We start from the raw sequence: 72,089 nt of genomic DNA, 5'->3' as shown, positions 1-72,089 counted from the left end.
ACTTCGACTTAAAAAGGATTTTATGAACTAATTATCTATTTCCATCAAGTAAATTAGTCCTAAGAGTTTATGTGATCTAGTAAAAATCTCTGGCAGCTTCCACCAGCGATTAGTTATTACTATCTTCCTTCCTCACCTTCTTATATTTATTTTTTATGCGAACCAACTGATCCAGGACCACTAAAACTGGACAACAAATGAAAAGTTCCACATTTCAAATGAACAAGCAACTCATTCAGGAATCACTTCAAATACACCCCATTACCAAGTAGTCATTTCACAATGATTCGGTTTTATCAAGTAACTCAACTACCTCCTCTTCTGTCCCAAATTAACTAACCTATAGTGACTTGTCAAATTTGTCAGTCAAACTATTCACATTCCGAAATGAACAAATAATTCATTTATGAACCTCTAAGCACACCATAATACCTAGTGGTCATTTAACAAACATTCAGTTATTTAAGTAACTCAACTACCTTCTCTGTGCCAAAATTAACTAACCCCCTGTTTGGATGGTTGTTTCCCGTGGTTCATTATTATATTGTTTTCTATTAAACCATGTTTGTTTCCATTGTTTAATAAATTATGTTGTATGGTGTTGTAAACTCGTTGTAATCACGTATTGAAAAGTTAAAACTAATATTATATGTATAGAAGTTGTGGACAACATGTGTATACGTAAAATGTATAAATGGCTTGAGTATGATGAATTGATTTTCGACAGTAATAGTTTAGCTAACCCATAAAATTAATCTCCACTATGAAAATCAAAACTTCATTATTCTAGAGAGATGCACAATTCATGAACTTCAAAATTAAGGCTTCCCTATCAAGAAATAGATTTTCAACTTCATATGAACACATAAAACTCAACTGCCGTGAAATAGCACTACCATCAATTAGAAAATTGAAAAGAAGAGCATGATTAAATAACAAACCAACACGGGATAAAATTAGAACCATATCCGTCAGAAAATAACCAACATTTACTACCAGTTTGTATGTTGAAGTGGGTTGCATCACAATTGGTGGTGAGCCTTAGGGCTCTTTGTTTCTACCTTTCTGTTAGTTTAATCAGTTTGTTTTCTATCTTTTTAATTCTGAATTTAGAAATTTTTATGTACTTAGTTCTTGTAAGCTACATTCTATGCTGAAATTTCAAGTGCTTATTTCGATTTTCTTCAGTCCTAACATAGTAACATGAAGCAAATACCAACAATTAGGGGTGTATAATAATCAAACAGAACCCTGGGGGAAAGGCAAGCTAAATAAGAAGGGGAAAAACCCAATTTTCAAACATCCATGAGTAAACCCAGCCAAATTAGGAACACACAAGTACAAAATACTACAATAAACTACCAAACCACCAGGAAACCTATCATATACCCATCAAAAGTAGTGGAATAATATACCCAACAAAGAAAACAGAGATTTTTTTTTTTTTTTATAACAATCAGTTAAATTAGTAAAAAAAAAAAAAAAAGTTACTAACAGATTGAATTTAAAAGGAGTGTCATTTAATAAAAGCAAGGAAAATAAAGGTCAGAAAACCTATCACATACTCATCAAAAGTAGTGGAATAAAATACCCAACAAAAAAGAGGATTTTTTACCATCGCAATCAATAGAAACACTGGAGAAATTCAAAGAGTGTATGGAGAAACTTACCAGAAAACCACTTATAGAATCAGATGGAATTCCCGGGAAAACAGAGGAGGATCTTGAACACATGGGGAAGATTTTCAATGGAATTTTCTGGGTTTTATTAAGTAGTGTTATATTTTTGGGTTAGGACTATATGAAGAGAGAGAGAGAGAGAGAGAGAAAGAAAGAAAGAAAGAAAGAGATTTTTGAGCACTTTAGGAAGAGAAGCTTCTGTGTAAAGGAATGAAAGGGTTAAATACAAAATTGTCCTTGACAAACATTTGTATTTTATTTTATACCCCTGTTCGTCCCCCGTTGGTTCCCTAAACTCCCATTTCTATAAAGTAGTAAAGTAATAATGATTTAACAATCTTAATTATTTTAATCTTTACAGCTCGTCGTCCTTGACCTCTTTCACATGTGATAATCACACGGATTAAATTTTTTGTCTTGAAGAATCAGCATAAATCCCTTATCTCAATTCTCTTGCAAAGTCAAGATTATCGAGAATTTGAGATTAGTGTGTATGCAGATAAGGGGTAAAGTTATATATAGCTGGAAAAAATGGTTAGTTGAGTTATATTCTATCAAAAAAATTATATGGTTTATATAAGGCTAAACATTACTCTCTCTACCCAATCGGATTTCGAGGGTCAAATTCATAATTTTGACTGTGAATTCAATTTTTTAAAATAAATTTTACATATTTAAGAATCACATACAACATGCTGTATGTAACAACTTAAATTTCCAACACAAACACTGATATAATATATATATATATATATATATATATATATATATATATATATATATATATGTATGTTTACTGAATACAATTACAATAGACACAGGGAACAACAAGGAGAAGTTGCAGAACAATCCAAACAGGGAAATACAATTAAATTAGAGTCTAGAAGGGGGTTGAGAAGACAGAAGAAAGAGATGAGAATATTCAGATCAGAAAATAACTTCCTTATCCTTTCCTACCCACATTCTAACACTTTTTAAACACATCCAGTAACTAACTTTGGCTTTGTTCACGTGACTTTCCTCCCCAAAAGTAACTGTCCAACTTTTTAGGTGGAATTACAATTCTCGAACTCCGACGCGGCTTGCCTATGCGGAAATTACTCATCGCATCCTCCTTGTTATCCATATTAACAGATGCATCAACTGAGTTCACAACATTACTCCCCTCCTGAAAATCAACCTTGTCCTCAAGGTTGAAGTCATCTGTCCCGGCCTGGTCAGCAAAATCTTGGAGCTGTAATGGTGTTACTTGCTGGATAGGCTCGCCCAAGCAATGCTTAAGCATTGAAACATGAAATAGGGGATGTATCTTGGCCCGGCAGGCAACTCCAGTTTATAGGCCACCTCTCCAATGCGCTTGTGTTACATCCCGTATTTTGTACGTTGGAATATTTTAAGTTGGATTGCGACAAGTTGGGGATAAGACTTTTAATTTCCGATTTTGTTTTTGTTTTAATGCACAAGTTGCATATTCACCTTTTCATTGGTATGGAGTGTTAAGGGTAAATTTGGAATAAGAAAAAGTTTGGGATGTTGAATAAGTTATACGGTACCGTGGAGTTTTGGACATATCCGGGTATTTAAATAAAGAGATCGGTGTATAAAAGTTTTAGGTCTCGAAATAATTTTAAAACCCGGATGAACGATTGAGCCCCTACAGTGAGTCGGCAAGACGCTTGATGCAAGTCACGATCTTCTTTACAGTGACTTGAGACTATATAAAGGGGCTTAACCCTCATTTTTTGACCAAAAAATCGGACAAAAAAACCTTCCAAATATTCTAGAAAATTCCCCAACCTTCCACCACCCGACTTTTAGCCGAAACCGTGGTATAATTCCCAATTCCGGTCCGTACGACAGATAGTTGCGACTTCAAAGCGTATTGAGGCTTTGTGGCTTAAGTTCAAGGTGGAGGAGTAAATATATAGCATTATTATCGAGGGAAAGGTATGAATCTCTTTATTTGTGTTAATATTGGTTTATTTACGGAGAAGGAGAGCCTGTAGAATCGTTATAAAATGGTTCTGTGATGGAAATATGGGACAAACACCATATGGAATGTTTATGAAGTATTTTGAAGTTGGAAATATTATGGTTAATGTTGGTATTGTTGGTATAGTTTATGAATTTGGAAGAAAGAAATGTATTGTTGTTGTTTCCATTGAAATTGGAAGGATTCGGGTAGTGAATTGACTTTATTTAATATTTTAGTTGTTGAATTGTGAATTTCATAATGATAAGTGAAGGTTTGATGGCTTAAAGTGAAGTTATAACCATTATCGGAATGTTGAAGAAGTCGATGCGGCATTAGCTTAAATTCTTACATTGCACGAGTAATGTTGTTAATGCATAGTTGTTGATATGGATTGTCGATATAACTCATAAATTTGGAAGGTAATCGTTGTTGACTTTGGTGGTGTTGTGAGATTTCGGGTGGAAGTATGTATTAATTGGGAATTGAATTGAATCTTGAAGTGTTGCTAGAATAATTGCTAGCATTGTTATTGGCTTTAGAGTTCCATTCTGGGTTTGTTGTTGATAATTTGGGCGAGTAAGATCTAGGGATGGTGTATTTACGGAGGGAGATCTTTAACTGAAATTTGACGATATAAATGAATTTGTTTGAAGGATTGAGATAAGTATATGGTGATGAGTCTAATGATTATGTCAACTCTTCAGAATGTAGACTAACAAGTTTGGATGGATAAGTAGCTAGTAAGGCGCTAAGACGGTATGTTAAGGCTCGTCCGCTTTTCTTTCTGTGGCATGATTCGTATGTAAGATTTTATAAATGCTTCCATAACGCTCTCGTTCCCAAAAGTTAAAGTAATGGTTCCAAAGTATTTTTTCCTTCTTAAAAGCTTATAAAGGTTTTCCAAAATATTCATTTTTCTTCAAAAATCCAAGTTTTACGATTTTGAAAGTTTATGACTAAAACAACGACTATGACTTTATGACGACAATGATGATGCTAGACATGGGAAAACGTATATGACGAATATGTCAAGGATACTGCTTCTTACCATGAATATGGCGATATGAAATGTTAAGCTATTTTTGAATAATGACTATTTCAAGGTTTCAAAGTATATGAAATGATATGTCGGCGATTCTCGTTTTTATGTTCCGTGATGTTATCCTTTATTGTTAGTCTCGCCTTATAATTATCGTTCCTTGGTGAGACAAAGCGATCACGATTGTTCCATAATGTAATCGTAGGTCACCGACCTTACGTCGCTCCAAATAGTCGCGGTACATGACTTTCCTCGGGCTCTCATGCACGCTAAATATGTACATGGGGGGGAGGGAGGGGATACGTGATATGGGAAGGGATACATGTTCATTGCCACCTGGTCACCGGGCGTTATCATCCCGGACGCGGGATGCTGGTGACGCGGGATATGGGCGAGCCGATGTATTTCGGCGCTATGTGGGCGAGCGTACTTGTTGCGCTATGACACGATGACATGGCCAGAATGACGTACGTAGTATCCGCCCCGCGTAGGCACCTTACATGCATGTACGATTCCATATGATATGATCCATATGCGTCAGTACTGTTTTTACATGATATGATCCATATGTACGGAGTTACGAACATGATATGATCCATATGTACGGCCACTTCACCGATGGCTAATGACATGTCTCGTATGTCACAGGATACTCTCTCTATACGATATGCTCTACATCTCCATACTGCTGTTGCACATGATTACGTTTTTCTATGTTACCATCCGTATGCCACGTACTTCGGGCGATCATTGCTCGTGCCGACGCCCTTTTTGGGCGTTGCGTTTCATCTTAGGCGGTACACCGAGATGAGCAAGGCTTTACGGGAGACGTTCTAATGATTGGCGAGCTCCACTTCATTCCCATGTTGCCGAGTCGAGTATCTACGGCGTACGGACATCCGGAATAAAGTTAGAGCTTTGCGAACGGGTCGTGAGTCTAGAGGACAAGAAAACGGCCCCACTAGCCGGGTCGTGTTTTATTATACATTATGTTACGGGGTCCTTACGAACACGGTGTGTTTAGTTTGAAAAACGACAAAAAAGATTTTTGCAAATTTTACTATGTATTTTACTTTCATTTGATTTAAGGATCCAAGAGAATACGTGAGTAATACGAGACAATGGGGTTCGCTCGGCTCTGAGTAAGGGGTCGGGTGCCCATCACAGCCTAGTAAGATCGGGGTGTGACAGCTTGATAACCTTAAAAGGACCAAAGTATCGTCGCCCAAGCTTATGATCCTTTTGCAGTCGCATAGAAAGTTGTCGATATGGTTTCAGTTTCACGAAAACCCAGTCACCAACTGCAAACACTAGCTCAGTACGATGTTTATCTGCAAACTTTTTCATCCTTGTTTGAGCTTTGGTCAAGTTAGTTTTCAACAACTCCAGAACTTCAAAGTAAGCCTCCACTAATTCACTAGCCGTGCTCCCCAATATATATCGGGCTACAGTTGGGGGTTCTCGCCCATACAATGCTTGAAAAGGTGTCATTCTAGCTAATGTTTGGTATAAAGTATTGTACCAGAATTCAACCCGCGGCAACATCCTTACCCACTTGGTTGGATTATCAGCAACATAGCAGCGGAGATATTGTTCAAGACACTTGTTGAGAGCCTCAGACTGTCCATCGGTTTGGGGATGATATGCAGTACTCATTGCTAAGGTTGAACCTTGCAAACGATTTATTTCCTGCCAAAAAGAATGAAGAAATCGTGGTTCGCGATCAGTGACAATAGTGCGAGGAGGGCCGTGAAGGCGAATTACACCCACTATGAAAGCTTCAGCTACTACTTGAGTAGAGAAAGTGGAAGGCAAGGGAATGAAATGACCATATTTGGTCAGACGATCCACCACAGTCAGGATAGTAGTCTTCCCTTTAGAACTCGGAAGGCAAGTGATAAAGTCCATTGCAATATCTTCAAAGACTTGATCCGGTATAGGGAGAGGCTGCAACAAACCCGCTGGTTGCAAGTGTGTGTCTTTCATCTGTTGACAAACCTGACAGGTTGTGACAAATGATTTCACATCCTTGCGCATTTGTCTCCAATAAAAGTTCGACGCCAGTCTATGGTATGTTCGTGCCACACCAGCATGACCTCCAATGGTTGTGGCATGGAATTCAAACATTAACTTATGTCTTAGTTGAGCATCTGATGGAATCACGAGCCTACCTTTGAAGAATAACAACCCATCTTTGAATTGGAATTCCCGGTGAGTCTCGGCATTTTTTTTGTAGAGCTTGCTGAATAGCTATTAATTCTGGATGTGATTGATTCAAGGATTTTAACTCTTGTTCGAGATCAAAGGTCCCCATAGAAATGGCCATGAGAGAAGCGTCTGAATTACGAGAGAGGGCATCGGCGGCTGAATTTTGTTTGCCGGGCCTATAAATGATCCGAAAATCATAACCCACAAGCTTTGTGAGCCATTTTTGTTGCTCAGGGGTTTGGATGGTTTGATTAGTGAGATTCTTCAAAGATTGTTGATCTGTTAGTATAGTAAATCTTCTGCCAAGGAGATATTGCCTCCATTTACTAACAGCTTGTGTCATGGCAAACATCTCACGATGATATGTCGAAGCCCTCTGCATCCTTGTACTCAACTTCTGGCTAAAATAAGCGATGGGATGCCCTTTTTGAGATAAAATGGCACCAATTCCTTGCCCGGAAGCGTCAGTCTTTACTTGAAATTCCTGAGTGAAATCTGGCAAGGCTAATACAGGGGTGCAACCCAACTTAGCCTTTAAAGTTTCAAAAGCTATTTGAGCTTCTGGCATACATCGAAAGTCTTCCTTCTTTAGCAAATTAGTGAGGGGACTTGCTATCGAAGCATAATGATGGATAAACCGTCGGTAGTAACCTGCAAGACCGAGAAAACACCGCACTTCCTTCACTGTACGAGGTGGTACTAGCTCTTATTACTCCTTCTTTGAGCATTTCAGTCACTAATTGCCCCATAACCTGCTTTTGAAAATAAGGGTATCGATACGGCTTCACATAACTGGTTTTGCCCCTGGGAGTAGATGGATTGCGTGGTCTTGATTTCGCGAAGGAGGCAAACCCCAAGGTTTCTGGAACATATCTTCATATGCTTTGAGCACTGCTACTAACTCAGAGGAAGTAGTACATGAATGCTCCAAATCAGAAACCAATTCTAGATGGAAATAAGAAGAAATTGCATCAGTAGCAGCCATCCTTCTCAGGATATGCAATTGCACTGGTTGCACATCAGTAGGTGCATCATATTGCCACGAGACCTTGGTACCATTTAGGGTGAATTCAAATATTCTCTTTACATAATCAGTGAGGACAGGTCCCAAAGTTGCGAGCCACGAAACCCCGAATACTATATCAGCACCATGAAGGGACAAAATATATAAATGATCCACTATATCGCAGCCTTGGATGGTTATTGGAAATTTTCTAGTAACGCCCTCACAATGTAGTCGTTGTCCACTTCCCACCACCACGGAAAAACTTGGTGTAGATTCAGTTACCAACTGAAGAAATTTAGCCATCCTCGCTTGAACAAAATTATGTGTACTAGCGTTGTCCACGAGCACCTGTACTGGCATGACCAGTAAATTGGAGAGTAGTGGTAGAACTTCCTCCGGATAGAGCATTATATGAAATAGCTGAGTGTTCTTGTACTCAACTTAGCGATGAGATGCCCTTTTTGAGATAAAATGGCACCAATTCTTTGCCCGGAAGCATCAGTCTCTACTTGAAATTCCTGAGTGAAATTTGGCAACGCTAATACATTGCAACCCAACTTAGCCTTCACGATGTGTTCCAGAAACCCGAAGGTTTCTGGAACACATCTTCATATGCTCGGGTTTCTGGAACACATCTTCATATGCTTGAGCACTGCTGCTAACTCAGAGGAAGTAGTACATGAATGCTCCAAATCAGAAACCAATTCTAGATGGAAATAAGAAGAAATTGCATCAGTAGCAGCCATCCTTCTCAGGCTATGCAATTGCACTGGTTGCACATCAGTAGGTGCATTATCTTTCCACAAGACCTTGGTACCATTTAGAGTGAATTCAAATATCCTCTTTGCATAATCAGTGAGGACAGGTCCCAAAGTTGCAAGCCATGAAACCCCGAGTACTATATCAGCACATGAAGGGACAAAATATATAAACCATCCACTATATCGCTGCCCTGGATGGTAATTGGAATTTTTCTAGTAACGCCCTCACAATGTAGTCGTTGTCCACTTCCCACCACCACGGAAAACTTGGTGTAGATTCAGTTACCAATTGAAGAAACTTAGCCATCCTTGCTTGAACAAAATTATGTGTACTAGCGTTGTCCACGAGCACCTGTACTGGTGACCCATTAACATGACCAGTAAATCGGAGAGTAGTGGCAGAACTTCCTCCGGATAGAGCATTATATGAAATAGCTGAGTGTTCTTGAACCACTAAGCACCGTAATTCCTCCGCTAAGACATCGTCCGATAAGAATTCACCCGGTAAAGTTACATCCGTCTCTGATTCTTCAGATAACAGTAGAAATTGGGGAAACGACTTACACTTATGACCTGGAGAATATTTTTCATCGTAAGAATAACAGAGGCCACGTTCCGGATGACTTTGTATCTCTGCTGGATAAGGCATTTGATGGGGGGACGATTTGGTGTGGTTTGGGCCGCTGGAACCATCTAATTCGAAGTTGAGAGCTTTGAGGTTCTGTATAAATGAGTTGGAGTCGGCAGAAGTCGTGGTGTTTTGCTGAAAGCGGGTTTATTTGCTCATATAAATGGGCTAAAAGTATAGCTTCGGTTAATTTCGCGGGCTCACGTATTAAAACAACAGTTTTAATATCAGGCCTCAGACCAGAAGCAAAAAAATGGGTTAATACCTGATCTGGAAAATACATCGTCTCATTAGACACTGCTTCGAAGCGGCTCTGGTATTCAGCCACCGTAGTGGTCTGCCGAAGTTTAGCAAGTCGACCCTCTGCACTTCAAGATCCAGTTTCTGAAATCGTACCAGCAGTTTCCCGGGGAAATGCTCCCAATTAACTAACTGTTTATTGCGAAAAAGCCACTGATACCATTCTAAGGTGTCGCCTTCCAAGTAGAACGATGCAAGCGTTAATTTATGATCCTCCATGATTCCATAAAATTCAAAGTAACGTTCTGCTTGGAAAACTCATGCTTCAGGGTTTACTCCATGGAATCGTCCTAATTCAACCGGAGCTGGTTTGTGTCGCAAAGCAGGATGTGTTGATGCCTGGCCTCCACAAACTTCAACGGTTTGCCGTGGTCGAGGTGTTGCCGCTGTAGGAGCAACATTCTGAGCCATTATGTGTCCTACCACCTCTTTCAACATAGATCGAATCTCATAGATGTCACTAGAGAACGACTCTTTCACCACCCGTATGGAGTCTTCGAGGGATTTGAGTTTTGGGTCCTCTTCCATTAGAGGCCTCTGGATGAAAGCACCAATGCAACAACTTAAATTTCCAACACAACACTGATGTAATATATGTATGTTTACTGAATACAATTACAATAGACACAGGGAACAACAAAGAGAATTTGCAAAACAATCCAAACAGGGAAATATAATGAAATTAGAAGTCTAGAAGGGGTTGAGGAGACAGAAGAAAGAGATGAGAATATTCAAATTAGAAATAACTTCCTTATCCTTTCTTACCCACATTCTAACACTTTTAAACACATCCAGTAACTAACTTTGGCTTTGTTCACGTGACTTTCCTCCCCAAAAGTAATTGTCCAACTTTTTAGGTGGAATTACAATTCTCGAACTCCGACGCGGCTTGCCTATGTGGAAATTATTTGTGGCATCCTCCTCGTTATCCATATTAGCAGATGCATCAACTGAGTTCACAACACTGTGAGTCACAATATTTAGTAAATTTTAATTATTTAAAAGGCATATGAAAAAAATTCTAACCAAAAAAAATTTATTTGACTCTCGAAATTCGAACGATGAGATATACACATGAAGACGAAGAATACTTTTTAGTCATATTTATTAAATCTTGAACATTTATTAGCGCAATTCTTGGCTGCCTCACTAATATAAATTAATTTTAGTACGTAACATGTGGGTTATTCAATCTGAGAATGTTGTGTTCTTGAATAAATTGAACTTTTTAAATTTTTAATGACAAAGATTCTCTATTAGGTAATTTAAAGCACGTTTTTTTTTCCTTTTTCTCACTCAACGATTTTTTTTTTTTTTCCACAAAACTGGGACGTGTGTTCATAGCTTTTTGTTTGGTCACTGAGAAGGAGAAGAAAAGGAAAGGAAATGAATGTCTACCTTGTTTGGTTTGCATAGAAGAAGAAGAAATAAAAATCTAACTATTTCCACCACTTTCCTGAATTGAATATAGAGCTAGTTATGTCATAAGCAAATAACAGGGTTTACTTTAAAGTACATATCGATCTAGTTTCGTGCCAGAGTTAATTTCCTAAATGGTCACTCAAGTTTGGGCAATTGCCTATAAATATCATTTTTGTTTTTTTTAGGACAACAAAGTCACTCAACTATTCTTATTTTTCTCAAAATATATTACACACCTCAAAAGCCTCCTTCTCTCCTAATTAGCATGCCATGTCATTGAAGCTTATTTTCTTACTAATAAACATATTTAACTCACCATTTAACCAAACTCACGTCTTATACCCAATCAAACATGACCCGATTAAAGTATTTTAATTTATAGATTAAGTTTTAAAATAAAAATTTAAATTTAAAAAATTTAATCTGAGTTACTTTTGGGATTTATTTTAATATATTGCTAGATATTAACATGACAAGTTGGAATATCTATATCTTAACATGAAATAGACTAAGAATATTTATATTTTTTATAAGACTAGTAAAATATAGTTCAAAATAAAATATAAGCGTAATAATATAATACTTTAAAATAAATATTATAGTAATGAAAATTTATACCCTCTGCATGAGAAATTTTAAAAAAAACTTGATGGTATGGCAATGAAAATACCAAAACTTACACACTATATATATTAAGATAAATAACTCAAAATACAAAGGAAAAATTAGATTAAAATTCGATTTTGTATAAATGCTCCAGTTCATTCTTTTGATAGTTAATCTAGTCAATTTACGGTGTAAGATAAACACTGATCTATTTTTCTATAAGGGTTAAATAAAGCTTAAGAAATATTAGAAAATTAACAAATTCAAAAGAGATAAAAAAGAAAAGGAAAATAAACAACATTTAAATTGAGACCAACAAGGTAATTTCAAATATCCTAAGGTCGTTAGCAACTCATTATTTAATGTCGAATATTAACCATCAAAATAAGTATTTTCAAGAATCACTAGATGATTGGTGTCGCGTAAAATGATGAAATAGCAAATCCGTCAACTTGAAGTTAGAAATGCGGAGAAGTATGATTTGGTAAAACTTAAACTTATGTGCCACTTTTTTTTATCGGGTCATGTTTGATCGGGTAAGACATGGATTTGGTTAATTAAATAGGTTTGTAATTTAAAAAAATGAAATTTAATATATGGGATGCCAACTAAGAGAGAAAGAGAGTTTTGAGGTATTTAATATATTTTGAGGAAAATAGGGATAGTTGAGTGACTTTGTTGTCCCAAAAGAAACAAAAATGATATTTGTAGGCAACTGCCTAAACTTAGGTGACTATCTAGGGAATTAACTCTGCATATTGACTAGAAATAGATTCGTCACTAAAATAGGGGGTTACTCCCTAGTCTCTCGCGACTCCTAATCTAATCAAAAGAATAAAGCCCCCTATTGAAGATAGGTTGTCAAACTATGATAGAGAGTTTCACCTTTTGAATCGTCACTCGCATAGGGTGACTGGGTCAGACCGAGTCAGAAAGGCTTGGATTGCTCAACATTCATACGAGGGAAATGATAGTGACGGAAAGAGGGTGGCAGCCTTCAGCCGGATTATCGAATTCGTTCCAACAAACATTCATGGTTCTGTAGTCAAAACAACTTAGTGCGACATACCGTTCGAGATGATCAATAATATTTTCACTTATTTTTCATGTGACTAAAACTTCTAACTTACTAATTGATTGTGAAACTACTCTATCATTAAAACAGATCTCACTCGTCTAATCTCGTTTAGTTTAAATGAATGTGAACACTTTTACCTAATTCACATTAGATACAGAAGACGCACGGTGAAATTCATCAAGAGAAAAAAGAAAAAGAAAAAGTTGGCTTAGGGCTCTTCATGAAATGGGGCAAGTGCACGATTAGCCACTTTTAGGACTGCTATTAAGAAAATAGATGAAATTCGTAAAGTATTTAAACTTTGGTTCCTCAAAATTAAACTTCAGAAATTTGGATTTTAAGTTTCAAACTTCGGACTTTCGAATCTAAAATGTGAAGTATACAACCTAACCTTAAACTTTCAAACGAAAGTTAGGTTCTAGCATAGACCTAACTGTTCATTTTGGTAGTTTACGCTTCAAACTTTTGGATTTAAAATTAAAATCTTATAGTTCAAATTTTAAAATGAAAGTTTGAAGAAGAAATAAGGAGAACGAGGTGGAGGAGAAAAAGTAAGATGAGCGCTCTGACGTTGATCAAATTTAAATAATTAAAAAAAAAGGCTAAAATTTAAATATCACACAAAGAATTTGCACTATTGCCGTTATTCGAGAGTCGTCTTTAATTTTTATCCCTCAGTCAAAATTTTTTTTAAAAATTTGCAAGGCAGAGTTTGGATTCGCAAGGTAAAGTTTGCCTACAAAACTTAACTTATAAGGCAGAGTTTTAATGCAAATTTTACTTAAGGTGGAGTATTTACTCAGTTGGAATTTTGCAAACATCTGACTTGCGAATTATTATTTTTATTTTTTACTGAATCGAAATTCAAAATCAATCTTGAATATTAGGCAAAAGACAAAAATCAAAAACCAATGCCTTTGGGGGCAATCCGCGCGGAAAAAAAAAAAAAAAAAAAAAAAAAGAATAACGTGCACTGGACAAAAAAATTGTCCTAATCAAAATCCAACTTGACGTGTTCCCACGTGGACTTCACAATAACCCAAATAATGTTAATTGTTTTTTTCCATGCATTCATTTTAGTTCCATGAAAAAAGAAAACAAATATCTTTTCAATAATGGAAGAGACTATGAGCCCATTTGGATTGGCTTATAAGTTGCTTATAAATTTGTTTCGAGAACTTTTTTTGTTATTTCACTACTTAAAGTCATTTTGTGCTTAAAATAAGCTCAAAAAATAATTGGCCCATTTGACTTAGCTTATCTAAAGAAATAATTTAAAACGAACATAAAAGCCAAAAAAATAAGTTAAACTACCCCAACTTATTTTTTTTAGCTTATAAGCTGCAAACAGCTTATAGGTATAAGCCCATCCAAACAGGCTCTATGATATCTTAGCTTTTCTTCTTATCAGTTAGTTATCTATTACTCTCTGTGTCCCAATTTATGTGATACACATTCTTTTTTAGTCTGTCTAAAAAAAAATGATACATTTCCTTATTTGACAACAATTTAACTTTAAACTTTACTTTTGATGATTTATAACCACACAAATATCTTTAACTTGTTTTAGTTCACAAGATTCAAAAGTCTTTATGTATTTCTTAAACTTTATGCCCAGTCAATTGTGCTGGTTTTACTTCTTCCAAAAAAAAACATTAAGTTTTCACATCATGATATACAAATTTTAATCTCATAGCTACTAGAAATACGGGAAAACATATCGCCATTTGAAACATTGTACTTGTCAGCAAGGGTGGAGCTAGAAGGTCAGGAGGGAGTTTGATTATCGAAAATCACACGGTGTGTATAAGGTTAAAAAAAAAATATATCGGTATATCAGGTAGAGTGGAAGTCCAGCCTCCGCCACTGACATTGCCTGCATGTATGCCTTGTAAAATTTAGAAGGGAAAGGACATAACGCTCCATTGGCTATGCTTTATTGTTTTTATTTTTGAATATTAGAACTCCATGATTATAACGCTCGTGATAGAGGGCGGATAGATGAGAGTGAGTCATAATTCATAAAGTACTGATATGTTTTTGGCAAGTTTTTTGAACAGGGTGTACATGATATCTTAGACGAATCACATGTCAGAATGGAATAGCAAAGTGGAGAGCTTTATAAGACATAACACAAGTTCACATGATACTCTTATTTTTATACTCGATAATGGCGTAGGCCAAGAGACAAATTCGTAAGACCTATTAGAACAAAGCAAATGACACTAGCTACTACAAATAGAGGGTTTTCCGCCGACATTCAGTGGGAAATTTGTATTATAAAATATGATTTTCCCAACTCATGCCGACCGAACCAGCTCACTGGAAAAATGCATGGTGGAAATAGATTTTCATTGAAACAACGGGAAACTTCCTAATTTTTTCGTGTGAAAACACCACTATTATTTTTTTTCCTCACTAATTCAATCAAAATATCTGTGCAAATAGCCACTGAACATTTTTCAGTAGAAAATTTCAATGAAAAATAGTACTCCCTCCGTCCCAATTTATTTGATATAGTTTTGACTTGGCACATAGTTTTTTTTTTTTTTTTTAAAGGAAGACTTTTGAAACTTGTGGTCTAAAATAAGTCATTGATATTTGTGTGGCTGTAAATCATTTCATTAAGGGTAAAAGAGAAAGTCAAATTATTTTTAGATATAAAAATATATTATTCTTTTTTAAACAGATTAAAAAGAGTAATGTATCATATAAATTGGGACAGACAGAATAATTTTTAGTAATGTAATGAATACCATGAAATTGGATCGTGACAAACTTCTCCTTTAATAAACCTTATAAAACCCAAAGCTAAAATGAACTCTCCTTCAGTCGGTCTCTAGCTTGTAGGGATTAAAGGTAAGTGGCAAGCAAATACGAGCCTCTTTCTCATGCAAGCTCAACACTCAACACGTAACAATTTTTTGTCCTTCCAAGTTTCAAGTGAAACAACCATAAATTTTTCCAATCTTCTCAATTCTACACTCTCAATATATACCATCATCTGCAAAGCTATATTATACATATACTAGCTAGTACTTTAATTCTCTATTTAATTGCGAATTTAGAATTTAAATCTCGCAAGTTCTGAGTCAAGAGAGTTAGTTTTCAAATATGTTCATGTTTCACTTTATTTGTATTCATTTATTTATTTGAACATGTACTTAAGGTTTTGATGTGAAGTCTGAGTTCTACCAAACTAGCAACGGTGAAATTCCCTAGCTCAACCTTAAATTCCTCACGGGCTCTTGTAGTTTTGAAAATTAGTATTGATGATATTCGCGAACTCATTGTTGGATCCATCATCGATTCCAAGAATTTAGATGAGAAGTTTGAGCTCTGCCAAATCACTAGTAATGAAACTCTTTGGGTCCATCATCGAATCCTACAATTTTGATGTGAGGTTTGAGTTCTGCCAAATCAGTGACAATGAAATTCGCAAACTCATTGTTGGATCCATCATAAACTCCTAGAATTTTGACGTGAAGTTTGAGTTCTGTCAAATCAGTAATAGTGAACCTTGCGAACTCATTGTTAAATCGGTCACTAACTTTATTCCTTTCTATTCATATTATAAAGTAGTAGTACTACTATAAAAGTAAATGTTTCATCATAATCAACCGCGCCATGGCCAGAGACTCTCTTATCGGGTCCAAGACTGCAACGGCCATCACATTTAGTGTCTCACTCATGGTGCTTTGCGGCTTAACCATGGCGGCTACAGTTATCTGCTTAGTTGTAGCCACCCCTTTGTTACTGATGTTTAGCCCTTTAATTGTTCCAGCCATGATATCAATTTTCTTGATCCTTGTAGGGTTCTTGACTTCAGGAGGCTTTGGAGCTACTGCTACTTTTGTTTTCTATTGGATGTATAGGTACGCCACTTGGAAATAGAGGTGGATTTAGGACGGGTTTTATGAGTTTAACTAAATTTGTTGCTTTTTCAAGTTCATACATGTGTGCATCTCTTGAAATGTGTCTATATCTTTCTGTTTCAATTTACTCCCTCCGTTCACTTTTACTTGTCCACTATTCCCTTTATAGATTTTCATTTTTAATTGTCAATTTTCACATAGGTTTTCATTTTTACTTGTCAATTTTCACATATCAAGGTAAGACAAAAAAAAAATTCCTATTTTACTCTTAGCATTTATTACTCATTTAAAATCATTTTTCCAACTTCAATACAATTATACACCATTTAATAGGGGTATTGTGGTAAAATACTTATCTTAATCATTGTTTCTTAAACAGCGTGAAAAATCAAAACGTGACAAGTAATAAAATGATACCTATTTAATGGGGGTATTGTGGTAAAATACCTATCTCAAGATCGAATGTGTAATCTTTATATTGTATATAATAAAATGATACTCATCTTGACTCGCTGATTTTGATTTTTAGATTTGCTTCTTGTATCCAATTGGCTTACACGAGAAGGAAACAGGGACGGAGCTAGAAGTTCACGTACGGTTCCTTGAATCCAATAGCTTTAGTTCAAATCCTATATTTATTTAAGAAATTCACTAAATGTGCATATAAATTAAAATTCAAATATGCATATAAATTAAAGTCATAATCCAATACTAACACCCACTATTCTAGAATTTAGAACTCATCTGGTTCCGCCGCTAGAAGGAAGCAGAGATGAAATCAAGATCTAAAGCTCTAGGTTTGACCTTTAATGTTTTTAATGTTAAATCCATTAATATTTTTAAAAATTATGGGTTTAGACTTATTATTAATAACAATTTTAATAATTTTACACCTAAATTTATATACTGTATCAAAAATAGTAGATTCGTAACAGTGCATCCGTCTCTCTGGATGTAGGATCCATAAGCTGCCAATGATACTACTAGAGGCGGAAATATCAACTAAAATAAAATGATATCATCCAACGCCACTTTGTTCAAAAAAAAATTATACATATAAAATAGGCTGATTGTATATACTACTTGAAAAATAAAGAAAAGTAAACAGCTACTACTATAAATGAGATGAGAAATAAAACTTGAAAGAGAGAGAGACTTAAATTCTTTTGTTCAGTGTTTGTGTGAGAGTCTCATCCTTGTTGATGAAGATGGTAAAAAGGTTGGATTTTGTGCATTAGGCTCTATAGCAAGATTCAACTTCAAACATGTTGGACTTTGTGCATTAGGCTCTATAGCACGATCCAACTTCAAACATGAGATCGCGATTTCAACTTCAAATCGCATGTTTGACATGACATCGCGAGTTCAACTTTAAATCCGCATGTTTAAAATTAATTCTAGAATAGCTAACTTTTAGAAAAGTTATAAATTTTAATTATTCTTTAAATAGAGCTGCTACAAACGTCTATTTGTGCACTTGCCCCGTTAACAATTAATTTGGATTTATTTTGTTTTATGAAGTGGAAGTTAACCCGTGTGAGTCAGTTTGGTTTGTAACATTAAGCCAATTTATGAAGTGGTCTTGAATCTTTTATCTCACTTTTTTTATGGACAAAAACTTCAAATTCAACCAGTTTTGAGTGTAATTTCCTAACATATTTGATTTTTACGCCCAATGAAGGCCCATCTTCATTACCAGCCTAGTGAGTTTTATAACATCTTAATGTCCATTACACTTTCATTGAGCTTTGATATACCTACACTAACATTTTAAAGTCCATTGCACTTTCATTGGGCTTTGATACACTTAAACTAACATTTTAAAGTCCATTACACTTTTGGGCTTTGATATACTTGAACTTCCTTATACAATAGTTATAGTTTGATGGGTCATTTGCACTTTTGTTCCTATTTTGTGGTGGTCCTTAATTTTTCCCTTCAAATGGGATGGTCTTTAATTTTTGGCCTTCAAAATCAAATTTATACCTATAAGAACATAAATTACGCATTTAAAATATCCATAAGTTATGTCTGTGCCCTTAAAGAAATTATATCTTTATAGGCATAAGTTCGATTTTGAACGGTAAAAATTAAAGACCAGCCAATTTGAAGGGGAAAAACGGGGACAAACCGCTTTTTTTTTTTTTTTTTTTTTTTTTTTGTGCGCGGATTGCCCTTCATTTGAGGTGGTCTTTAAGTTTTGCCCTTCAAATTGGTGGTCTTTAAGGTTTGCCCTTCGCTAGAAACCCCTTGGTCATGAGTTCGAACCCCCGCTCAGTGAAAATTTTAAATTTTTTTTTTTTCACAAGGCATAAGTTGTAAAAATAAAAAATAAAATAAGGGCAAAATTTCTGTCTTAAGGTAGAACTTGCATAAACTCTGCCCTTTCTATCTTAAGGCAGAGTTACAATTCTGCCTTTTTTCTGAACTTCTACCTTGCGAAATTTTTTTTAATTTTCGCCTGAGCGGAGATTTGAACCCATGACAAAGCGATCCCTAGCGAAGGACAAACTTTAAAGACTACCATTTTGAAGGACAAAACTTAAAAATCACCCCGCAATAAGGGCATTCCTGCTAATTGCCCGATAAACCGTGCAATCACTTGCAGTTTGATTGCTCTGCGAAATTCACACTTCATGCTAATTGCTACACCATCAACAGTGCAGCATTCTTTTCCCTTTCCCTTGGAAGGTCGCTAATGTAATTAAAAAAGAAAATCAACGTGAGATAATAGATTATAATAGCCATCAATAAAATAGACGAGATGCATACATACTGGCTCACCATGTTAAAAACAAAAAAAAAAAAAACTGCCTCTTTAAATTAATCTTTTACTAATGTTTGCCCCAATTGTCTAATGAAGGTTTAAGTTGGGCCAATCAATCAGCAAGGTTATCTTGAATATTTTTTTTTTAAAATAATATTTGTATTACATGAGGAAGGAGACGGTGGGCGACGGGAACGATAAAAATTAAATTCACATTTATTGAATAGAAGATTTACGGTAAAAACTTAGATTTGCAACGGTACCACTTATTAATAATTTTTGATCCTTGTGTTATCAGTATATTTTGATTGTAATCTTTATGATATTTGATTAAGAACATCTTTTTTACACTCTTGGTTTTCGCGTCAGCTTGTGTGCGCCTCGATAAGAAAAGCTAAGTACATTTAATCTTCATATAATTGAAATGTACTCTTTTGATCAATTTATTGATAAATATCCAAAAAATTATTATAGTTATTAGTTGTCCACGACTTAATTACCTATATGTGTGTTATGTTAAGCTCATAGTATAACTCCATTTCTTACAATAATATAGTTCTATTTGGCTGTAAAACTAAAACAACATATTATAGAACATGGAACACTTCAAAGGGCTTGCAACATTACTATTTAGGTCTATTATAGTACATGGAACACATATTTTAATTAATACTTTTTATTATAGTAAAAGTATTACTATTTAGGTCTATTTAGGTCTATTATAGTACATGGAACACATATTTTATTATAATAGTTAATAATAAAATAACTTGACAAATTAAAGAGCTTGAAAATTACAATTTAGTAAAATCAACATTATTTTACACATATAGGTACTTAACATTCTAACTACCCAAAATTTGGTTGAAGTTTTCCCCCAAAAAGATCTCTAAATAAATTTTAGAAAATTCTTTTTGGGTGAAGAAAACAAAACTTTGACCTACCTAAACACGTTGAAGAACAAACCTTTTCTCTCAAAAAAGGATATTCCAATGAACATATTCCCAATAATATGTGAACTTAAATTATTATCTAATCAGAGATTCTTTACTCATGCTTTTCAAAGTTGAATTGCTAGGTAAAACTTTATACTGATCCAAAATTCTTTCAATAATCACAGTAGTATAGATAAGGAATAAAAGAGTCTTGAAAATTGACCTATTATAAATGTCAAATGATCACACAAAGATTGGTACTTATCTATATTTGAAAACATTCCATGCCATTGCTGAAAAACCAAATTCCCATTTTTTAAACAGTGAGCTTGACTTTCCCGCTAGGTTTTACTTGTCCAAAAGGTGCCATCACAAGTTAAATGTCCCTTTTTTAGGCTCTCTGGCTTTATTTTTGAGAGTTGTATAAATACAACCCTTAATTAAGAAATCACCTTCTTCTTTTTTTAACTATACATTAGGCCAGGATATATTTAATATTTGCTCATATATTTCTCAATCTTACAGACAAAAGATTGTACTGTCATCTAACTTTTGTCATAGCTTACAAAATTTTAGATTGACATTTTCTCAAAAGATTTTTAGTTTGATGAAAAGAGATCTTTAAACTGTAGTCTAAAAGTTCATAACTGCAAGGAAAATAAAATAGACAATCATTTACAAAACAACTACCCAAAAGGGACAACTGGTGAAATTGTAACAATTGAATCCCCTTCTATGGAATATTGCATTGTGCAAATAGGATAAAAATGGATTTTTTTGTTATATATAACCCGATGAAACCTTTCACATAAGTAAAAAATAAAGCATAATGGCAAAGAGAATTCAAAAATTGTTTTAGGTTAGAAGTTTATATCTAAGGTGTGACTTTATTTTTTTGTTGAATTCTCTTGTATGAATTCATGACTCTGCCCAAAAATAAGATAGACTACTTAATATACAATAAATCAAAATACACTAATATTACAAAAAATTAATATATATATATATATATATATATATATATATATATATATATATATATATATATATATATATATATATATATATATATATATATATATATATATATATATATTATTATATAAAAGTAGCATCTTTGTTTGTTCTCTGTTTACATGCAGGCGTGAGCCGCAATCAATGTTTTTTTCTTTTCAAATAGCTAAATCCTTGTTCAGATATGTTGAAATTTGAAATGAACAAGAAGTCAAAACATGACTTAAATTATTGTTATTTGTGAAAAGTGAAAAAGAATTTTCTAGTTATATAGTAAGATAATTTGTGAGATGCATACAATAGTTGAATAGTAAGACAATTTTTTTTGTTATTCCCACAAGTAAGGCATTTGTCGTGTAGGGTTCATTAGAGGACGGAAATTTCCTATTAGAACTTTTTTTCCATCTCAGGGGCTCAAACTTGAGACCTCATATTAAGGATGGAGGTAGTGGCGGAGCCACGTTGTCCAAAGGGGTGTAAATTGACGTGATACCCTTCGTTCAAAAGTTACACTATTTAGATGGATAATTTGTTTTGATGTGTATATATTATATGCTAAATTCCCTTGAGCTCTTCGTGTGGTTACTTCTTTATATTTTGATCCTCTTTAGGAAATTCCAATTCCATCATTGGGTGGAGGAATCCTACTCATCCCACCATAATTATTGATAGCATGAACAAAGCTAAAGGGTGCATCATAAAGATTATCCAACCCCTTGCGCCCTCTTCACATCTTTACATATTTTTCATATATTTACTTATTTATATTTTAAATAATTTTAATAAAACTTTTGATTCCGCCACTAATTAATTGCACACAATAGTAAGACATGATAGAATGATTGACATTATTATAGTGGGAAAAGGGATGAGATATGGACATTTGATAACTTGCAATTTTTTTTAGAACAAATTGATCAAATATTAATAAAATTGATAATAGTCTATGAATAGTTAGTTGAACCCTACAGCTCATGAACCGAGTAAGGACTGAGAATTTTGAGAACGATTCTTACTTTCCCTTTTTTCATATATCATATGTCATGCTTGGGTAATTGATTACGAGAAAATAATGATGTAAGATGGTATATTTTCATTAAAAAACCTTTGAACAATTTGTTAGACATCTTAAATTGATCATTTTAGGTTCTATATTTTAATAAAATTCATCATATTGACTGATTTTAGTCATTCAGCAACATCCAAGAAACCTTTCTAAATTTTGTTTACTCGTATATTTTTCCCAAAAAATCTTTAACAATACAAGTTAGATAGGAAAAATATTTTGGTGCTCGTTTTGAGGTCTGAGTAATCCAGACTCACGTCGGAAAGTTTCAAGTTGGGGGTGAAAAACATTTTCTATTAAACGCAATAATTTAGTTCTAACTCGAGACCTCTGGTTAAGAATGGAGGTACACTATTGAAACTAATTCGGATGTGTCTTCTTCATGCATGGCTGCATGCTCCACTTGGCTCAGGGGGGTACAACTCAGTTGGTAGAGCTCCGCTCCTACAAAGTGTGTTAGTTAGTCCATTAGCTCATTAGTTAACCTTCCATTTAAACCAAAACGATTGCCTATAAATACAGCATTTCGGGTATAAGAAAAATAAAGTTTTCCCTAACGTTTTCTGCGTGAAATAGACAACGATTAGGTTAGCCATACAAAAATATGATATCTAGGTAGTAGAAGCTGAGAAATTTTTGTTTTATGAGAATCCCTGTCAAACAGTAGTTCAAGTCGTGGTTAAAAGAGATTCGCTCATGCAAAGAGAAACCCATAAATTTATAAACTAATAATTACATTGAAATGCTTCGATTACTTATATAGTCTGTTTGGCCAAACTTTTATAATCAGCTTATTTTAAACAATATTTTTTTTTAGAAGTGCTTTTCAAAAAAAATACTTTTGGCGAAAAGCAATGTGTTTGGCCAGTTAATTTTAAAAGCACTTTTAGTGTTTGGCCAAGCTTTTGAAAAGTTCATGTAAGTGTATTTTTTTCAAAAGTACCTTTCAAAAAACGACTTTTGGGCAAAAGCTATTTTTTTAACTTCTGAAAACTGCTTCTTCTACTTCCAAGAAGCACTCATTTTCTTTCAAAAGCTTGGCCAAGCACCTCACTTTTTTTAAAATGAGCACTTATTGAAAAAAAAAAAAAAAGTACTTTTGAGAAAAAATAAACTTGGTCAAATAGGTTATTACTATCCCATCGCAACCTTTCGTATTAGATAGCGAAAATATTTATTGAATATAGTTTAGTGAAACCAATAGAAATTAATCTACATGTCAAACATCTCACATGGGATTCGATATTTCTATAAGACTTTCTCTAAAAGTAGCTAGGCAAACTATGTATCTATTAATTAAGTTCATGCTTTCTACATATTGACCAAAAGTCTCCATGAAAATTTAGTGGCTGTTAGTTAATAGAGTAGTTAGAAACTTAACTAGGACAGGTCATTTGATAATGACTTTGGGATCGAAGGTACATTTGAATGAGCATCGAGAAGTAAAGACCAAGAACTTTCAATAATTTAGGTAGTATTAATTTGTTTTAAAGTTTGCAAAAATTGAATTTGTAATTTCTATGTTTGAGCTTTTGAAAATGGTATCTGTTTGATTTGAATCTTCTTCTTTTTGTTTTTGGAATTTTGAAGATTTTCAAACTCAACTTTTCAGATCTTTCAAAAACTAGTTTTTGGAATATTTTTTAGGTTTTACAAGATGTGCAAAATGAGTTTAGAGATCTTCAAAAAGAACTACTCTCTTTGTTGCATTTACGTGAAATTTTTTTATTTCTAATACGTTTTAAAAAGAATGAAAAGTTTTTATATTTATAAACGAATTAACTTTTTTATTTTATTTTACTAGTAATATGACGTGATTTTAGAGCCACATAAATATCATAGCATGTTTGAGACTATAATTTTCTCCCGGAATTGCGTTATCAGAGCCAAGGCATGAATGGACGTTAGTGAGCATTCAACGGCACGTCACAAGCATTGCCTTTGTTCTCTAGCATCCGGTGTTGTAGAGCTCCACGTAAGAGCGGACATCCATATGGACTTCATGTGATTTTTCAAAAAAACAAATATGAAATTTTATGCCCATTTAACCATGAACTGGAGGAACCATTTTTTATTTTTCACAAAAAACATTTCAAATGAACGCTTTTTATAAAAACAAAAAGAAGAAGACTACCTTATTATGGGTCTTAGGAGAGATAACACACACAATATCTGTAGTCGCTTGCAAACACAAGTCTAACATAGGTATCCTCGTGTAACATGGTTCTTTTTCTAAAATTCTTGATTGACAAGGAACTTTTTTTGTCCTTTGGTCTTGCTAGGGTATAGGAAACGTGTGGGACACAAAGTTCAATATAGTTAAATTATAGGTCAAATACATACACAGCCCTTTAAACTTGACACAAATTTGCACTTAGACACCTCAACGTAAGCTTGTTCCTATTAGCCTCTTGAACTCAAATCAAATTGTGATAATTAAACACCTAAATGATAATCTTTAAAAACACAAAGAGCGTGGCTTTCACATGCCATGACATGGCAAAGAAAACCAATCAATATAAGACTCGTGTAATACTCTTTTTTTTTTTTTTTTTGAAAAAAGCTTCTCATCTACAACTCTTTCTTGCAACCGAAACCTTGCCGTCCCCCGACATTACTACCCCATCTCTTGGTTTCATTCTCTTTCAATTACACTGCGGTGTACATCTTCCTCTTCAATTTACAATCATCAGTAGGCCACCACAAAAAGCAGAGCTATAAAACTCCACTAAGAGTACTTGTCGTTAGACAACTAGTCGAAAAAGAATTGAACTATTGAAAATTAGTCGACTTAGCACCTTGCCGAACATTCCTTCCATCTCTTGCATCTCTACTTCTAGGCTAAAATGAAGATGAAGATGAAGGGTAGATATAATGGTGGAGGTGGTGGCTTGAAAGAGAAGGATAGATACAGTGGTTGAGGTGGCAGCGGGGAGAGAATAGGGCGGATATATGGTGGTGCAGGGGGATAGATTAAGGAGGAAGGAAAAAGAGAAAATAGTTTTTCATCAAACAAAAAAAAAAGCCTTCACGTGCTCTATCAAAATGTAACTCACACTAAGTGCCATGTCAGCAAGTTGTGTTTAATTGACACAATTTAGATTGAGTTCAAGAAGCTAATAGGAACAAGCCTATGTTGAGGTGCCTAAATGAAAATTTATGTATTTGGCCTATATATATATATATATATATATATATATATATATATATATATATATATATATATATATATATATATATATATATATATATATATGAGAATTTTACATGAAGCCCATGTCCACAACCCAAAAAAAAAAGAAAAAAAAAGAGGAGGAGAAATTGTGGTTGTATGGTCAGTTCATGTTTCCTTTTTTTTTTTTTTTTTTTTTTTGGAAAAATAACACTGTATGTCAATTTGTATAAAATTATTATCCGTTTTAGCCCATACTTTATTTTTTACATGAAGAGGCCCAAAATTTTCTCATTCTCAACGCTTATTTCTCTCTCTCCACCCTTTCTCTCTTCTCCCTCTCTAATTCATCCAAGTTTAGAAAAATTTCGTCTTCACACTCAGATTCTGACGGCCAGATCTGGAAGAAAACAGAACATCCCAGGAGAAAACGTTTCCGGCCAGATCCATCTCTGGCTTCAGAGAAAAGGCCAGATCTGGAATAAACAGAAAATTCTATTTCCCCCCACCGTACTCCATTTATGAATAAAGTGCAAAAGGGGGAGTAGTAATAAGTCATATAGAATCAATGGGTTCATAATAAAGTAAAATCCCTTGATGACATTCAAAGAAGCTATGCACCTTCACTAAATGTTAATGAAAGAAGGCCCTTTCATCCTAATCTCATCTACTGAAAAGGGGGCCCTAGATTCCATTCTTTTGATCTATCTACTTCGTCCAAACCAAGTAGGTAGGCTCCATCTTATTCTATTTTTCCACTGTCTAGGGCCGTACCCTGCTGGTTCAACAACAACCATTTTTTCTGGGGAACTTTCATATAAGTTTGTTCTTTCTTTTAATCCACTATAAAGGTTCTAAATTGGCTCCTTAATATTCAGGATAGACGAGCACTTGCAAGAGAGCGAGCGGCAAATCTAAAGTTGCTATAATAAAGTAGAACGAAAGTACCTCCCAAAGGTTCTACCTTTTCTTGTGCGTTCGAGAATAAATAGAAAGTTTCTAAATGGAAGAAGACTCTCGATTGATTGGTAGAACATCATCGGAGAGAACGATGTCCGGCCAGATCCGTCGCTGGCGTCGAAGAAAAAGAGTGACATCATCGAAAAATCCTTTTTTTGGGGCAGATTTGTCAATAAATTTTTGATAAACTTTCAGATCTGAAATCTAAAATGGAAAGTAGGTGAATTTGGTATTGAAATGGAGACTTAATGTTGGATAAAGGGTGTTTTCTAGTGCAAATGTGTATAACCCATGTTTATACATGCTTATACAATGTAGATATATTGTTTAAACAATATATAAACCTGTGTATAAATTTGTATAGTCATGTATAAGTATGTATAAACATGCTTATACACACTTATACAAAATATATGCACTATTTAAACATTATATGCACATGTGTATAAATTTGTATAATTGTATATAAGTATGTATAATTGTGTATGACTCTATAGTCTATATAATATTGTATACTGTATACATGCACAAGTGTATAAGAATGTACATTGTAGTGTAAAATTGTGTATAAGAATGTATATGAGTTGCCTAAGTTCAAATTATAGTATTTTTTTTCCCTTCTTGGTGAATTTCAGAACAAATAAGTATGGAAAATAAGAAAATGAAAAAAATAATGAAACAAAAAAAGACAATCTAATTTACGAATGAAAAATGAAAAAATAAAATAAAATAAGAAGAATATTATCAGACTAATTGTATGAGCATTGATGAAATAGGAGATACGGGAACTTTGGACAGAGATGGTGAGATCTATAGATATGCTTAACAAATCTAAGTTTTAGGCATTTGGGCTATATTTTGTATGGCTAATACATTGTAATTTTTTAATTTGGCTACGTAATGAAATATACTCTTTTGAGTTATACTTTTACGAAATCCACACCCCCCCCCCCCCCCCCCCCCCTTTTTTTTTTTTTTTTTTTTTGTGTAGATTGGCCTTCTTTTGGGGTGGTCTTTAATTTTTGTCCCTCAAATTGCTAGTCTTTAATTTTTTGGCCTTTGCTTAAAAAGGTGGCCGAAACCCCCGCTCAGTAAAAAAAAAATCACAAGGAAAAGCTTTTGCCAAAAGTCTGCTTTATGCGGCAGTCTTTGCCTTAAGGCATAACTAAAAGTCTGCCTCATAAGGCAAAGTTTGTCGTCTCCGGCGAACTATTAAACTTTTAGTTATGCCCTAAAAGTTCACCTTACAAGGCAAAGTCTGCCGTCTCCGGCATAAGTTCTATGTAACTTCGCCCGAATAGGAATAGGTTCATAGAAACCTATACCATGCGAAATTATTGTTATTTTTGACTCTGATGGATTTCGAACACAGAACCTCGGGTATTTTCGGCCACCTTTTTAATTGAAGGGCAAAATTAAAGAACAGTGAATTGAAGGGCAAAATTAAAGACCAGTCCGTATGAAGGGCAATCGTGCAAATTGCCCATCATTTTTTTGCGCGGATTGTGCTTCTTTGTGGGTGGTCTTTAATTTTTGCCCTGCGCTTAAAAAGGTGGCTGAAAATACCTCAAGGTTCTCGGTTCGAATCCCCCGCTCAGTTTAAAAAAAAAACCGCAAGGCAAGGCTTGGCGAGAAGTATGCCTTATGTGACAAACTTTGCCTTTTAAGGCAAAGTCTGCCGCATAAGGCAGATTTTTTGCGAAGCCTTGTCTTGTGATTTTTTTAAATTTTTTTATGACTAAGCCGAGGTTCGAACCCAAAACCTCGGGGTATTTTAGGTGAAGGGAAAAAATTAAAGACCAACAATTTGAGGGGCAAAAATTAAAGACCACCACCAAAGAAGGGCAATCGTGCAAATTGTCCTGGGCAATTCGCACGATTGCCCCTATCTTGGGGTGGTCTTTAATTTTATCCCTCAAATCGTTGGTCTTTAATTTTTGCCCTTCGGCACTTTAAGTAATAAGAAGGTAGCTAAAAATACCCCAGACATTTCGGGAACGAACCCCAGCAGAGTAAAAATAAATAAATCACAAGGCAAGATTTCATAGCAAACTATGCCTATTCGGGCAAACTTACATAAAAACTATGCCTTTTCCGGCATAGTTCTGTAGAAATTAAGTTATCCTACAGAACTATACCGCAAGACAAAATTTCTATGTAACTACATAGAAACTATCCCTTGTTCGACATAGTTTACTTAGAAACTATGTCTTGTCCAGCATTGTTTGCATAGAAACTATGCTTTGCGACATAGTTCTGTAGAAATTAAGTTATCCTACAGGACTATGCCGGGCAAGGCATAGTTTTTATATAACTTTGCCCGAATAGGCATATTTTCTATGAAAATCTAGCCTTCCAAAATTGTTCTTTTTACTTTCTTTATTTTTTATTTACTTTGCTAGTGTCCGAATAAACCAACGAATAAGGGTACTTTGACCCACAAATTTTCATTAAACGAGAAGTAGGGCAAAATTAAAGACCAGCGATTTGAGGGGAAAAAATTAAAGTGCAAAAAATTGAAGTTGTATTTCCTTCGTCCAAATTTATATGGCACACTTCTTTTTTAGTTCATCTCAGAAAGAAGTCACCTTTCTATCGTCATCTTAATTTTCAAATTCACTTGTTATGCTTAATGAAATTATTTATATTCATATACATATTTAAAGTTTATTATAGATCACAAATTACCAAACATCTTGAGACGGAAGAATTGAGACGGAAGGAGCAATATAGTGGTGTGAAAAAGAAAAACATTATTATTCAGATAATGAATATTTTCAATTTCAACTTCAAAATTTTAAATAAAGTGAAAAATATTTTGATTTTTATGTCCATCGCCTTACTTAATTTTGACTTGACCATTTAGCAAAGTGCCGTACTGTACATCAAAAATTGTTGCTATCATTATTAGTTGTAACAAGAAGAACATAGGAAAGGCTGTTTAAAGTTTCTTTGAAACCGTGTGAGATGTGACATACAAGTCTTGAATTAACTACCATTTGTCAACTACTGCATTAACTTTTCTTTAATTTATGGGATAAATGAAGCATTAACTTTTCTTTAATTTATGGGATAAATGAAAGATCTAGAGTGTTAATGGGTAAGTTGGATTAAATTTGATAAGTTATTAAATTAGTAACTTGAGAGAGTCATTATTCAAAAGATTTTTTTGATTGTCTCTTTTTGGAACAACTATTTAATAAATATCTTACAACTTTATACACTTTTTAAATCACAGTTTATAGGTATCCTTTAAGCAAATTGAAAATTTTATGAAAAAATGTTAGACCATGATTTAAAGTTTTGTAGACATGAAGAATGTCTTGTCCACCGCAAATGCTATATTTGCCCAAATTGTAAAAATAAAAACAAAATCTAAATGGTGACCTAATAATTAACACGAGCGTAAATCAACCGTTATTATTTGCCAAAAATTTGTCCGATGATCAATGCGAGTGAGTTATAAATTTTATCGAAACAATCACTTATTCATCACCATCATATCTGAGCAAGCCAATTATATTTTGATAAAATTTATTATAGGTCAATTTGGCTACATAAGCTATCCAAAATTTTCATTCTTCTCAGAAATTCCTTTCTGGACTATGTTTTTTTAAGATATATAAATAAATAAATTTATAAATTGACATAAAGGAAAAGATAGATTGTATAATAATGTAAAGTCTATGGAGTCAACTTCAAAAGCCTTAACATCTTTATAACAACCATGGATGTATCTAGCCTGGAACTAACCTGATTTGTCCTTTTAGATGAAAGTGAAACTCAAGTCCTTTTTAGCTTTACTCACAAGAAGCAAAATTGATCTTTGGTGATTTGACATGTAAGTCATGACACCTTTCCGAGCAACTACATAAATATAGGTCTTTGGACTCTACATATTGGATTGGTAATAACTACTAGTAAGATAATGAAGTTTGAAGATTTTATTTAAGGGAAAAAAAAGTTTGAACAATTTATAAGCGGCGGTTTGTAATTATCTCTTACACGACGTGATAGTGTAAGACTTTAATTTGAATTCTCAATCATTTTTCGCATGTTCTCAAAATAATTCTTAAAATTATTTGATTTAAATACAAATAAGTGTATCTTCTTCTCACTATTGGAACTTGGGTAAATAGATATATCGAAAATGGTGAGGAACCGGATCCTCTTTTTTCTTGGGGATCTTAATACAAACAGCCAGCCGGATTCATTTTTAGCTTCCTAATAGCCGATGTGCATACATTATACAGTGATTATACATGATTATACACATATTATACACAAATTATACATATATTATATATCAGCGAGCTATGTTTAGTTTAAGTGATTGTTTAAGTGATTTTGGGTGGATGTCTATATAGATTAATTCTTCTTTTTGGCTTCTTTTTTTATTTTTTATTTATTTATGTATGTATTGTGTTTCCTTCCTTTGAAGAGTGAGGTTAGTCTTTCTTTACTTGGTCGGTGAACCACTAATTCAAACTATCCCGACTTTAACATCTAACTATGTAGAAAAATTTTAATTACCAAAAAACAAATGCAGAAAAATCTCTCTTTACTTTAACCAGAATATATATTCAAAGCCACGCCATTGCAAAAGTAGTAACTATGACTACAAGTATTGTTTGATCCAACTACCCACTTTAATTATTAACTTGTGAACTGTGAAGGCAGCTTAATTTGCGGCATTTAATTTAAGCCCTTCTGCCTATTTAAAAAATAAAATGTTGTGAGTTTTGTTTGGATATATTCTATAAATAAATACACACCCTTCTAAATTTATCTATGCCATATTGCCATGTGGTTTACGGTATGCTAAAAACTATAACATGTATTGCACAAGCTCAATTTCTTTCGTACTATATTCACTAGGTTATTACCATGATTTAGGGAACATATGGAAATTATTAACATTTGTATGAGAATATCAAATAATTTATTAACATTTGTATGATGGTCGGTGGTCTATTTTAATTTCATTTTCTTGCTTTAATGTCTTCCAATCTTAGGCCAAAAGATGCTGAATTCTTGAAACTGTTGTTGACTATAATATATCTTTCTGCAAGTAAGCATATGCAAAATAAATATTTATTTTGTGTATGCCGTACGATAGACCAGCGCTTAGTGAAAATTTTGTGCATATATTCTCCATCCTTAACTGAACGTCTCGTGTCGAAGGTGAGAATAGAGAAACTTCTGATAGATAGCTTATTCATCTTTAATAAATTTTACATAGTGCAAATTTGAACGCGCTTATATCAAGAAAAAAGTTAGTGAAATTGTATTCGGTTTGAAAGTCAACAAGACAAAACAAAATTTGTTTTTTGATTTGCCAATGTTTAGTGATCAAGCTGATACAACTTACTTCACGTGGAATAAACTTTTGCAGACTAAAGACTGGACTATGGTCCCCAAATCTCGTCGTGGATGTGATATAGAGTACAGAGTGATAGAGATTCTTCTTCTTCTTCTTTTTTTTTTTATTTTTTTTATTTTGCAACATAAGATTTACATTAATTCTACGTAGCATGTGGAATGGAAGAACTTTTCAAAAAAAAAAAAAAAAAATCTTTGGTTTCCCACCCGATGTTTGGTACCCGCATTAGAGCTCGACTATATCCGAATTCGCGCCGGATAGAGCCCATTTCTAGGGGAAAGTACTTTTTACCAAGGATTTTTCCATATCCAGAGGTCGAACCTGAGACCTCTGGTTAAGGAAAAAGCAGTCCCATCCACTGCACCACATTTTTTTGTGGTTAAAATTTCTAATTAATTCAGGGTGCACCGATAAGGCTGTAGTTACCGATCTCGGGGTCAATGCCCTCACCCTAACAATTGGAAGGTGAAATATTAGAGCAATTTGGTACATGAAGCTTTCAATATTTACATAGGGTTCAAAATTAGGTTGCAACTCAAAGGAATGTGATGCAGACATCAGTGATACGATTTCAACTCGTAACCTATAGATCACATGATTTATTCCAAAGAGGAATGGCTAGGATCCACACACAAAAAGATAAATCTCAAGACTGACATTGTTTTGCCAAAAATAATAATAATAATAATAATAATAATAATAATAATAATAATAATAATAATAATAATAATAATAATAATAATAATAATCATGTAGATCAACACTATTTGATATTAAGGTGAAAAAAACAATTTAGAACAAGAAGTAAATTCATAAAACTGTACTGTTTTACACGCGAAGCCACAAAGAAGTTGAATTATGATAAAATTCTACATAACCTACTGCTACAAGAAATATATATTATGTGTAGAATATTTTCAGCCACTTTGAAATTTGCCAAAGTAAACAGATAGGCTCCTCACTTTCTAAAAAAGAATGATTTGGGGAAGGGTTTATTAACGTAATAACACTTGAACAAAAGTGGCGTGATAGTGAAGTGGTAAAAGATTGACTTGTGTTTCACTGGATTTTAATAGAAAATGTAAACGCGAAAATTGCACATGACATATATGCTTTAGTAAGCTTTTATTTTTACAATGACGTCATATATTTACTAAAGTTACTACAACAACAGCGATAACATATTCAGTGTAATTTCACAAGTGGCGTTTGAGAATGTATGCAAATTTTATCCCTACCTCTTGGAGGTAGAGAGAGGAGAAATTGTTTCCGAAGATCAAAGAAGTGATGAAAAAGGAAATGCGGGAGTGAAGAAAATATGGTAACTAATAAGGAAAGCAGAACGGAGAATTCCTAAAAAGGAACAGTAACAACAAAAAAATAGAGTGATAATCGAAACACAATAAAAACATATGGTAACATATCATTTGGTGGGCTTTCAGGCTCCTCCAGATATTTTTCTACTTTGAGAAGGGAAAAAAAGTCTAAATTAATGGATATTAACAAACCATCATTGATGTACGTTGCACGCGACATGATCAAACTCCATTTTCAAATCTAAGAGCAGACGAGGGAGTTGTGCCTGAATTCAGATCGGATCAGATTCTTCTTCTTCTTTTTTTATTTTTTTTATTTTATGAGCTGCTTTAATATGATATTGCACAATTACATGCAGTTTCATTCATGTGATCTGACTTGTAATTCCTTTTAATGAGAGACTATCAGTCGATGTATAGTATAGTAGGTGAATTTTTTGTGCCCCTTTTTGTCTGTTGGTAATACTGGATGCATATGACTGACATTTTTATTCGTTTTTCAAGATTCAATTCAACGTTTTACTATATCTAATGCTTCTATGTAAGACCGTCTCCCAATTTCTATTTTCGCCTGAGTAATGGGTTTACATTGCAAAACGTCGAGATTGTGACAACATGGCATACGTCAACTACGGATTTTGGCTCAAAGATTTGAGAGAATATTTAGAGATTATTTACATAAAAATTTATCAAATGAATATTTATTTATCAGATGAACTCATTATTTCAACTTCAACTTTGAAATATAAAAAGTTATATATGTATTGGATGTTTATTCCAAACCAATAAATGCATGATATGTGTCTGAATATATGAAACTAACAGTTAACCGTGACTAATTAATGTATATATATTTTCACTTCATTAAATCACTTAGATATAGTAGTAATTTGAATCGGGTTGGTGTAAACATTATATGCGGGTAAGTATAATATTTATCAATTTGAAATATAGAATTTGAAGTTTGACTTAAAGATTTTTTAAAAAAAAAGTTTTTTCAAGTTTTCACGCACAAAATGTCAACTATATTTTCATCTCCAAACATAGTTACTTTAACTTCTAATAATCTTTTTTCAAAGGTCTACTAAGATATCATATAGTTTGGTAAATGATAAATGAATAAGAAAATTCTTGCTTTTTCTCCCGACAAATTAAAACCCTATTTTAGTTTTTTAAATTTCTCTAATTTGGTCTAAGGAAGCTTACAAGAAAGCTTGGAATTAAATGAATAACAAAGTAGGAAAATAAATTAAATGGGTTGCAGGGTGGACGAATATAAGAAAATTTAGTGGCATAAAAATATCTTTTGCAGTTCATTCTTTTCCAATAATGCTGAAATTCATCATTTTTCTTGGGATTATTATACAATTCAAAAAAAAGTTGGTCACTTTTGGAAAGAGTCAATTTCAAACTTTTATTTTAAGACCAGAAAAAGTATAATAAAAGACCACTACCTTAGTAAATTGTAGACTTTATTAGTAGTAATTATTTTCTCAATAAAAAAATTTCGTTTATTTTCTTAAAAGGAAAATATAAAAGATCATACATCTCGTGATTATCTTGAATTATCAACATTACTATAACACTTACACAACTGATATATATTTGATCTATTACTTCATTTGTTCCAATTTATTTCGCAGTACTCTTCGATTTTGAAAAACGTAAGCAAACATATATTAACATCATTCCATTTACTTTTATCATTAATGGATTTGCACAATTAAATTGACACATCAAGTTTCTTAATCATTTAATATCGCCATATAAACGAAATCAAAGAAGAATAATTCAGTTTAAAATAGTAGTTGCAATCATGTCGACCGCAATTCTTCTTTTCAAAAAATAATTCTAAAATATCATTAAGTTTACAACATAAAATATGCTTTTCAACCTAGTTTTGTCAACCACACGGTGGAAAGTTGAAAACAAAGAAAAAAATTGCAGTGTATGTTGTCAACCGTGAAGGGCACATTTGACCATTTAGTTGAGTCCAAAAAAGAACACTCTCAAATATAGTAGTAGTAGTAGTATAACTTTATAGTAAAGTTCAAGTTATATACTAAAGTATAAACTTTTTATACAAATATAGTTTAACCAATTATACTACTTAGCATATACATTTTCTTTTGGTATATCGGAGCAAGTGTTTGTCGGAATGATTGGGCGTGAAGGGCATGTGGCCGATGAATCGGGTTGAAAGTAAAAGCTGCCAAACACTGGCGAAATGCTCTCGAAACTAATTTACTTGAGTGTGATAGAGGAGTGTGGAAGTGAAGTTTCTTCTCCTATCTAATTCAACTATTGTAACCTAAAAACTTACTCGCACATATTTAAGCCAAACCAATAGATGCACGACATGTGTATGCACATAGATTTTTAGCACTTAACCACGGTTACAGTCAAACCTCTCTATAATAACATCGTTGGGTCCGAATTTTTTAGGCTGTTATAGAGAATTGTTGTTATACACCTATAACAATATTTGATATCTAAATAATAATTGGCTGAGTATAGGCAAAAATGATGTATAAAATCTAGCTTTTTTATTTTTTTAATGTTATAAGAAATAATAAAATTATTTAAATTTTAATCTCAAAGATTTGCATACTTCACAACCTAAACATTAAAAAAAGTTAATACAATTTTAATAAATTCATAATTGAAAGTATAAAGTTTTAAACTCTAAGACACATTTTAAATCTACTTGAAATTAAATTCTTCAAGATTGATAGAAGAAATCTATAATTGTAGCTTGTTTTGTATATTCTCTTCTAGGAAGATTAGAAGAAACCAAATATTTATCTCTTTGCCTACTCTAAAGAATAGGATTCGTACTCCTTATTCACATTATTTTCCTTTTTGAAAATTATTTATAAATAAAAATAGAAGACAATGATATTTTTATATTACAAATATTCATTCATATGTAATATTCTGTCATAAATATAGTATATTAAAATATTAAATTAAATATTTGGTTAAAATCTCTACACTAATTATTGATAATTATAGATATTCTATTTTTATAAAGATGGTTAATTATTATATTATCAAAAAAAGCAGATAGTTGTTATATGAGGGGTAAATTTACAAAGAGTGTACTGTTATAAAGTCGGTTGTTGCTGTTATAGGTAAAATATTGTTATAGAGAAATAAAATACATAACATAAAAAATCGGTTCGAAAAAAACTTAGTTATTATAGAGAGGTCCGACTGTAATTAACATACATTCTTACCTTAATAAATCCCTTAACGTAACTCATTTAATGTAAACATTCGATGCAAATAAATTTTTTGGAGTAATTTATTTAGTCTTTTCTGATGTACCAAAAATAACTTTTATAAAAAAAAAAAATAGAAAAACAAAGCCTTGAATGGTGACTTGTGATGGGCATTCAAATGGGACCGAGTAAAGCAGACTTTTCTGGATATGAAGTCAGTCTTTTAATATCAAAGTCAATTAATGTACTCATACATAAATACCCTCTTCTTTTCTATAATTCCCACTAATTTTTAGATGGTATTCTTATAAATAAAACAAAACTTGATATATATTTTAGTCCTTTAAGTTAAATATTTCTTCTATATAAACCTCAGCTTAGCCCCTTTATCCTACTCGCTACTTTGTTTGGATCTCATTCTTCTAAGCTGACTTTTCCCCCACTTTCTCTCACTTAAAAAATCACTTTTTTCTTCACTTTCTCTCTCTAAAAACCATGATGATCGGAGCTACACTTCCAGCAACCAATCTCCATTTTTATCAAGCAAGAAAATCCAGTTTTAGATGCAATGGATCCCCATTAAACCCTTCAAGAAAAGGAAATCCAGTAAATACACAAAATATGACAAAAAAACATCTTTCAAATCTTGAAAAGCTCTTGCAAAATCAATCCATGAAACCCCAATTACTCGATTTGAACAAAGTTCATCAAGAATCGAGTAACGGGTCGAATGAAAACAACATCAACAATATATCCAGTGTAACTCCACAAGTGGGGTCCAAGGAGGGTAAGATGTGCACAGACGTTAACCCTACCTTCGTGGGAAAGAAACTGTTGGAAGGGCTAAATTTGTCAAGATATTGGCCTGAACACAAAGTTGCTGAAGAGATGTCTCCAAGACATTTAAATAGGCTAAAAAAAATGTTGTCATCTAGTAATATAGAATACTCTCCAAGAAACAGTCTTGGTAGTAGATGGAAAGAGTATCATGGTAGTAATGATTGGTTAGGATTAATTGATCCTTTAAATGAGAATCTAAGACGAGAATTGGTTCGATATGGTGAGTTTATTCAGGCAGCTTATCATTGTTTCCATTCTAACCCTGCCACGTGTGAAGACGAGGGGACGTGGGGCCCGAGAAACGTGGCGTTGCCCGATAAGTCTTATAAGGTGACCAAGAGTTTGTATGCCACGTCGTCCATTGGATTGCCAAAATGGGTGGATGACGTGGCACCTGACCTTGGATGGATGACACAAAGGTCGAGTTGGATTGGTTATGTGGCGGTTTGTGATGATAGATCTGAGATTCAACGTATGGGACGTAGGGATATTGTAATAGCCCTACGTGGTACTGCAACTTGTTTGGAATGGGGTGAGAACTTTCGCGACTTACTGGTTCAAATCCCAACAGAGACAGAGACCGAGTCAGCTAAAGTAGAATATGGATTCTTGAGTTTGTTTCAAACAGCCGGTGTTAATGTACCTAGCTTAGCTGAATCAGTAGTTAATGAAGTGCAAAGACTCATCGAACAATACAAAGGCGAGTCTTTAAGCATTACTGTGACAGGGCATAGTCTTGGAGCGGCCTTGGCCTTATTAGTTGCAGATGAAGTGAGTACATGTGCACCGGATGCACCACCGGTGGCTGTTTTCTCCTTTGGAGGACCTCGAGTGGGCAATCGAAGCTTTGCAGAGCGATTAAACTCAAAAAATGTTAAAGTACTACGCATCGTGAACAATCAAGATTTGATCACTAGAGTTCCAGGGATGTTCGTGAGTGAAGAACTCGACAAAAAGCTAAGGGAGTCGGGACTTGTAAGCGGGGTGCTAAATGCGCTTGACAAAAGTATGCCATGGGCATACGCGCATGTTGGCACAGAGCTAAGAGTTGACACAAGAATGTCACCATTTTTGAAGCCTGATGCTGATGTTGCTTGTTGCCATGATTTGGAGGCATATTTGCATTTGGTGGATGGATACTTGGCATCAAATTGCCCTTTTAGAGCAAATGCAAAGAGGAGTTTAGCAAGGTTGCTAAATGAACAAAAGCCTAATATCAAAAGGCTTTACACTAGTAAAGGGAAAGGCTTGAACCACAATCTTGAAAGAGAACATAGTTTCTCTGCACCTAGCTAGTTGCTTGCCTAGTTAATCTTCTTGATATTATTGACTAGCCAGGGGATGTATACTTCTCGTACAAATGACTAATAAGAAGTAGTACAATTATATGTTTTCTATTTACTACTCCTTGAATGACTTCACGAGTAAATTCTAAAATTTTGGTAAATTTTCACTAATTTTGTTAGTGAAACTTTTAATATGTATACAGTTCGAGCTAAAGATATTGAGTTCAGATGAATCGGTAAGTCATTGACTACGTTTACTCCTGATAGTGGAGTCTTCGGGTGCGTTACGTGTGGAGGGGAAAGTATCCTGGAAAATAAGTGATAATCTTACTTATTTTCTAATGAGGAGACAATCCGTGTGAAATGTCACTTATGAAACTTGTTTTCTCTATTTCTATCGGGAAGTAATCTTTCTTATTTTTAAGGAACTTATTTTTCTACAGAAAATGTTTTTCAAAATTTTGACCAACCAAAACATAAAAATTAAAAAATATTTTCCTCCATATTAAACACATCCTTTAACGCAGTGATGCATGAGTTCAATTATATTTTTCATTGCCCTTTCTCCAATATTCCGATGTAAACAATTAAAAATTCTATAACAATTTGATTTTGCACTTTTTCCTTGGCAAGAAAATCAAAAGAATAACAATAGTCAAAGGATGTTAGATATAGAAGAAAAAACCAAAGTCATGTCATGTGGTAGGTAGAACACAAGACACCGACTTATATTGTGCCATTGTTAAAACTAAATTTGAACTATTTTCTCATAACTAGATAATTGTTGTCTAAATTATTTTATTGACATTTTTGAAATACATATAACAGATTCTACCTATACCTCTTAGGCTGTTATCATTCACAAGAATAGATGTCAGATAACTTTGCCCCTCAAAATTTAGACATATAAAAACAAATCATCCTTAATGAGAAGTTAGTATACGTGGTTTATATTTTAACAATTTACCTGTCCAAATTTCTGTGACACTATTTAACAGGGCATAAAATTTTATAAATCTTTTAAAACTTGTGCTCTAAATGCAACACCACCCTATCAAGGATGAACCCTGAGTTTAAAGATTGCTTCTTAGACAAGGAAATAACTGTCACAACTCACAGAAAAGGGTTTTGCCTTTGTATCTTTCGCACGAAAGTCTGCTTGTTTTCATTTCAATTATCGTAATTCGATTGATCTACTAAGCTTGCGCATCAATTCAGAGGCTAAGTGATGCAATTCTTAAGACTCAATGTGTAACTTGCAACAATCTTTGATCTAGCTATAAAGTTCTTCTTGCGAGTCCATCTAGTAGAACCCTCTTTTCAAAGTCTTAGAAATATTTGTGTGACTATAATTCATCCACTAAAGGTAAAACAAGAATTTCAAAATTAAACTATTTTTAAATATGGATATATGACAATTTTATTTGGACAACTAAAAAGTACAATATGATAGTGATGATACTATTTGCACATGCACAAACTAAAAAGGAAAAATGCGATATTATTGTCAAACCTCTTCATAAATCGTTTGTTCGAATTTCTTTTACATATATAGTAAAAATGTTGTTATAAAGAATATGTAATATAAGTATATAACATAATATAAAATATAGTTTCAAATAAAACTTAGCTATTTTATCAAAATATTATTATAGGGGATGACTGTTACAGAGAAATTTGCTGAATTTGCATATACATCTTACATGATTTGATAAGGAATATCCCAATCAAAGTCCAAAGCCACAAGCTAAACTTTACAAAGTCAGACCCAAAATAGCAAAAAGCCCAAAAATAAACCCCAGAAACAACAGCCCGGGCCCATACCCAAAAGAACCTTTCCCCACCCCACCCCCTACTCCACCCCCACACCCACACCCATCACTAGGGTTTTTAATCATCAATTCACTTCACTCCACTCAAATTATCAGCCGCTTTGGCTACTACTTTTCCACCAAAACCTTCAAAAAAACACCCACAAATAATGGATTTTAATCTATAAGCTTCTTGAACATCTTTGTTCTTTATATCTATATATTTTTATCTGTTTAGAACTTAAAAAAAAAAACAAAAAGAGTGGTAAAAAAGATGGCAACCCTTAACCCATTTGACCTATTGGATGATGATGCTGAAGACCCAAGTTTATTTATTGCTGCCCAACAGGCAAAACAGGCAGCTCTTGCTGCCTCTGCACCACCCAAGAAAGGTCCAGTTCAGCCTCCTGCTAAGTTGCCTTCAAAGCCACCTCCTCCTGCCCAGGCTGGTAAATATCCCATTTTTTCTAATCATATTAAAACATTTTTGTGTTTTTTTTTTGGTTCATGTATTTTATTCATATAGGCTATAGCCAGTGGCGGAGTCAGGATTTACACCCAGGCGTTTCAAATATATGAAAAAGTAAATACACGAAGAAGCTAAAGGGGTTCAACATCTATTATATATACATAAAAAAAATAATTTTAACCTTGTATATACATTGGCTCTGCCCCCGGCGATAGCCTTCCCATTTAGTTTATGACATATATGTATGTGTGTGTGTGTGTGTATATATATATATATAACTTATCTTTTACTTTGCTTTATTCGTATGATGATGATATGAGCTTAAATGTAGAAATGCGGATGCACAATTTGTTTGGGTTGAGTTGTTGTCGTTGTTGAGGTTGAAGAATGAATGAATATGGCTATTTATAACAAGTTTTGCTGTAAGTTATCGGATACTATATTCATTCATTTAATTTTTTTTTTTTTGGTATGTTGGTGTTCATTTTTTTGTGTTCAAGTGGAATGGTCGTAGAAAGACTCATATAGCGGACCCATTTAGTTTGGAGTGAGATGTAGCCATGTTTTTTTTATTGTCCTTGTCAGTGGCGTAGCCAGGAGTTTCATGAACTGGATTCAAAATATAGAGAAGTAAATATATTCAGAAGCAAGGGGGATTCAACATATACTATATATACATAAAAAATAAGTTTGACCTTAGATGCCAAAACCCCCTTTCGGTACCCTAGCTCCGCCCGTGGTCGTTCTTGTAGAACAAGTTATTCTGTAAGGTATTGGGTGTCAAATGATTGGTGAAGAAAAGTGAGGAAAAGATCAAGTGTGTAGGAAACTGAGTTTGTTTGGTAATATTCATTTTCTAATCACTTTAAAACATTTTGACTAAGTTCCTGCATATTCATAAATTTTATTTTTATTTTTGGGTTCAATAATTTGTGTGTAACCAGAACGAATGGAGTTGAACTAATATTTAAAATTGATATAGCTGACCCGATTTGTTTCGATTGATATGTATTACTCCCTCTGTTTCAATTTGTTTGTCTGTTTTTGACTCTACACGGAGTTTAGAAGACTTTTGAATCTTGTGGTCTTAAACATGCCACGTCGAAAGTTGGAATTATAGAGTTGCCAAAGAAAGGAAAGGGACAGTCTTTTTCAAACTAATTAAAAAGGAAGCAGGAGTCGGGATAGACAATTTGATAGACAATTTGAAACAGAGGGAAGGTCTCACTTTTTTTGCAAACAATTGGGGCCATGTTACTGGTGCACTTGAATATGGCACCCCGGGGATTTCAAAGAGACTATACCCGGTGCTTAATCAAAAAAAAATACTTATTTTTATTGTAGTGAATATGGCTTTTATAACAAGTAGTGAATACGGTGATGTTCAAAATCTAATCATTTTTAAACATCTTATGTGCGTAGCTTCGTGTATTTTATTTATGCTCTTTTTGTATTTTTAGGTTCATATTTTGTGTGAAACCGGCATGAATGGAGCTGAGCGAATGTTGAAGATTCATATAGTTGACCCAATTAGTTTTGGATTGAAATGTATTTGTATTTATTTTTGTTGGTGTTTTTGTAGAGTAAATGAATATGGCTTTTATAACAAGTCATGCTGTATGGTATATGATTGGAGGAAAAAGATCAAGTGTCTAGAAAATTGAGTTTGTTGCCTTAAACGAGAAGACATACTATTTGCAAGGTGACGCTTGTTTGTGTCTTCTCTTTTCTCATCTGTGGCCTTGCTGCATGAAGTATTTAATGCGGAAATGTTGCTTTTTCTCTTCCCAATTTGATACTGTTTCGGCTATAGAAATATGTGAAATTAATTTGAATTCCATGCTTAAACATTTAGGCTATACAAATCATTCAATCAATGCATTTCTCTGTCTGTAATTAGTTGGGGCTGAATCAATCAACTCCTTTTGAGGCTATATAAATACATGGAATTAATGGTTGTTTCCTCAACATTTGTGGAATTATTTTTCCAGTTGGTTATTTAGTAAGTATATGATAGCTTGCAAGTGGATGGGAAGATAATGTCCTATGTGAATTAACTTCTAGGTCACGTATTGAGTTTCTCTTTACCTAATTCTGTGTTGTACTACGGATTGTTTTTCTAGTAGTATATCTTTCCTTTGCTTATTTGTCTGTTAATTTTTGAGTAGTGAGGGAAGCCAGGAGTGATGGCCAGCGAGGAGGAGGCCGCGGGGGTCCACGTGGTGGAGCCCGTGGAGGAGGGCGTGGTCGTGGACGTGGGTTTAACCAAGAATTTGCTGATGAAGAGAATGCGTTTGGCAGCAACAATGGATTCTCTGGGCGGTCCAGAGCTCCAGAAGATGGAGAGTCAGGAAAGGTCTCTGAAAGGAGAGGTGGATATAGTGGACCCCGTGGGGGTTTCCGTGGAGGTCGTCGTGGTGGTTTCAATAACGGGGATTCTGCAGAAGGAGAAGGAGAACGGCCACGGAGAGTGTTTGATCGAAGAAGTGGAACTGGCCGTGGGTAAGTGATTCTGCTATTTTTGAAATCGTACAAATGCATCTCATACGGTATACTAACATTTTGGACCTCTCAAAGTATAAATATACATATAATATACATATTATATACATATAATATACATAATTAGTATATAGGTTTTGCATATTTTGGCTAGCGTCCGTAATTAATTTCGGCCGGATAAAACCCGTCACTATTCCCTTTGTCGGGCTGTTCAACAGGTCTAAGTTGTGCTTATCGTGGTTGTATTTGTTTCTGAGGCATATGATGTGTATCTTAGTTGATCTGTTCTATTGTATAGGAATGAGTTTGTTAAACGAGAGGGCTCCGGTCGTGGGAATTGGGGAACTCCTGAAGATGATATTGCACCGTAAGGCTGTCATCTCAATTTTTTGTTTCCTTATTCCCCTTGGCTTAATGTATTTTAATTTTTGCTTATAGTTTAATGTTGGTTTTTTAATCCAAATTAAGGGAGACTGAAGAGCCTGTTGTTGATGGCGAGAAGATTGTCGAGGCTGAGAAACAAGCTGGACAGGAAGATGCTGGAGACACCAATAAGGATTCTGCTGTTGCTGAGCCAGAAGAGAAGCAACCTGAGGAGAAGGTAACTGTCATTTTCTGTTGTAAACCGTTATTTGTTTTGGTTTGGTACCTTTTTGGTCCGTTAATTATTGTTATATTTTAATTTTGATCCATGTGATATTTGATTGGGCACATATTGCCTTCGGTTAATTGGAACGTGCACTTTTTGGTCCCTTTGCTTGTTTATCATTACAAATTTACCGTAATTATTAGTCGCTCTATCACCTAATTACCCGTATGTTACGTTTGTACTGTTACTCAATGTTTGACGGTAATATAGTTCTAAAAGTACTTCAAATACAACGTACTTCTTACATTTAAGGATTAAAAACACGCATTTCGATTAATTGACTGTGTCAAATGTGTTCCGTCAGATATCACAAGGACCAAAATCAAAATGTATTTGGGGACCAAAATTGATATTATCCCGTTATTGTTCCCTCCCTCTTTTCCAACTGCCAAATGGCCTTGCAGTCAGTGTGAAATAACAGGGAAAGCAAACTTGGGGAAGTACAATGCGTAGACCTTGAAGTTTCTGTTCACTGCTTTTCCATTTGGGATCACCATTTATTTTGGTTGGATTTAATCTCTTTGTTCTTGACTAAATTGTAATAACCATTCACTGGTCTGGTTGATTTCTTTTACTACTCACAGTTTCTTTCTAAATGGAGTCACACTGTTATCAATGTTACCTGCAGCAGATATTTCTATGAACTAGCTATGAACTTGAACTGCTCTTTTTTTCTGGTAGACCAGATACTTCTTAACCTTGATTCATAACAACCTTTTGGTAGCTACTCCCTTCTTCCCAATCAGTGTTATGCTTAAGCCCTGAAGCGAGGCTCAAACATGTTGAGCGCTTTGTCTCGCTTTGTGTGCGCTTCAATGTCGTCATCAAGGCTCTAAGACATACTTTTCCTTGCCAATGAGCCTCTTTTGATGAGGTGACACTAGATGATTGATATTTCACTTTATGGTAATATTTTTACAATCTCTCTGTCCATATATTTGTTATTCATACTTATTATTATTAATCTTGGGATAAACATATATCTGTATTTTTGCACAATTGCGCTTTTTTTCATTAAAGCCCATGCTTTATTTGCGCTTTGCGCTTAAAGGCCCAACTGACCTTAGAGCTTTTTTGCGCTTTTTCGCTTTTGATAACACTGTTCCCAATTTATGTAAAGTTGTTTGTCTGGGCACGCAGTTTAAGAATGAAAGCAAGACTTTTGAAACTTGTGGTTTAAAACAAGCCATAGATATTTGTGTGGCCTCGACTCATCTCATTAGGGGTAAAATGGGATGTTTAATGTTAAATTATTACTAAATGTAGAAAGGTGCCGTTATTTTTGGTACTGACTAGAAAGGAAAGAATTTCACATAAATTGGGACAGAGGGAGTATTTACTTACACTGTTGTAGCTAGTGTTATTTGCACGATTTCAGTTATTATTCATATGTATCTATGATCATTATCCGGAACTAACTAGTATTCATCTCTCCTTGTTTTGTAGGAGATGACCCTAGAGGAGTATGAGAAGGTAATGGAAGAGAAGAGGAAGGCTTTGTTGGCTCTAAAGCAAGAGGAGAGAAAGGTTAATTTGGACAAAGAACTTGAATCCATGCAACTTCTCTCAAACAAGAAGAAGAATGATGATGAGATCTTCATCAAATTGGTCAGTATTTATTTTAGTTCTTGTATCAAGAACTTGATTGCTAGTATATTCATCATGCTTGTATTTTTTTGTCTGGGCAGGGTTCTGATAAAGATAAGAGAAAAGAGGCAGTGGAGAAAACCAAAAAGGTACTTCAGTTTTTTTTTTTTTTTTGGGAAGTGCTATATTGGTATTATAGCATATGGAGACATGATTTCTTATGGATCTCTTGGGGATCCCTTCCATTTCATAAACATACTGTTATAGGTGCATGGCTTTTTATTTGTCAAAAGTTATGTACCTATTAGATTCTTTTCTTTAGCGAGAGCAATCTATTCTACCACCTGGAATGATAGAGAAAAAAATGTTTTTTATTTTGAACTTCAAGAATTTCCGGGAAATAAAATTGCAGTAAATGCATTTTAAGAAAATCATTAAATGCTTCTGTAGACGGGAATCTGTCCGTTATGTGGGGTGCTTAAGTCTAGATTAATATATTGTTACTCCGTTCATCCAAATTTATGTAAAGGTGTTTGACTGGGCACAAGGTTTTAAGAATAAAAGGAAAACTTTTGAAACTTGTGGTCTATAATAAGCCATAGATATTTGTGTGGCTATAAATCATCTCATTAAGGTCAAAATGAGAAGTTTAAAGTTAAATTGTTACTAAATATATAAAGGTATCATTCTTTTCCGGACTGACTAAAAAGAAAAGAGAGTCGCATAAATGGGGACGGCGGGAGTAATGGAAGTGCTTCTTAACTTGGTTGTCAGGGGGCATAAGTGGATAGGGAAGTAATATTTTCTGTACAGTTGTGCAGGTGCAAGTATTATAATTATTCACAATATTGTGTATGCAGTTATGCAGGTTCAGTACTATTAATTTCCCTAATATTTATGCAAGTGTCAGTATTATAATGTCCCCCAATATTGTGTTTACAGTCTTGTAGTGTCTGCATTATAGTTTGTTGTTTCACCGCAATATCATTTAATTTGAAAATCATTGCATACTAGTTTCTTTGTCACATGAAGAGCATGAAAGTATAGTAGGACTCCTAAAGTACAATAGCTGGAGACAAGATGTTAATCTGCAAATGAATTTAATTATTGCTTCGATTGTGAGGTTGATACATTTGATAACTTGCAGTCTCAAAGCATAAACGAGTTTCTGAAGCCTGCTGAAGGAGAAAGTTACTACCGACCTGGTGGTCGTGGTAGGGGACGTGGCCGTGGAAGAGGCAGTTTTGGTGGTGGTGATGGTAGAAACTACAGTGTTTCCGCCCCATCCATTGAAGATGTTGGCCAATTCCCCTCCTTGGCTGCCAAGTGAGGGAGTAATTCTTGCTGTCTGAGCCGTGTTCCCTTTTCCGTCATTTATGATATTTGGGCTTTTTGATGATAGCAGAATATTTCCCGTAACCTTTGGGCATTCCTGTATTAGATTTGTTTTGAAAAACTTTATAATTGTTCTTTAGAGTGTAAATTTAGATGTTTTTGGTGAAGGTGTAATGCCCTTGGGTTTTTGTTGACCTTTTTTACATGCATGAAAACCCTTACCTTCATATTTAGTTGTCAGAAATCTGGTTTTATGTTTCTTGTTTACTCGTCAAATCAGTTTTGGTTAGTTGTGTTTATTTTTCATACTTTCTTTTTGTTGGTTACACTTCTCCTGTTATTACGGCGTATAATTCATACTCCCTCCTAATTTATGTGGCACTATTTAACTATGCACGGAGTTAAATGAAATTTATGGTTCAAAACAAGTCTCAGATAAATGTGTAGCTGTAAACTATTTCATAAAATTAAATTGTTTCTAAATAAAGAAAAATAATATTCTTTTGGGGCAAACTAAAAATGAAAGTGTGCCACATAAATTGAGAAAGAGGAAGTTATGTTATTGTATAGAATCTCAAAATTTTGAATATCGAATTGAAACCGATCCAAATGGAGTAACTCCATTAAGAGGATTCATATAGTTGATTCTAGCTAGTTTGAAATTGAGACGGTAATTCTACCTTTTTCATCTTATGCGTTGCTATTGTGTAGGATAAATATCGATCTGCCCGAGCTAATGGTTGATGGATGCTAGTTTCTACATTTGTAACATTGTGGTTATTGGTGTTGAATGTTGATCATGGTGTAATAACATTATTTATTAACTTCGTAGCAAATGAGAAACATGTTACAAAAATGGGTCAGGAAAAAGCCTCTTTTGTGTGTGTGTGTGTTTCTGGTAGTTGTATGTAAGAATTCAATATTGTCAAAGGAAGACTATGTGGTCCTTTTGTTATCAGTGACACGTTTTACCTAGCATGAACTTAGAGCAAACGTGAAGAGTAATATCCGCAAGTGATTAGCAAAATCAAACTAATTGGACAATCATTAGCCATTATATAACACAAGCAAGATCCATATGATGATTGAAAAAATAGAGCAAACATGATAAGTAGTATCCATCACGAGGGTTGCAACTTGTAAGTCTACCTTGAAAATGTGCATAGTTCGGGTGAGATTCAATGTAGATCTAATTTATGAATCGTCGAATCTACGCAACTCTAAGGGACCGTCACAACTACTATCTTCTCGAGAATCCTATATCCTTTGTCAATGTATGGACCACTATCTCTTTCACATTGTTTATGATTGACCTTGATGGGAAATTAAAGTCAAAACCTAACCACACATCTTTATAAATGAATTACGATATCACATTTTTTGCGGTTTAAGTTTGGTGTCAATGGAAAATTAAAATGAACAATCATGCATCTTCATAGACGAAGAACTATGATATCACCTTTTCATTCTGGGGCCATAGAGTGTCCTGGAGAGGACACCACAACTTATCTCTTCCTTAAAATCTTATACTCCTAATCAGTGTATGGACGCTATCCCTCGAGTGTAAATTCAACCTTAATGAATATGCCAAAATTTACCACACATCTTCATAGACGAAGAATTACGATATACTAACTTCATTAATTATGGGTGACGGAGGGATCATACCATTTTTGCTAGTCTAAATTTAAATTTTTGACAGTTCAAAGAAATGAAGGCAGGCAATTATTAGCTCAACCAATAATACTCCTAGTTCTTCTAAAAATGTGTATGGTCCAAAACATAAAAATAATGTGTAATTTGGGAAGTGCTTTAACAAAATATAAAAAAAAGAACAAATAATGCTGAATTTATTTTCTTCACATCTAACCACCTGAGAACAATTTTTCTCACACAAAGTTGTCCTCTCAAATTGAGTCACAACCACACTTTTGGTTGACGTCCATAATTCTGTACAGCAGGGGTGACTTGTAACCAAATTTATTATCTGTTAGGATTTTAAGTTCAAGCTTAGTTGGTGTGAATGAGAAATGGAGGGAAAATTAAAAATTTGAGCAAAGTTCCTTTTAGAAAGAGCACTTTGTACCACATTGGTAGTGGAAAGAGAAAGTTGTGTGTTTTTATATCAAAACACATCTTCTAGCTCATAAAGGGTTAAGAAGAGGGACTCCCCTTGCACTGTCATCGTCGCTCGGCTTTGGATTTGAATTTAGTCAAATGATCTGATTGATTGATAATCTTTTTGGACCAAATTTATTTTTTCAAAGTCACAATTTAATTTCCATTTCGGATAGCGCAAAAATTCAATTAATTGTTTCATTTCGCGGAATTTCCAACAGCCATTTTTTTGAAAAGGCAAGTCCTTCCCCACCTTGCCTCGTTCTAAATGCTTTCTTCCCCAATATAAATTTCAGAGGCTTCGCCTTTGAACACAACGAAATTCTAAACTTTCTGCTATTAAGATTTCTCAACTTCTTCTCTTCACATTCAGTGCATTGTTTTAAAAACTACTAACCGTTATCCTGGGAAGAACCCGCATCCTTTGGCAACGGTAAAGTGGGGTTATAATTCTTAAGGACACACAAAGCGGCAGTGGGTTCGGAAGATTTTTTCTACTTCTTCTACATTTCTGTTTTCACTATTTTTCTGTTTTTGGTTTTGATCAATAAACAGAAACTGCTATACAGATTACTGTTTTACATTACGGCTACCAACAAACTTAAGGAATTATATACTCTTTGTGTTTCAATGTTCTGTAAATCTGTTCAACAGAAAAAGAAAAAGAAACAAAATAGTAACTCTTGTGTGTATATATATATATATATATATATATTTTTTTTTTTTCCTTGAGATTAAAGTCCTTGTGACTTTCTACTCATACTGTTACTCGATTTAAAGATATAAAAACTTCATCGAGATTATTTAGTCACTTGTAATCGATTTGAAGATATAAACTCTTCATCGAGTTAATCTAGTTTTTGTCCTCGATTTGAAGATATAAAATCTTCATCGAGTTTATATTTAGTTTGAAGATTAAAAACTTCACTGATTTACTAATATCATTTGTGTGTCAATTTCTTTTCAGAAAAATGACTACTGGAACAGAACAACAAACTGATTCTGTGAATGGTACCGCCACAGCGGCAACGGCTACTGCGTCGTCGAGTCGCACTACTCCGGCACCAGCGTTGGCCAAGGCAGAAAAGCCGGGAAAATTTACCGGTATCGACTTCAAAAGGTGGCAGCAGAAAATGTTCTTTTATCTGACCACCCTTAGCCTACAAAGATTTATCAATGAGGACATTCCCGTCTTGCCTGAGGACACTCCTGATAATGAGAAATTTGTGAGAAATTTGTGCTACTTCGAGGCATGGAAACATTCGATTTTATGTGCAAAAACTACATTCTCAACGACTTAGAGGATGGCTTGTATAATGTCTTCGATTATGTGTAAAACGTCTAAAGAATTATGGAACGCACTTGAGAAGAAGTACAAAACAAAAGACGCTGGATCAAGAAATTCGTGGCTGCAAAGTTCTTGGATTTCAAAATGGTGGACAACAAGTCCGTTATGTCACAAGTTCAGGAACTACAAATCATAATCCATGATCTTCTAGCGGAAGGTACGGTCATAAACTACTCGTTTCAAGTAGCGGCAGTTATTGAGAAGTTGCCTCCGCTGTGGAGAGACTTAAAAAATTACTTGAAACACAAACGAAAAGAGATGACCAAGATCTCGATTGTGCGCCTAAGAATGGAAAAGACAATAAGGTCAAAAGAAGTCACGAGCAAGTTCAACAATTGCAGGGGCAAATGTTGTTAAAGAGGCACCAAAGAAAAAACAACAAGAGAAAGAGTTCGTCTGGACCTAAGAATTTTCCCCCAAAGAAGAAATTCAAAGGCAGTTGCCACAATTGCGGAAAAATAGGACACAAGACTACGGAGTGCAGAGCTCCGAAGAAAGAAAACAAAAAGCGTCAAGCAAATATGATTGAAACGAATAATGAAGTGGAGAACCTATGTGCCATGCTCTCCGAATGTAATTTGGTAGGAAACTCTAAAGAATGGTGGATTGAATCTGGGGCTACTCGTCACGTGTGTTCTAACAAAGGATTATTTTCATCCTATGCTCCCGCAGGTCCAGACGAGACTATCTTTATGGGAAACTCGTCAACTGCCAAGGTCGAAGGAGTTGGAAAGATTTGCTTGAAGATGACGTCAGGAAAAGTGGTGACGCTCAATAAAGTTCTCCATGTTCCAGAGATTAGGAAGAATTTAGTTTCTGTTGCGCTTCTCGTTAAAAATGGGTTTAAGTGCGTTTTTGTTTCTGAAAAAATTGTACTTAGCAAGAATGATATGTACTTAGGAAAAGGTTACTTGAATGAGGGCCTTTTCAAACTCAATGTAATAGTGATTGAAATGAATAAGAATGTTGCTTCTTCTTACTTGCTTGACTCAAATTCTTTATGGCATTCACGTTTGGGTCACGTCAACTTCAAAACGTTGCGGAAAATGATTAATTTAGAAATATTGCCTAAGTTTGAATTTAATAAAAACAAGTGTCAAATATGTGTGGAATCAAAGTATGTTAAACATCCTTTTAAGTTAACTCAAAGGAATTCAGATCCTTTAGACTTAATTCACACCGACATTTGCGACATGAAGTCAACACCAACTCGCGGTGGAAAAAAGTACTTTATAACTTTTATTGATGATAGCACAAGATATTGCTATGTTTATTTACTTAATAGTAAAGATGAAGCAATTAATGCATTCAAGCAATATAAAAATGAAGTGGAGACACAACTAAATAAAAAGATTAAAATGATCAGAAGTGATAGAGGTGGTGAATATGAATCTCCATTTGAAGAAACTTGTTTGGAATATGGCATTATTCATCAATTAACTGCTCCATATTTGCCTCAATCCAATGGGATTGCAGAAAGGAAAAATAAAACCTTAAAAGAAATGATGAATGCATTATTAATAAGTTCTGGTTTACCACAAAACTTGTGGAGGGAAGCTATTCTTACTGCCAATAGAATACTTAATCGAGTTCCCCATAGCAAAACATAATCCATCCCATATGAAAAATGGAATGGAAGAAATCCTAACATGAAATATTTCAAAGTGTGGGAGTGTTTGGCGAAAGTGCAAGTTCCTAAACCTAAGAGGGTAAAAATAAGCCCAAAAACAGTTGATTGTGTTTTTATTGGATATGCAACGAACAGTAAAGCATATCGATTTCTGGTTCATAAATCAGAAAATCCCGAGATTCAAGTGAACACGGTAATTGAATCAGGCAACGCTGAATTTTTTGAAAAAATATATCCGCATAAAAATGAATGTGAGACGTCTAGCATAAGATCTAAATGACCTCGCGAAGAAGTAAATGATAATATTCATGGTGAGGAAAATCCAAGACGGAGCAAACGTCAAAGGACGTCTACATCCTTTGGACCAGATTTTCTAACATTTTTGTTGGAAAATGAACCTCGAACTTTTAAAGAAGCTATGTCTTCCTCAGAAGCACAATATTGGAAAGAGGCAATCAATAGTGAAATAGAATCCATATTAAACAATCATACTTGGGAATTGGTTGATCTTTCTCCAGGAAATAAACCCTTAGGTTCCAAATGGATCTTCAAAGGGAAAATAAAGGACGATGGCACTATTGACAAATATAAGGCAAGACTTGTTGTCAAAGGATTTAGACAACGAGAAGGTCTTGATTATTTTGATACGTACTCACCGGTAACACGAATTACATCTCCGGGTCTTCATCCATTCACTCATGTTATGTGTTCTTCATGTCATGCGTTAGCATTCACCATGTACAATCTTCAAATCCATCAAATGGATGTTAAAACAACCTTCTTAAATGGAGATTTGGAGGAAGAAATCTAATGGAACGACCTGAAGGGTTTGTTGTTCCAGGAAAAGAAAAGAAGGTGTGCCGACTTGTTAAGTCTCTTTATGGACTAAAACAAGCACCCAAGCAATGACATGCAAAATTTGACCAAGCAATGGCAAACGGGTTCAAGATTAACGAGTGTGATAAATAGGTGTGTATTAAGAACACTCCAAATCATATAGTCATTGTGTTTATATGTAGATGATATGTTGATAATGAGTAAAGACATTGCCGACATAAATGCTACAAAACGCATGCTTGCTAGCAAATTTGATATGAAAGACCTAGAAGTTGCTGATTTAATTCTAGGAATTAAAATTCAAAGAACTCCTCAAAGTTTAGCGTTGTCTCAATCTCATTATATTAAAATGGTACATGAAAAATTCAAATATTTGAATTTCAGAATCGCGAGAACTCCAATTGATCTGAACCATTCCTTCGTAAAGAATAAAGGTCAAAGCAAGTCTCAATTGGATTATGCTCGAGTTTTAGGAAGTTTGATATACATAATGAATTGTACACGACCTGATATAATAAGTAAACCGAGTCGATATTAATTTCAATTGGCAATGAAACAAGTTTGGGGTATTTGGAATATACCCAAGATTATGCATTACACTATAACAAGTATCCCGGAACAAGGATATAGCGATGCAACCGGATCACCGGTTCAACCGAAACTAAATCCACTAAAGGATATTTTTTACTATCGTCGTTGTTCCGCGCATTGCTCGCTCTACCATGGAATCCGAATTTATAGCGCCGGACAAAGAAGAAGGTTTCTTAGACGACATTCCATTTTGGGGGCCCAAACCTTTGGCACCTATATGCATACATTGCGATAGTTAAGCCGCAATCTTTGTATAACGGAAAATCTCGTCACATACGACGAAGCATAATACCGTTAGATAACTAAGCATCACATGACTATGTCAAGTCAAAGGATAATTGATCCACTTACAAAAGCCTAGCTAGAGAGGCAATGAGAAATCATCAAAAAAGCAAACTATATACGGTCGAGGACAAGTCATCATGGCGTAACTCTACCTAGAAGATTAGATCCCAAGCTCTAGGTTCAAAGATCAAACAAAGTGTGTGTTGTCAAAGAACAACTTCCATTCTCGTGAAAGACAATGTTCTCATTAAGGCTTTTTAATGATTTCTAAGTTTGATAGTATATCAAATTGTTTTTTAAAGGATTACACGTTTAGGAATTTGGAAAGTTTGTCGTGCCAATTTCACACACTTATGAAACTAGGCGGTGTTCATTAAAAACACAACAATGAGAACCAAAGAAGGTTAAGGATTAATTTTGACCTATGTTGTCTAGGTATACACCAAAGCTGAGTAAAGATATCAAATTGCCGATTGACCGAGTATACCCGATATATGTTCACTATGGAAAGTTCAAAGGAAAACCTACTTATTTAGACGCGATTAATCCTTATTTGCAAATCACATTTTTTCTACGCATATTTTCATTATAGCCATTCCCCATTCAGATTGTTAGGATTTTAAGCTCAAGCTTTTAGTATGCGAATGTGAAGATGGAGGGAAAATTAATTCTTTTAAAGAGCACTTTGTACCAATTGGTAGTGGAAAGAGAGAATTGTGTGTTTATATATCAAAACACATCTTCTAGCTCATAAAGGGTTAAGAAGAAGGACTCCCCTCACGCCGTCATCGTCGCTCGGCTCGGCTTCGGCTTCGGATTTGATAATCTTTTTGGACCAAATTTATTTTTTCAAAGTCATAATTTAATTTCCATTTCGGATATTATCTAATATCATTTCCGCGCAAAAATTCAATTTATTGTTTCATTTCGCGGAATTTCCAACAGCCATTTTTTTGAAAAGGCAAGTCCTTCCCCACCTTGCCTGTTTGGAACAGTTTCTTCCCCCATATAAATTTCAGAGGCTTCGCCTCATTTTGAACACAACGAAATTCTGAACTTTCTGCTATTAAAATTTCTCAACTTCTTCTCTTCATATTCAGTGCATTGTTTTACAAACTACTAACCGTAAGTGTCTTGTGATTTGCTACGTTAATTTGATTTCGTCGGAGTTCTGTGGTTTGCATTGCCACTACTACAGAAACGTTCTTTCATTCTATCCTGGGAGGAAGTAACCCGCATCCTTTGGCAACAAATGCTTTAAGGACACACAAGCAACTTGTGGGCTCGGAAGATTTTTCTACTTCTTCTACATTTCTGTTTTCACTATTTTTCTGTTTCTTATTTTGATCAATAGACAGAAACTGCTATACAGATTACTGTTTTACATTACAAGTACCAACATTATCTCCCGTCAATGATATTTGTCGTTAGAATTTATGAGTTTAACGACCCTCACAAAATTCAAAAATCATTTATTTTACTGGTTCATAATTTATTATATATAGATGTCCCGTGAATTTCTTAACACATATATAAAATATGAGTCAAAGCAATTGGATTCAGTCGAACCGGTACTAAGCATTTATCAATGTTCTTTTCAAGTCACCCCTTACTGTCACAATTAACTCGCGTTAATTGAATGAGACATTCTAACTATATAGAAGCACGGGACTTCCGTCCCACCCCCGTGAAGCATTAAAAAAAAAAAAAAAAAAAAAAAAGTGTGGTCCCCATATTAAACAACAAACAATATTAAAAAAAAAAACACCAACCCATATTTAAAAAAAAAAAAAAAAAAAAAAAGAAACCCACCATCTCCAAACTCACGGAGAAAAAAAAATGGACCCCATATTAACAAAACCAAACAATATAAAAAAAAAAAGTGAATCCCATATTAAAAAAACAAACAATATCAAAAACAAAGTGCAGACTTTGTATTCGTAGTAAACACTAATATAATAAAGTTTTAGATACGGAGCACAAACAAAGTGGAACCTACTATCTCCAAACTCACGGAGTCGTCCGTTAAGCATTAAAAAAAAAGTGTGGTCCCCATATTAAACACCAACCAATATTAAAAGAAAAAAAAGAATTAAAAAAAAGTGGAACCCACCATCTCCAAACTCACGGAGAAAATAAAAGTGGACCCCATATTAACAAAATCAAGCAATATAAAAAAAAAGTGAACCCCATATTAAAAAAACAAACAATGTCAAAAATAAAGTGCAGACTTTGTATTCGTAGCAAACACTAATATAATAAAGTTTTAGATACGGAGCACAAATAAAGTGGAACCCACCATCTCCAAGCTCATGGAGAAAAAAAAAAGTGGACCCATATTAACAAAATCAAGCAATTATATAGAAGCATGGGTTTACACCCATGCTTTGTCGTCCGTTAAAAAAAAAAAAGGTGTGGTCCTCATATTAAACACCAACCAATATTTAAAAAAAAAAAAAAACACCAACCAATATTTAAAAAAAAAAAAAAAAAGGAAGTAAAAAAAATAATGGAACCCACCATCTCCAAACTCAGGGAGAAAAAAAAAATGGACCCCATATTAACAAAATCAAGCAATAAAAGAAAAAAGTGAACCCCATATTAAAAAAATAAACAATGTCAAAAACAAAGTGCAGAGTTTGTATTCGTAGCAAACATTAATATAATAAAGTTTTAAATACGGAGCACGAACAAAGTCGAACCCACCATCTCCAAACTCACGAAAAAAAAAGGTGGACCCCATATTAACAAATCAAGCAATATAAAAAAAAAAGTGAATCCCATATTACAAAAACAAACAATGTAAAAAACAAAGTGCAGGAGGATCCGTTCATTTTTTAGCAACGGCCCGCAATGAGCATAAGCTTGGAAAATGCAACCAACTCATCCCCTGGGAGGTAGATATTTTTGACTTGGGTGCCTCATCTCTCCAAGCACAAATTTTGAAAATTTTCACGTGTCGCTAATACAACTAGCCTTCTTCCAAAACTCCTAGCCAAAATCCCACAAAATTTGCAGCCATATCAGCTAACCCGAATTTATCACCCACAAAGAACTTCTTATCCAATTCATAATACTCTCTCTCTCTCTAGTGCTCTCGGCGCAGTTTAAGCTTAACGTGTGCCGACCTAGTCCATGGCAGGAAAGAGAGCACGAGGTCGACCAAAGAAGGTTCCATTGACAGGGGAAGACAGCTTAATCCCGTTTATTACTTCGGGTAACAAATCGACGACAACTACTGAGATCAGATCTACTAAAGGGAATGAAGGGGTTAGGTCTTACCATGGACCATCTAGGTCGGATAGTCCGATGACCCGACCACCTGCAAGCCCAAGCAATCTGCAAGAGGAATTTAGAGCTCAGATGACACCAGCGGCGATGAGTACGGTCCTATTGGTTGCTGTCGCTAATGCGAACTCTGCTAAGGGGAAAACTCAGCCGGAAATACCAATTCATGAACCAACAACACAAAGAATCGGAGTGGGTTGGTTTATTTTCAGGCAATCGAGCAGCTAACAATGGTATGGCCCTATCTTATGTTCCCCCAGTTATAGTTAATGGTGAGATTGTGGTCCAATTAGAGAAATTTGAAATGGAGGAGGAAACAAAAAAGTGGAATAGTGCTTTGATAGTTTATGTGGTCGGAGACACACCAGGCTATAATTGCATGAAAAGGTTTATTAACCAAATGTGGAATTCTGTGGCTCAACCTGAGGTGTTTTATCATGAAGAGGGGTACTATGTAGTTAGATTTCAATCCTTGGAAGATATGCATGAAATTATGTGTTCAGGACCCTACACTGTTAATAACAAGCCATTGATACTCAAGAAGTGGAATCCTAAATGATTTCCCGCCGAATTTCTTAAATGAGATTCCATTGTGGGTAAAGTTTCCTAAATTGCCAATGGACTGTTGGAGTAGTGCAACTCTGAGTCGTATTGCTAGCGCCATAGGAAACCCAATGTTTGCTGATGAATGTACAACAAAGCAAACTAGGATCTCTTTTTCCCGCATGCTTATCAAAGTAAACATCACAAAACCACTACCTGAAGAGATCAGAGTTAGAGGATCAGATAGGGACATTTTTTTACAAAGGGTGGAGTATGATTGGAGGCCAAAATTTTGTGGAAGATGTATCAAGATATGACATGATTGCGCTATGCAACTACAACAACCGGCACTGGCTCCTGAAGCTCCTAAAGAACAGCCCAAGCACCAGCAAAATCAGAGAACGAGATATCAGAATAAGGGTAAACATACTTGGAATGCTAAAATGCCTAGCACACATGCAGTCACAACATCAGAAGTCCAAAATGGTACTATACCGTAGAGAACTCAAACTATTATTTCTCGGATAAAGCATTAGGGTCTATGAGTTATTTTATATCTGAGTTACAAAGCTAATGCTCAAGAGTTGTCTACATCTGTCCCTCCTGAAGCAGGGGACTCACTTCAACCCTGATGTAGGGGTGGGCGTTCGGTTTTTCGGTTCGGTTTTTTCAAAGTTCGGTTCGGTTTTTTCGGTTTTTTGAAAGTAGATTTAGTTCGGTTTGGGTTCGATTTCGCTTTTTTAATTCGGTTTTTTTAGCAATTACAAATCTCTCCATTTATTTCCATTTTTCCTTCTTGATTGCTTCGAGTTAAGGTTTACGCTAGACTAAATGTTTGAAGGTTTGATGACTTTAGAATCCAACCATAATGATCATCCACACATACAAGATAATATCATATACAAAATATAATGTATTATACAACGTATAATAAAATCATACAAAGTATATAAAATTTTATATAGTGTATAATCAAATTATGTGAGTTATATCTAATTTATTATAGTAGGTGAAATAAATTATATGAATATTATTCTATGTATAACATTTTTATTATACTATATATAATAAAAATCAACACTCAAATTATTAGTATACTTGTATTCAATATCTTGTAGTGTTAAATGAAAACTGAGATTTTATTTTTTATGGAATAATGAAAGAAGTTGAGAATAAGGAGGAAGTAGAGAAGGTAAGAAAAAAAGCTGAAAAAAATCTTGCGTATAAGGAGTAATATGAAATTGTATAAAAGCAAGTTTATACTATGAACAACAAATAGGTATCGAGTTATTCACGTCTATATAGCAATTTGATTTACTATAAAACATTTAACTTGTCATGTAATGTTTAATAACATTTAGTTACTAAGAGTATGTAAATATTATAATATTATTGTCACTTATGTTTTTTTCCCAAAAATAAATTGTATTTAAATTGTAAAAAAAAAAAAAAAAAAAAAAAAAAAAAAAAAAAACAACAACTTCGGTTTAACCGAAAAACCGGTAAATCGGAATCAAAACCGAAACCGAAAAACCAAATTAATTCGGTTCGGTCCGGTTTTTCGGTTTTCGATGTTTATGCCCACCCCTACCCTGATGTCTTGGGTAACATGGAACATTAGTGGGACCAACAAGAGATTCAAACAAAAGGAGTTAGTCACCTATATAAAGAATAACAACATCAAATTAGTTGGCTTAGTAGAAACTAAAGTTAAAGCAAATAATGCAACCGATGTAGCAGGCAGGATTGCTCCTGGATGGAACATTATTTCTAACTATGAACATGCTGTAAATGGAAGGGTATGGGTATTATGGGACTCAAATATATATGAGATTATAGTATTACATAAAGGGATACATCCTTGAAAAAATTGGACTGACCGTGGTATACGGGTATAATACAGTGGAACTCCGAAAAGATTTGTGGTCACAATTGCATTTACTTGCTGCTAGAACTTCATGGATCATCTGGGGCGATTTTAATGCTGTACTAACTACACAAGTTCCAAGGTAGCCCGGAAAGACTTAAGACTTCTCAGAATCGTATACAAGTGAATTTAAATGAGATGATCAAACAAGCAGAAGGGCACTACTAGGGTGCATAGCAGGATAGACAGGGCATTTGGAAATGTTGAATGGATGTCAAGTAACAACCGGGCGTAAGATTTCGCATCTTGCACTTATGCTCATACAATTAAAAGAGGTCTCTTGCAAGAAATCCCATTCAAGTTTTTCAATGTTTGGAGTGAGCATGAGAGCTTCTTGCCGCTAGTAAAATGGATGGAGAGGACACGGCTTTATGAAGAATATCCGGGGGAAGTCGAAGACTTATAAGTTGAAACAATTGAACAAAGTGAATTTCAAGGATCGTCGAACGAATTCCAAGCCAGAACATTCAAAACAAGCTTAGCTCTCAATTGGATCACCTAGTGGATTTAATGGTAGCAAGATTGGAAAAATGGTCACTAAGAAATCAAGGGCAACATGGTTGAGATTTGCCAATGTGAAAGAGAGGCAACATAGAAAGACTATCTCAAGATTCGGATATACTGGAAGATAAAGGGCCAATACAAGATGAGATCATTGCTTTTGCATCACTTATAGGTACCCGCCAACGATACCGAAAATGGGACCTATTTTGATGCGCACACGGGGTTGAATTATGTGGCCACCATCGATCTCGAGATATACAAGGGTTTATGTGATATTGGGGATGCCAAGGCACCAGGGGTGGATGGGTACAATTCCCTCTTCTTCAAAAAATCTTGGGAAGTGGTAGGGAAGGATTTGCTAAGGTCGCTTAACCGTAAAGCAAAGAATTCTTTTACCTAAGGTCCCAAACCCAGCAAACATCAAAGACTATAGGCCCATAGCATTCTGTTCAGTTCTATACAAACTGATAGCCAAGGTGATGACATCCAGACTCTAGAAAATAATGCCTAAGCTTATATCTGATACACAAGCAGGCTTTATTCCCGGGAGAAAAGTTGCTGATAATGTCCTATTGGCACATGAACTAGTCAAGGCATACTCCAAGAAAAATATTTCTCCAAGATGTGTCATCAAAGTTGATATCCAAAAGTCATAATTTATCTCATTTCCCTCATTTATAGAGTGGATTATGGAGTGTGTATCAACAGTTAATTACTCAACCATAGTTAATGGAGAATTCACAAGGCCTTTTGATGCTGCTAGGGGTCTTCGACAAGGAGACCTACTCTCCCCTTTTCTATTTGCCATAGTAATGGAGTACTTGAGCAGGATGTTGAAAACACTGAAGCATGATAAGAATTTTAAGTATCACCCAATGTGTTCCAGACTAGATATCACCCACCTCTCTTTTGCGGACGATTTGCTACTGTTTGCCAGAGGTGATGAAACTTCAGTCTCTTTGCTACATAAAAATTTCACCACATTTTCAGAAACTTCGGAAACAGTAAAGGTCTAAAAGTGCTATATATTATGGAGGGTAAATCAGGGTGCAATACCGTCGGTATAGTCATGGGGAATTACCCTTCAAATATTTAGGGATCCCCCTAGCCACAAAGAAACTGACAAATATGCAATGGCAGCCTTTGGTAGACAAGATAGTGGCAAAAATAACCTCTTGGACTGCTAAGAAACTATCGTATGCAGGCAGGATCCAACTAGTGCAGGCAGTAATATTTGGGATTCAATCTTACTGGGCTCAGATGTTTATTATCCCCTCCAAAGTAATGAAGAATATAGAAGCGCATTGTAGGAGTTATGTGTGGTCAGCAACTAATGTGATTACTAAGAGGTCTTTGGTTTCCTGGGATAAGTTATGTGCCCCAAAAGCTACAGGTGGCCTAAACTTAATCAACATGAGGATCTGGAACAAAGCAACAATTATTAAAACATGTTGGGAATTAGCTACTAAGAAGGATGCACTTTGGATTAAATGGATCCATAGTTACTACATTAAGGACCAAGATCTAATGCTTATACAAACCCCCCAACAGGCATGTTGGATGGTAAGAAAAGTATTCGAGGCCAAATCACACCTCCACCTTGTCAATGCTGGAATTCAAAACAAGAAAAATATCATAAAGTAGGTATACTTACAACTACTTGGTGATCTACCTAAAGTAACATGAAGAGGTTTAATGTCGGATTTTTTTGTATGTGGTTTCACTAGGAAAATGCGCCTTTGCGGATAGGTTTGATCGGTACAGGCGTATCTATTAACCCTACTTGTACTCTATGCAAGCTGATGGAGGAGACTAGGGATCACTTGTTTGCAGAATGTACCTTCACTAGGCACATTTGGAGTAGATTATGCCAATGGCTACAAATACCAGATATGTATCAAACATGGAGTGACATGCATCTTTGGCTCATCAATGCCACCAAGGGGAGAAGTCACAAGGCACAATTATATAAGCTCATATATGCCGAATTCATTCACATAGTGTGGCTGGAGAGAAACAACAGGGTGTTCGAGAAAAAAGAGACCCAAGCGGATGCTTTAGCCAGACAAGTAGCATGCTCATTTGAGGGTGTTCCTCGGTCAATGTAAATTTAGATTCATTGGTAATCATCATGATGTGTTCCCGATAGTGAGTAACCTCGAGTCTCTTAGAGAGGTTGATGTAGTTATAGAGGTCAGACATGAGAATAAATTTAGTCCGCTTAATTATTTCACTTTGGTGGTTAATGAAAAGTCCCTTAATTACCAAAAAAAAAAAAAAACAAAGTGCAGACTTTGTATTCGTAGCAAACACTAATATAATAAAATTTTAGATACGGAGCACAAACTACAATGTTATATTAATCGTGTTTTGAATATAGTGTATATATATATATATTATATGCATAAAAATAGTGAAAACTAATAATGTCCAAAAGGGTGGGCCCCATACTAAACAACACCAAGCAATATAAAAAAAAAAAAAACTATATAAAGCATGGGTTTAGACCCATGCTTCGTCGTCCGTTGTCCCTTAAAAAAAAAAAGGGGGGGGGGGGGGGGGGGGGGGGGGCATACTAAATAACACCGAGCAATATAAAAAAATATTAAAAAAAAGAAAGAAAAAAAAGTGAAACTCACCATCTCCAAACTCATGGGGAAAAAAAAGTGGACCCCATATTAACAAAATCAAGCAATATCAAAAAAAAAAAGTGAACCCCATATTAAAAAAATATAATGTTAAAAAAACAAAAGTGCAGACTGGCTAATATAATAAAGTTTTAGATACGGAGAATAAACTACAATATAGTTATATTAATCGTATTTTGAACATAGTATATATATATATTATATGCATAAAAATAGTTAATAATGTCAAAAAAAAAAAAAAAGTGCACCCCATAAAAGGGTGGACCCCATACTAAACAACACCAAGCAATAAAAAAAAAGAAAAAGAAACTATATAAAGCATGGGTTTAGACCCATGCTTCGTCGTCCGTTGTCCCTTAAAAAAAAAAGGGGGGGGGGGGGCATACTAAATAACACCGAGCAATCTAAAAAAAAAAGGAAGAAAAAAAAGTGAAACTCACCATCTCCAAACTCATGGGAAAAAAAAGTGGACCCCATATTAACAAAATCAAACGATATAAAAAATAAAAATAAAAATTGAACCCCATATTAAAAAAAAAATATAGTGTTAAAAAAAAAGTGTAGACTTTGTATTCGTAGCAAATACTAATATAATAAAGTTTTAGATACGGAGCACAAACTACAATGTTATATTAATCGTGTTTTGAACATACTATATGTATAATTATATGCATAAAAATAATGATACCCAAAATAAAAAAAATAAAAAAAAGTGCACCCCATAATCACTATTCAAACACAACTACATACATATAAATGCACTATAATCTAAAGTGTTGAGCCCGTGCATAGGCCATCTAGTTTATGATAGACGATAGTCTGGACAGGTATTTCAACATCCATGCTATTAAATGGCTTTTTTAAAAGCGTGCAATTTTTTTAAAAGATAGATAATATTAAGGGTTGTACTAGAAGACAACTTAAGGGTTCAGCTAAATCCAGTAGGTTAGGATAAATATGTATTTGTGTTATGAAATTCACTAATTAAATATAGTAGGTATATCCTAAATCATGTATTTGTGTTATGGAATTCACTAATTAAATATGTATAAATTTTAAATTTAAAAGCTTACTATTATTAACACCTGAAGTCATCGTTGTAGTATTCAGAACCGATCAAGTTCAATTCCTGAATCCATCTCTAAATAATATGAAGTGAAAGTGTATTTTGTAAGGACGCACAAAATGCTTAAAAGACAATTAGGGGTAGCAAAATTAGCGCATGAGAATATGATCTTGCTAGCACATCTGTTTATCAACTAATCCCCTTTGTCTCGCTCAAATTCAATTTAATCCATCCATTTTAACCTACTCAAATTTAATCGAACCTGCTTATTTGACACCCCTAAAAACAGATAACATGCATAAGAAGGAATAATAATATCTTATGAGGACCAATCGTATTTCCCATCAGCAAAGCAGCACATTAACTGCATGCAGCTGGCAAGATTTTTTTGGTAGTTCACACAAAAATTGGTTTTCTGCTAGTCTTATTTACTGTTTTTTCTGAGTCTATCTGTTCTATTTTGGTGACCAATTAATATTGGGAAAAGGGTTAAAAATATTTTTCTACTTTTGGAAAAGAGCTAAAAATATCCTTCTTTATAAATTTGAGTCAAAAATATCCCTCCCGTCATTAAAGTTTTCAAATATACCCGTCTTAACGGAAATTCCCAACATAACCCGATTTCATTTTTAAACCCGCTCCATTTAAACCCGACTCAACTAAATAAAAAACTCATATGGGTTATCCGCTCTTATGCCTAGTAGCTCCAGATGTAAGACTCAGGAACAAGTTGATCGCATATAAGTTTTTTATTTAGTTGGATTGGGTTTAAATATAAAATTTGGTTATGTTGGGAATTTCCGTTAAGACAGACGTATATTTGAAAACTTTAATGAAGGGAGGGATATTTTTAACCCAAATTTGTAATGAAAGATATTTTTAACCCTTTTCTCAAAGTAAAGGGGTAATTTTGACCCTTTACCCATTAATATTCACACTCAACTGTCTCCAACCATCTACTTAATTACATATTTAAAACAAAACAAACAAAAGTTGTACTGCAGGGGGATTGATTGTTCGTTGGACCCTTCTAGTACAAAGGAAGGTGGATTTTAAAGAGGATTGCATGAGCTAAAGCTTTGACTCTTAACAAATTTTTTGATTGGTGAACAAGTTATTTTGGAATTACAACACGGGGATTAAATATTAATGAAATTATTCAGTGGATTAGTAATTTCAGAATTGTTATCTCACATTGAGTATGGTATAAAAATAATACAACAATTATGGTATGAACGATCTCATGATTGCTAATTCCGAACTCGAAATGTGAGATAAAATAATCTAGTATTTTATACCAGAATTTTTATCCCATATTTCACAAACCAAACGATTCCAGAAAGTAAGAGCTGGTGTCAAATCTCACACTTTACATCATCAGATAATGAAGTAATTTTATCCAGAAACCTCCATGGCCCACCCCCACCCGTTAGGAAAATCAAGTGAACGATCTTAATGATCATTTAAGAAGTAGTACTTTACTAACCTGATGACTCAAATCAAGGTCGAAGTCCATCTCCTTTTTACTAGAAAATAATAAAAATGAGCACAAATAGGAATATACTAGTAGATCAAAGGTTCAATAGTTAATAGAAAAAAGGACCAAATTTACTTTTTTACTTTTTGTAAAAAGTTTAAATTTGCCTTCTATTATATTATTCGGATAAATAAAACCGATATTATCTAAAGGTTTAAATATAACGGATTCAAAATAGAGACAGATTCAGGATTTGAAATTTATGAGATGTGGATTCAAAATTTATGAGTTCAAAAGTTTATTATATTATATATTAAGTAGATTTCCCAACAAATACATCTGATTTAGACCAAAATTACTGAATTTTGTCCGACACGTATTTTCTATGCTAGCTCCGCCCCAACTGTGCAACATGGAAAACGATTCTGACAATTTAGCTTTGGGCAGTAATCAGTACAATTCAAAATTTTAAAATAGTCATGCATGATGCAACTTAAAGATCATGAATAAATATACAGCTAATGCAAATTATAGTTGTACTAGAGAAACATTGAATTAAATGTTATAGGTGCACCATTTTTAGAGCCACCTCCAATAGCTGTGTTCCCTAGAAGACAACTAATGTTTCTTTAGGATCGAATGGACAGCAAGTGGTTATATATAGAAAACATAGCTATTGGAGTTGGCTCTAGAAATGGAGCACCGATCGATAACATTTGATTCAATGTTTCTCTGGTACACCTATAATTTGAATGTACTTTTGTTAAAAAAAAAATAAAAAAAATTGCATATATATATTGAGTATAACGAGTTTTTTTATTATCAGTATAATATAACTTGTTACATCATATTACTTATTATTAATTTTAGGTTACTAATTAATATTATTAAATTACGTTACATGCAATTACTTTTTACGTGATCTAATTATATAAAGTTTTTTTTATAGTAACGATACATACAACTTAAACTCTATCAAAAAAAAAAAAAAGACAAAAATTGATCATAGATAACTAGTAGGAACAACAATTAGCTTTGTTCCTGATTATATTAGGAGTACGGGGTGTACAAAGAAAATCTACAAACCGCACAATATCGATAATCCGAACTAAATCGAGAAAAAAATCTGACTAGTGGTTTGGTTTGATTTGGTTTGGTATTCGAGAAAAAAAAAATCCGACCATAATTGGTTTGATTTGTTAAACACGTCCTTGAGTAAGATATGAAGAAGATTTTGAATATGACTTAAAACTTCTGAAATACTCCCAGGCACACTTTTCGAGGCAATGACTTAAAAGCAAGTTTCGACAAGTACACCCTAGTCCGGTGATCATTCCGGTCACCGGATATCTCATTTACTTCCTTTTTTTTAGTCATCTCTTGGAATTCATGGAAGACTGCATTTATTTTGCGGTGGGTTTTAAGTCTTATGAGGTTATGAGAACAAATGGCTCAGCAGAAATTTGGTACGACTGGACAGAGAAAAGCAAAAATTTCAATAGGAGAACAACTTTTAGCGGGAACTATATGGATTGGGCAGACCTTGAAAGAGGCATCTAAGGTGAATGGAAACTTGGTAAGGAGATGGAAGAGAAAAGACAAACTTTCTGAGATATTTTGTTCAAGAAATCTCAACAGATTTGGTAGGTACATCAAAGATCATCAATGTACAAGGCGAGGAGGAGGTCGGTAATAATCATCCCGTAATTGATGTTCAACTCGTGGTGGGTTTTCATAGCATGTTGGAGAGGTTCATTAGTAGCCAAGTTCGGAAGGAGGTACCAGCTCAACCGAGATGGACTTAGAAGAATTTCAAATATGCGAGGGCGCTTAAGAGTTTTAAATGGTCCAGCGGGGAGGTGAAGGAGTTAATGCTATTCCAAAGAATGAAAGAAGGGGGGGGGATTTTATGCATTAATGATTATGCATTAATGAAGAAACAAACTCCGAGAGTGAAACTCTTAATAGATGTCTTCTGGGCTCCTTCTCTGAATATGCTATAGAAAAGCCTATACTTTCAGAAATCAGAAGATGGGCATGCAATATTTGGAAGCAGACACATGGCCTAAATGTTTCTGAAATGGATAACAATATTTTTCTCTTTGAATTTGCATCTAAAGCCACAGTAGAGCAAGTGATGAAAGGTGTTTGGGTTTGGAAAAAGACGCAATGTAAACTTCATGTCACACCCCAATCTTGATCAGGGTGTGATGGGCACCCGACCCTTACCTAGGGCCGAGCGAACCCTCTAGCTCATATTCCATACGTAAATTTTTTTTTTCTAAGTCAAATACATGACCAAAACTTGCTGAAATACTCTTTCTATTGCTCTCCGAGCAAATCGTATTTATAACAAAGATAAAACTCATATCATAGTACAACTGACACATTGGCCTATGAAGCCACCGACACGACACCCACGACTGCATGCGCAAAGTCTCTAAGTAATCGTGAATCCCGGGCACGTGTACTCGACTCGGCTACACTCCCGGGCCAATGTAGTTTGCCAACTTCGCCGGAACATCTTCTATTACCTTCAATCCATGCGGGTGTGCACACGCGGCATGAACGCGGCCCCGAAGAAGAGGGTCGAAGACGAGCATTGTACCGAATGTAAGACATGAATAGTAACATGATAAAGGCATATGCAAGATAAATAATAACGGTACAAACATATGGAGCTTATCGGGCTGAATATAACCCGTACGTGTGAGTGCCTTTCGTGCGGATGCCATGCCTCGCTAGTTTCTTTCCGTAAAACGGTATTTATTTACATTTACAGAGAACAAACATTTCGGAAAACGGTGTCCTTTACTCGATTACGACGCCGACTACATCGGCTCTCCCACCCCTCCCCAACAAGTCCCAACATATTGCATATATCACGTATACGGAAAACGAACATTTCGAGAAAACGGTACTTTTTTACTTACGTTCGCGTACATCGGCTCCCACCCCCAACCCCGACGGTGTCCCACATAATATATATCACGGAACGGTTTTCCGCTCTCCCGTATATCCCGCGTCCGGGCATCCGCGTCCGGATGATAAGCCACCCGAATCGGTGGACACGATTGCTCCCCCCCCTTCCCCATATACATATACATTGCATATTCACGTTCATATACATATGTCATAGTAAAACATAGTCATAGATATATTCATGGCAGGTACGTGCTTTTGACACACTCATCATAGACATTTACTCATGTTCGACATCGTCGTTGTCATTGTAAAATCGTATTCATCGTTTTAGTCATAAAAACTATCAGAAACGTAAAACTTGGATTTTGGAGAAAAATGAATATTTTTGAAAACATTTATAAACTTTCTAAGAAGAAAAGTCATGCTTTAAAATCATATTTTCTAACTTTTGAAAATACGGACGTTGTAGTCACTTTATCATATCTGGCAGCTCTATTGCCATCTTAGGAATATCCTTGTTAGCATAGTTACAGTACTCGTCTTTCGATGACGGAATAAGAATCAAAAGTTTCCATTGGATTCTACTTTATAAAGAGTCAACAGAACAACAAGGAAAAATCCGAGAACAAAGGGGCCCACCTCGGGTCAACTGAGGCGGCGTATTGAGTTTACGTATATTACAACTTATGATGTCACTTGTAAGGATCTTAGGGTAGTCGGGTCTCTTTTTATGCAAGTTCTAGAAGTCTAGGAGGTTTTTCCCACATTGGCACAATTTCTATTTCAATTCTACTGAATGAATAGTAACAATTTTCAATCTTGGATTCCGAGAAAAAGATTGGTCCCCGAGGCTCGTGTTCGACTTAGTACGTCTAAGACATGCCATAGAAAGAAGGGTGAAGCCTTACATACCTTTTCCGCTCCTTACAAAATTCGAGCTCCAACTTCGCCGGGGACCCACAATTTGGTCATGTTTACCAAAACTTGATTAGTGCGCTTAAGCATTCTTCAAATAACACTTGGCTACGAAATTTCGGGCCTTCCCCCGTAAATACACCGTCCCGAGAATATGGCTCGGCCCAATTCAACAACAACAACCCGAGAATGGAACTCGGCCACAATATCAACAACAATGCCAACAATCCATAGGTAATTCAAAACACATTCTAACATTAATAATTCCTATCTATACAATTCGCCAACATTTCATTCATATTCAATTAACTACGTACCTCCCAACCAACCAACACCATTGATCATACATTCAAATGTTAATCCAAGGCCATTTAAACACGATTTACAAGCATTCCAAGTAATCTATACAATATTCAAAACACTCGAACCATATGCCACTTTACCCGAAACTACCAATTTCCATAAAAACAACAATAATATGTTTTTTCTTCCAAATTCATATACTACGTCAACAATCCATACGTCTTCAACAATATTTTCATAAACTCACAAAGTTACATTAAAATCATATCAATCTTCCAAAAGCTTGACGCAACACTACAAATTCACATCTAGTCGTCAAACATTCATTTTTTTCTCATCAAATTCATAACGACGACAATCCAAAATTCTAAATAACATTGATTCATTTCTCATACAAACGCCTATTCGGCCACAACTTCAAGACATGGTTTTCATTCATTTCAACACATTACGACAACACACAACAAGCTAGATAAAATTGTTTCGTCACACACTAACATGCCACACGTGTGCACGGCTACACACACATATTCACACGTACACATTGCAACATCCTCATATTCATAACTTCCATCATTTCCACACTTCACAACACCTACAAACCATCCATAATATATGAAAATAAGATGAAATCTTACCTCCTTTCCCTTCACTTTACCACGGCTAAGCTCTTCGCATGGAGGAGTACTTTGCAAGCTTCCACAATCACTCCACGTCGAAGACCTCCCAATTGGTAGAAAACCAAGGAGAAAACATTTTTCCAAGACCACAACAAGGGGGTTGGGTTCGAAGCGCCCCTTTGGCCGTTCCCTCCCTCTCTATTTTTTTTTTCATCTTCTTCTTCTTTTCTTCCACTTAAAAGATGACTTCTAAATATATATATATATACATGTCTCCCCTACTTTCCATATTTATTAATTAGTCCCTCAAAAGGTCTCATGCCCCTTTCTTCCTCTCTCTAGAATTTTCTTCTTTTTTCTTGACTTTTCTTTTTCTTTTCTTGAACTTCTTCACTTGGTCAAAGAAGACCAAGTGTCTTCCTTGATACACTTTGGTCCCTTTCAAGACTTTTTCTAGTACTTGGTGAAATTACTATTTAACCCTCGACTTTCTTTAATATTACCATTTTGTCCCTAACCTTCCACATTATTTTCACGATTTTGCGAATTTCTCTTCTTGCCCTTAGCCTTTCTCAATATTTCCATCCACTAATATTCATAAATAGTATTCATAACCAACTTATGTACTAAAATAATTTTTTTGAAGATGAGTTCTAACTTCCAATTGTCTTGAAATATTAGACAAAACGGGATATAACACTTAATGGTGAAGCCGAGAGCCATTAACGTGATGAGAGACACAAACAATGTGGATAGGGTTGTCGGTGTTCCAGAATATGTCGTAAACGATCGGCGATTTTTGTGGCGAGGACAGAGGAAGAAACTCATTTGTAATCATCTAAAATAGGCCGGAATCGGGGTCCATGGTGATAGCGATGAAAGATTCCGAAAAGAAGTCAAGATTGGGAATTCTTTCACCGACCCCAATGGGCTTGAATCACCGGCGAGATTCATTATCGGCGAAAAAGGAGAGCATTGTTAATTGAGTTTTAATCCAAAGGTTAAAGGGTGGAGGAGTACGACTGTATGTCGATGCATTTCGGTAGGCACGAGGCACGTGAGTTTGCATTGATAGGATCGAAGCATTGGTCCCGTCCCAGGAAGTGGGCTTGGACATTTTAAGTGAAAGAAACCAAGTTGAATTGGGCCTAATAAAGTAGGGTTAGGGTTTAGTAGAAGTTAGTGACTCCTTAAGTTACAAAATTAATGAGGCACGTGAAAAGGTGATTTGGGCTATAAAGTTGGGCCGGAGTTTTAGTAAGTTAGTGATCCTCGGTTATAAAATTAATGAGGCACGTGAGGACGAGGGACAAAATTTTAAGCACAAAATAGGGGTAGGCCGACGAGTCTCTTAAAATATTAAAAGACTTGGCATCAAAATTTCTCGAATCCTTCAAGCAAAAGAAAGACTTTATCACGAGACGGCGACTACGCTGCGAACGAGAAGAAAATCCATACAATCGGTCGAAACGGTGAAAGCGAAGGAGGTCGTTAAAACAATATATGCCATGCATTGATGATAAACCTCGAAAATAACAAAAATCAATCGAACCCAAATTCTCAAGACATGCGGACAAAGCGGAAGCGGAGTCATGCAAAATCGGGGATCACGTAACCGTGATTGTGCTTCAAACTAATGGTAATATTACGGAATTGAGTAATAATTATCACACGTAAGGATGTGAGGAGTGATGCCGAAGGGGAATTTATGGAGAAACGAAGCGAGAAGAAAAGGTGAAAGGCACTTTAAAAGCAAAGGTATTGGGAAGAATGGGCCGAAAAATCGACGAGATTTAAATGAAGAAGAAGACTAGAGGAGTGGGGGGAGAGTTCAAAATTTGACTTATCAATGAAAGTCAATTTAATTTCATCTGGAATGTGAGGGGGCTTAATAACAGACGACTATGGAGTGAGGGGTCGATGTTTATTTCAAGAGACAAAGTTGGAAAAATATGCGGAGGCATATGCTAAAACAATTATGGTCTTGTAGGTGGATGAGAGAGTGGTTTTCTTGAGGTCGTAGGAAGTAGAGGTGGTATCTTTGATTAGATGGGATAACTTTGGGTTGGGGAACAAGTGGATGTAGGAAATTTTTTTCTATTTCCTATAGATTCGATTCTCGTGCACCATTCTTTCGGTTGGTATCTTACAAGTGTGTATGCTCCTACACT

The 72,089-nt window shown here is 34.7% G+C and overlaps 2 protein-coding genes across 2 annotated transcripts; both read left to right on the top strand.

The window, feature by feature from the left end:
• Positions 1–36,796: 36,796 nt before the first annotated feature.
• Positions 36,797–38,653, top strand: LOC132059056 (phospholipase A1-Ibeta2, chloroplastic-like). The gene has a single exon (XM_059451540.1). It carries the CDS (start codon positions 36,910–36,912, stop codon positions 38,548–38,550), a length of 1,641 nt encoding a protein of 546 aa, XP_059307523.1. The 5' UTR covers positions 36,797–36,909; the 3' UTR covers positions 38,551–38,653.
• Positions 38,654–40,471: 1,818 nt separating this feature from the next.
• LOC132059049 (RGG repeats nuclear RNA binding protein A-like) lies at positions 40,472–47,120 on the top strand. The gene is made up of 7 exons (XM_059451527.1): positions 40,472–40,800; positions 42,989–43,322; positions 43,621–43,689; positions 43,791–43,923; positions 45,418–45,579; positions 45,660–45,707; positions 46,706–47,120. The coding sequence occupies exons 1-7, from the start codon at positions 40,626–40,628 to the stop codon at positions 46,886–46,888; spliced, it is 1,104 nt and encodes a 367-aa protein (XP_059307510.1). The 5' UTR covers positions 40,472–40,625; the 3' UTR covers positions 46,889–47,120.
• The last annotated feature ends 24,969 nt before the right edge of the window (positions 47,121–72,089 follow it).

Source organism: Lycium ferocissimum, chromosome 1 (assembly GCF_029784015.1).
Source record: "Lycium ferocissimum isolate CSIRO_LF1 chromosome 1, AGI_CSIRO_Lferr_CH_V1, whole genome shotgun sequence".
NCBI classification, from domain to species: Eukaryota; Viridiplantae; Streptophyta; class Magnoliopsida; order Solanales; family Solanaceae; genus Lycium; species Lycium ferocissimum.
This window is presented reverse-complemented; position numbering and strand designations above follow the sequence as displayed.

Bases quoted from the DNA above. Each gene is read 5' to 3' on its own strand.
- LOC132059056 (XM_059451540.1), top strand. From the start codon at position 36,910: ATGATGATCGGAGCTACACTTCCAGCAACCAATCTCCATTTTTATCAA.
- LOC132059049 (XM_059451527.1), top strand. From the start codon at position 40,626: ATGGCAACCCTTAACCCATTTGACCTATTGGATGATGATGCTGAAGAC. The intron at 40,801-42,988 runs GTAAATATCCCA...ATTTTTGAGTAG, and splicing joins ACCTCCTCCTGCCCAGGCTG to TGAGGGAAGCCAGGAGTGAT. The intron at 43,690-43,790 runs GTAAGGCTGTCA...ATCCAAATTAAG, and splicing joins CCTGAAGATGATATTGCACC to GGAGACTGAAGAGCCTGTTG.